Below are 61,889 nucleotides of genomic sequence, written 5' to 3' on the forward strand. Positions count from 1 at the left end.
AAAAAAAGCTCAACATCACTGATCATTAGAGAAATGCAAATCTAAACCACGAGATACCATCTCACACCAGTCAGAATGGCTATTACTAAAAAGTCAAGAAACAACAGATGCTGGTGAGGCTGTGGAGAATTAGGAATGCTTTTACACTGTTGGTGGAAATACAAATTAGTTCAACCATTGTGGAAGACACTGTGGTGATTCCTCAAAAACCTAGAACCAGAAATACCATTTGACCCAGGAATCTCATTACTGGGTATATACCCGAAAGAAGACAAATCATTTTATTATAAAGATATATACATATGTATGTTCATTGCAGCACTTTTCACAATAGCAAAAACATGGAGCAACCCAAATGCCCGTTAAATATAGACTGACTGGATAAAGAAAATGTGGTACATATACACCATGGAATATTATGCAGCCATAAAAAGGAATAAGGTCATGTCCTTTGCAGGGACATGAATGGAGCTGGAAGCCAAGATCTTCAGCAAACTAACACCAGAACAGAAAACCAAATACCACATGTTATTACTTATAAGTGGGAGCTGAACAATGAGAACACATGGACACAGGGAGGGGAACAACACACACTGGGCCCTGTCAGGGAGAGCATCAGGATAAATAGCTAATGGGATAAATAGCTAATGCATGTGGGGCTTAATACCTAGGTGATAGGTTGATTGGTGTAGCAAACCACCATGGCACACGTTTATCTATGTAACAAACTTGCACATCTTGTACATGTATCCGAGAACTTAAAATAAAATTAAATTTAAAAAATAAATAAAAAGTAAAGTAAAGCAAAAAATAGGCCAGATGCAGTGGCTCACGCCTGTAATCCCAGCACTTTGAGAAGCCACAGTGGAAGGATTGCCTGAGCCCAGGAGTTCAAGACCAGCCTGGGCAACACAGTGAGACCCGTTCTGCACAAGAAAATCAAAAAATTCCTGGGCATGGTGGTGCATGCCTGTGGTCCCAGGTACTTCCAGCTACTTGGGAGGCTAAGCTGGGAGGATTGCTTAAGCCTGGGAGTTTGAGGCTGCAGCAAGCCATGACTGGGCCACTGCACTGCAGCCTGGGCAACAGAGCAAACTGTGGTTAGATTCTGGATGAGTTTTGAACATAGAAATGACAAAAATTGCTTAGTAAGTTGGATGTAAGGTATGAAGAAAGTGAAGAGTGAAAGATCACTCCAGAATGTTAGGCTTGAGCCACCTGAGTGGCCATTAACTGTGATGCAAAGCATTGCAGAAGAGGCAAGCCATGGAGGGAAGTGAGGGGGCAGAGGATGAAATCAGGAAGCAGGGCATGGGCACAGTAAGTCTGAGAAGCTAACTTAGAACATATGGTATCCCCGTCTGACAGTCAAACATTCCCCACTCAAGTACTTGGCTGGGGAGGGCCAGTGCCATCACCATTAACCTGTGTGAGTCTCGGGAGGTACACTGACATTTTTTGATGAATTTTCAATTCCAATGGTGTTACCCAATCCAGCCTCAAGCTTTCAGCATGTAAATGACTGAAAACTCTGCTAAGATTACTTGAAGATATTTAGTAAAACAGCATTTGGATATTACAGAAGAAAAACAACAAAGTCTCAGCTTGAATGTGAACAAGTGTGCATGGCCACCATCCATTGGGAGATTTAACACTTGATGGAGACTGGGCGGCAGGAAGGACTCACTCAACCTCAAGAACAGGGCAAGATCCCACAGACGCATAAAGTCAGTTTGCTATGCTCCGAGTGTGCCATTTTAACAGATTTTGAAGTGCAGTTAATTTTAAAACTCTGATTTGCTGTATGCTTGCTATTTTGCTTCCTGCTTTGAAAATTACATGTTTGTTTCAAGACAACCTGGATGGAGTCCGCCTTAATGTCATTGATAAGCAATGCACACGCCTGTCACGTTTTCCATTCATTCGACACTGGCTGACTGGCTCTGCTGAAGCAGAGGAAGTTAATGCAATAATATCATGAAGAAGACAGAGGAAGACTGTACAGGGAGGTAATTATCATCAACTAGGGAAAGCCTAGTTCTTGATATGCAATTATTTCAAGGAACGAAGAAAGCACTGACTTCTGCCTTGTGACCTGTTTCCCTTCTTAAGTTTGACCAAAGGAGAAATGGCCTTCCAAAACACTAGGAGTGAGCGGCTGTGGTAGGTAGCTCATTGTTAGTAGATATTTTTTGAGATTTTTGAGGTGGATTGTCATCATCACTCCCTCACTTAGCATTTTGGGTTTTTTTCCCTTCTTTTTTTTCCCCACTGGAAATTACTTTTTAGAAAATGTATTGGTTATTTATTACTAGCATAAGAATTTTGCTCAAAGTTAGTGGCTTAAAACAATACAGATTTATCATCTCATAGTTCTGTAGTTCAGGTGTCCAAACTGGGTCTCACTGGGCTCACATCAAGGTGTTGGAGGGGCTATGTTTCTTTAAGGCGGCTCTAGGGGAGAATTCATTTCCTTGCTGTAGTGGGTTGAATTGTGTTCCCTCCAAAATGAGTGCTAAGGTCCTAACTCCCTGCCACAGAATGTGAGTTTACTTGGAAACAGAACCTTTGCAGATGATCAAGTTAAGTTGAGCCCGTTAGGATGGGCCTTAATCCAATATGACTGTGTTCTTATAAAAAGGGAAAGCCTGGGAGTAGATACCGGAAGACCACCATGTGAAGAATGGACTTACCCTGCCACGTCCAGGGAACCACCAGAGGCTGGGAGAGAGTACTGGAGCAGATCCTTCCTTAGCGTCCTGCGGACACTGTGATCTCAGACTTCTGGGCTCCAGAACTGAGACAGAATAAACTTCTCTTGTTTGACCCACTCATTTTGTAATACTTTGTCACGGCAGCCCTACAACATTAATATGCTCTTTTTTTCCAGCCGTGGAAGCTGCCTGCGTTCCTTGCTTTCGTCTCCTTCCTCCGTCTTTAAAGCCGGCAGCATTGCATCTCTCTGACTTCTTTCATAGCTGCGTCTCCCCCCAACCACAGCCAGAACATCTTCTCCAATTTTAAAAACTCGTGTAACAATATTAGGCCCATCTAGGTAATCCAGAATAATCTCTCCACATCAAGGTATTTAATTTAATCCCATCTACAAAGTCTCTTTTGCAATGTAAGGTAACATATTCAGAAGTTCCGGGATTAGGACATAGGCAGCTTTGGGCGGTGGGCATTATTCTGCCCACCTGAGAAGAATACATTTTAAAATATCATGATGAAATAGATTAACAGGTGTTTTTCTCTAGGGGGGCTTGCTGAAAGCCGAGGTCAAGAATTGGGGGAAATGCCTGGGGTGGGAAGAGATGATGTTGGAGGAGGTGGCATCAGGAGACACACCTGGGAAAGGCAGGCCTAGGCAGAAGCCATGTAGGAGAAGCAAATATCCAGGTGCAGTGGAGGACTGCCAAGTAAAGTTCAAAGCCAAAACATTTGCTCAAATCCTTGCTCTGCCAAGTAGAGCATTACTTATACCCACGGATAGAGCTATCTGACTTCGAAATTGTTACTTATCTTCTTTGCATCTCAGTATCTTATATAAAGTAAAGGAATATCATCTACCTTTCAGAGCTATAGCAAGACACAAATGAGATCATAATAAATGGACATCTATGAAGTGTGTGGCAGGCATTATATGTGTTACGTCCTGTACACTATAAAGCTCTCTAACAATGACGATATTATTGCCCCCTGCCTCCCGGAAAAAAACAGGAATGCCAAAGGAGAGGACAGACACTCAGAAAGATACAAACTTGTATATTCCCACAACTTGGCTTAGAATAAGTTATAGCACTGAGACACATTTCAGGAAAAGGGGAGAAGGAGAAAGGGAATGAAAACCTACCGACCATCCACAGTTGGCCAGGTGTTGTGATAACACATTGCCTATATTTTCACATCTGCTTTCACACTAAACATCAGCTGGGGTTGTCACTAACCATTGGCAGTTGAGGAAGTCAGGTCTTAAACTGCAGTGCTAAGGGGCAGATCTGACTTCCCTTCCAGCCTGTCAGACTCCTAAACACTGTCCGCCCCACTATGTAGATAATCCAGGATAACCTTTGCATCTCAAAGTTAGAAGCACAGTTAGAAGAGGGTCCCAAGGAACTACCTTATCCAATAAACTCATTACATAGAGAGTCAGAGGTAAATTTGTTGCAGGATCATTGTTTTGTCTTGAATAATTTAAGGGTAGAGTATAATTCCCACATAAAAGATAAATTATTGGCTGAGCACGGTGGCTCACGCCTATAATCCCTGCACTTTGGAAGGCTGAGGTGGGCAGATCACGAGATCAGGAGTTCGAGACCAGCCTGTCCAATACGGTGAAACCCCCTCTCTACTAAAAAATACAAAGAAATTAGCTGGGCATGGTGGTGCACACCTGTAGTCCCAGATATGCCAGAGGCTAAGGCAGGAGAATTGCTTGAACCTGGGAGGTGGAGGTTGCAGTGAGCCGAGATTGCACCACTGCATTCCAGTCTGGGTGACAGAGTGAGACTCTGTCTCAAAAAAAAAAAAAAAAAAAAAAAGATAAAAAGATAAATTTTCATATTCCATATTTCCATAGTTTTCCTACAATATTAGAGGCCTTGATCTTTTCATTTCAAGTAGACAGGTATTTCCCAAATTAAAAGACTATTATCTAAACTATTTGCTCAAACCACAACTTTCAAGGGTAATGTGGATATTCTTCTGACAAATACACATTTTTTCCTATTCCTTTCAAAATTACAAGAAATTTTTCTTTTCTTTTCTTTCTATTTATTTATTTATTTATTTATTTATTTTTTGAGATGGAGTCTCGCTCTATCACCCAGACTTGAGTGCAGTGGAGCATTCTCGGCTCACTGTAAGCTCCGCCTCCCAGGTTCAAGCCATTCTCCTGCCTCAGTCTCCTGAGTATCTAGGACTACAGGCATCCGCCACCAAGCCCAGCTAACTTTTTGTATTTTTAGTAGAGACAGGGTTTCATCGTGTTAGCCAGGATGGTCTCGATCTCCTGACCTTGGGATCTGCCTGCCTCGGCCTCCCAAAGTGCTGGGATTACAGGCGAGAGCCACTGTGCCCAGCCAAAGATTTTTGAAACTCAGAAAGACCTGCATAATGCAGTGGAAATGTACCTAATTAAAATTCTGTTGGACCAGTTTCATTTTCTTGGTCTGTTGCAAAACAAATGATTAAATGTAAGTGCCAACAACACATCTTCCTGATGATATTGGTATATTTTTTTCCTTTAAAATTAAAGTAATTATTTGCTTATGAAGCAATTTGTTTCTGCAGTTCATCAACTGTAGTCTTGATAGCCTTAGAACCCAAACCATTTAATACACTTTGCAAAGGCTTATTCGTTTTAGCTGAGACACGGTTGTTCTCAATTACATAGTTTTCATGAATTATTCTGGACTCTAAATAATTTTGGATGTCTCCAGTGAATATACTTTCTTTATAACTTCTCTGATTACATCTGTTTATGTTCTGAATGCCAGCCCAAACAATCTCTCCCTCTTCTCTCCATTTCCTTACCCACCTCCCCCCACTACCTCCTCATACACACACTCCTGCCACTCTCCCCTCTGAAATCACTTCCAAATACAAGAGGTTTAATGCAGTCTCTCTTCAGAGTGCCTCCACTGTTCCAAACCCCTTGGTCACTCATTTGATAAGCCTCTTCTTAAAAAGATGTTGTCTGTCACCACCCACATCCAATCCATCCCAATTTCCCATGTGAAACTTTCTCTAACCCTTCCCCTACTCCACATCTTTCCCAGTGCCATCATCTCTCACATTAATAATTGCAATAATCCCTTATCTGTTTTCCCTTTTACCAGCATGATCATCTTAAATTTGTCCCCACCCAATTTCCAGAGTTATTGACTGAAGCAGAAACCTGGCTAATTCATTCAACCATTAAATCTCTTTGGCCTGTCACTCACAGAGTAATTTTTCAAATGTTTGGAATCTTAAAAGATTCTGGGGAAGAACATCTTGGGGTTCAAAAAAATCAAGAGTTGGGGGTGGCAGCTGGGGACCACGAATATGCTAGACCCCTTTTGACTTGAAGAAGTCCTCTTTTTTTGTTTTGTGATTTATATCTAAAATTTCACTGAAGAGAATGAGTTACAGGGATTAAAACAGTTTGAGAACCTGGCTACTGGCTGAAGTACATACCCTCAGGAATCCACGGCCAAGTCCTGTCCTGACCACTTTCTGACTCATACACCCACTAGTAACACGCAGGGGAAGGGCTGATACTTTCCTGAACACGCTGTGTTTTTTTGTGCCTCTCAGCTCTGTCAGTGCTGTTCCCTACGTCCCTGCCCTTCCCTCGTTTTCTAAATCCTCCTGTGAGCATGAACTAAGATGTACCCCTTCCAGGCAGGCTTACTGGAAGCCCTGAGTTGTGTAATGATGTTTGAGTCTTTGCTTCCACTTTGTATCATGCTTTGTCATTTTTGACTGGATGCTGGACATTGTGTATTAAAATTAGTAGATCTTCTGAAATGAAATGTGTTTTCTTCCTTCTAAAATGATTAAGTTTTATTCTGAGAGGCAGATAGACAACAAGCAGATTACCTACTAGCTTTAAGTTTGTTAGGGTTGATCTATTTCTGTGGCGCTTCTGTGATGTCAACTGAGAACCTGGGGTGTTGACCAGGGTTCTTCTATTTTCAAGAGAACTTGAACTGTACCTCTGTCCTCCAAGCACCTTGTGGCTGCTAAGATATCTGCTCAGTACTTTATTGGCCCAATTACTGTTTTCTGCAGGATCTCTTGGAGTTTTAAATTGAACAGCTTAGGAGTTGGTTAACACCTCAATGGGAGATTGCATACAGATTTGGGTGCTCACTTAGCTGAGTTTCCCTCTTTTCCTGTATCCAGGCTCAGCTTCTTTGACGATCTGGATCCAACCTCTCCCCTCAACCTAGCAGAACTGCAAACTTCTGACAAAAATCTTCCATGGCATTGTGACTTAACAAGTACTCTCAAGGCAGAAGCAGGGTGAATGGAGCTTGCTTCTGTGTGTCTGCCTGCCCTCAGGGACTATAGTGTTTTGAGTCCTGCCAACTTGATTGCTCTCATGCTTTTCAACAGCAATCATAATTTCATGGATTCTTTACAGTTTTTATAGTTGTGTTTTGTACGAAGCCTATCTAATGCAAGCCACTTCATCATGATCAGAGCAGGAAATGCATGTGTTTAGCTTTGATTTGCATATGATGTTATAAATTAGTTTATATTACCATATCCGTTGTTATATATTGTGTTTATCACATCATCCCTGTCTATAGGCATAAAAGTTGGCTTCAACCATAGAAACAAAAGCATGACAAAAAGATAACGGCCTTGTTAGTAGAATCAGAAATCAGTGAACTCAGGGTTTCTAAAATTCCCCTTTACACAGAGTAAGATTGGCTCCAATGCTAATATAAAGACAGAGCCAAAAGGTGAAAAGTATCCCAGATATTTGGATTGGTGTTAGACTAATACACACACCTAATGCACACACACACGCATACACACACGCCTGCACACAAACACACTTCTTTACTTGCTACTTCTCCAAGATGGTAGAAATTCTAATTTATCACATTTTCATAGTTTATGTGGTCCATCCTTTATTACTTCTTTATTTTTTACAGTAAATATTCTCCAAACTGTCCATTTCTTTTTTTCACTGGTAAATAGGTTTGTATGTACTATTTTGGAAAGATTCCAAATGCTAGGGGAAATTAAGGCAAATTGTTTTTCTTTACTCTTCATTTTATAAAACCTATACTATATATCATTCAGCTCTATTGTATCATATTGACAGCATAATGACTTCCTTAGAAAATCAAGTTGACTTTCATCCCAAATCTTTAATACATCATTAAGACTCTGTATCAAGACTTACTATATTTTTTGGATTTTATCAAAATTGGTGGCTCAGTATTACAGAAAGATGCCAGGTAGGTCAAAAAGTGCTCAAACCAGGAAGTCTAAGATCTTGGGCCCGTTTCCATTCTGGAGGACAATAATTAATCAAACACCAACACCAAAGATAGAGTTCACAACAACAATATCTTGCATTCCTCTTGTCTGAGGCGTCATTGCTGACATTTTGTTTTGTTTTGTTTTTGGTCACTGAGGTGACCAAAACTCTCTGCCGTTGTCCAAGATAAAGAGAGCATCATTTAATTACTGTATATGCCCCTCCTTTTAAATATTTTTCCACTGAACCTTGCAAAAAAGATCATAATAAGCCATAGTTGTTGTTGCTTCATCTTAAAAGAGGGTGGAGAAGGACTATGGTTTTGATGATGTCATAAAGGTTATGAAACACTGTTTAACAGTAATAGGTTCTCTAATAATGATCTAACACAAAAACTATAAAACGAATAGCTTAGTTGGAGTGAGGGGAACATGAATTTTAAAAAGTAGAAGAAAACATAATTTTATACACAAATGAGAGAAAAATTTTCAGATAGAAAATATCACTGGTGTCATCAGTTTGCTTTGATTATAATTTAAGGAAAGAAATTGCTTAAGGAAAAAGTTTAAGTAACTTTATATTCTCATTTCTTGGATGTTGTCATCTCCTCCAGAAACCCAAAGATATGTTAGAGTTAAAGTTTCTTAAAAAATAAACTGGAAAATGTACTCTGTCTGCAGTAGACAACACCAATGTTTTAAAAACTGGATTATGGCAATTCTTTGTTGTTCATTTGCTTTCACTGCTCATGGCTCTCTAAAGTGGTCCCTGCCCCTTACTTTTCTTTGCCGTGTCAGATGTGCGAGGGGCACCCTGGCATCTGCTGCCTACCCCTGGTCTCCTCCCAGATGCACTTCCTGGCCTCTGAGATAACAAGTATCTTCTCCTCCCACCCGGTTCCCTGACAAAAAACCAAACCTATTCTCCACTGCCTAAACAGTTTCTTCCCATCTTTTCCAATTGCATAGAAGAAAATCTACCTAAGCCCTAGTGACTCTTCCGGTTTTTTTCTCTAATGTTCTTTAATATGTAAAATTGGATGGTTTTTCATTTTCAGAAAGACTTTGTGAAATCATGTGTTTCATAAACTTTGCCTTGATTTCCAAATGAAATTATGTATATATAATTCACTATGGAAAATAGGTTTATATATACTATTCTGGAAAGACTCCAAATGCTAGGGGAAATTAAGGTGAGTTGTTTTTCTTTACTTTTCATTTCATACAATCTACTCTGTATCATTCAGCTGTGTTGTATCATGCTGAAAGAAATATGGTATGGAACAACAGATCACAAAGAAAACCTTTGGCAGGAAGAATGGATCTAGAGCACTTAACATAGTACTTTGCATAAAAGACCTCAAATAGCTGTGGGATTCAAGGGTGTTGAAGTGTGAGCAAGTTTCATCTTGGGACACTTTGGGTAGTGTTGTACAAATCCCAATATATACTGGGAATAGTTATAACTTCACAAGAAAAATGCATTTTTGATCTTAGTAATAATAATATACATTTGGTGTACAGTTTTTTGACACACAAAAAGATTTTATCTGTCCTGGATAGTTTAACTTTCAGAAGCAGTATACAATCATTATCACCATCTACATGATCAAAGGAAGTTTAGAGAACCCAGCAACGCGCTGGCTCTGAGCATCTCAGCTGCTGGTCAGGCAGTGATGGTGCTGGCACTCAGCACAGTCAGGCCAGTGAGAAGCACTTCCAGGAAGGGGTCCATGACCTTGCAGTCCCCTCCAAGGAAGGTGCTGGTGTCATCTCAGCCTGCAGCCAAGGAAAAGGATCTTGGCAGAGATCCAGAGACTCAGCTCAGGTCACAGAGGTTGGGGACCACATTTGTGTCCGCTTTGGTTTCAGTTCCCGGGTGACATGGAGGACAAAGTTTGGATGTCGAGTCAGGTGAATTTTTGTGAAATACTCCTCTGAGTATTTCTGTGAAACCTAAGTTAAAAACATAGTTCTTTAAATAAATAAAAAAAAAATTGTTGGATACAAATCGTAGCTAACATGTCCTGAAATTTCACTAGGTGCCTCCTAAGATCGACTCATTTAATTTTCATAACCACCTCATAAGGTATATTAGTCTGTTCTGGTTGCCATAATAAAATACCATAAATTGAGTGACTTAAACAACACATAAGTATTTCTCACAGTTCTGTAGTCTTGGAAGTCCAGGAACAAGGCATTTGCAGATGTACTTCCTGGTGACGGCCCAATTCTTGGTCCTTGGGGTGTCCTTGCGTGGTGCCCAGACGGAGGGAAAAAGAGAGGGAGAGAGGAGAGAAAGCTCTCCTTTTGTAAGAGCAACAATCCCATCTTGAGGGCTCCACCCTCATGACCTAATCACCTCCCAAAGGCCTCAGCTCCACATTGGCGGTTGGGGCTTCAATATATGAATTTGCTGGGAGATGTCAATATTCAGTCCATAACATGAGGTGTGTCTACTATTACTCTCATTTTACAAATAGGGCCTGTGTTTCCCAGACAAGAACACTGAGGTACAGAGAGATGAGATTCCTTTCCCATTGTTCACACAGCCTCTATGTGGTAGAGGCTGATGTGAATTCCATCAATTTTCAGTGCGCGTGTGTGCTCACTCTACTACATGGTCTCCCTTCTACAGGGTTTGCATGCAGGCTGGTCTGCTGGCATGTCCTGGCTCTGTTTCTCAGTAGCTGTACAGCTAGTCAGTTTCTTTGACTAACTGAAGGTCAGTATCCTTAGCTGGGTATAGCAGAAGATGATAAAACCTATCTTGTGTGTAACTTCAAGTCCTAAATGCAACAATGCACATAAAATGTATAACATAGTGCCTGGCTCATTGTATGTGCTCAATAAAAGTTAATTAGTAAGGCCTTCAATAATAAATACTGAATAAAAGATAACAATTGTTATAGCTGTCATTACACCACATCATCTCTTAAATTTAAGAGATACTCTTCTAGCTTGCCCTGCACTGTTCTGGAAAAAAAACGGAAAAAGGGCCAGGCACAGCGGCTCACGCCTGTAATCCCAGCACTTTGGGAGGCCGAGACTGGAAGATCATGAGGTCAAGAGATGGAGACCATCCTGCCCAACATGGTGAAACCCCGTCTCTACTAAAAATACAAGAAAAAATTAGCTGGGTGAGGTGTTGCACCCCTGTAGTCCCAGCTACTTGGGAGGCAGAGGCAGGAGAATTGCTTGAACTCGGGAGACAGAGGTTGTAGTGAGCCGAGATTGCACCACTGCACTCCAGCCTGGGGACAGAGCAAGATTCTGTATCAAAAAAAAAAAAAAAAACTGGAGAAAGATGGAAATATTAATATATATACACAATACACCACAAATATGTATATATTCATTGTTAAAATATAAAATATTCTATTCAATATAGAAATACGTGGAGTAAAAGTGACAATCTCGCTTACGCTCCCTCTGTTCCAGTTCCTTCCCCAGTGATAAGTGCCATTCATTACAGAGAACATGATTAGGCCTAATTTGGGGGAAAGTAGAATTCTTTTCCTTATAGCTTTAAAATTTTTTGTGAAGTAACTTTAAAACTGACTACTCAAGTGCAGCTAGCTAATTTTTTCAGACACTGTGACATTCAGCTTCCTAGTGAGTTAAACGAAAATAGCAGAAGCAGTTAGAAATTTCATTTTTCTCAAGGATGTACAAAAAAGTAACCGTGGAGTTTCTCCTCAGATTAATTCCACAAGCATTCAGGAAGGCCACTCTACAATTCAAACTTAATCATTATGGTTTCAAATGCAATCCCATTCAAAGTTACTCAAGGGAAAGTCATTTACCAGAGCAAAATATCAGGATAAAATCAGCAATAGTCAAGACTGGAATCCCGCCTTCCTGTCCTGAAGCCGTGCTTGTCTTCCATAATTCCTTGAAGACAGACTTCCCAAACTGGGTGAGGATTACACCCAGATGTCAAAAGGCAGAGTGTACATGGTGAGTGTGTTAGAAATGGTGAGATAATAGGTGGCAGAAAGAAATTTTTTGCCCCGCTGGCCTCTTAGTTCTCTCTCTTCTTTTCTCTGGTGATAAGAAAGTCTTTGTAACATAGAACGCAGAAGCCACAATTTTGCTGGCAATTTCTGCTTTGACGTTCTGCTGTGAGAGGCAGGCAGTGTTAGCAGGTGAGAGGCTTGTTTGTATCTTAGACCTGCCACGCCAAAGAATGGAAAAGGCCTGCCTCTTACAGCTGCCCTTTCTTTGTGGATCTGGCACCACAATCAACATGATTTTAAGACTTTTTAGAACCCCACTGGGCTGGAGCCAAGATCCTGGAGAAGCGAACTGACGAGCAGAAGAGATCAAAGCAAACGAAGGTGAGAAGAGGAAGAGGAAGACAGGCAAGGGACCACCCAACCAAAAGATATCCTGAAACAAGGAAGGAAACCTTGGGGCCTCCTCTGTGCTTGGAATATTCAGAGTCAGCTGGTTTTCTCTCGGGGTAGACTTGGCCTGAATGCCTTTCCAGACACTGCAGAGCGTCACTGAGGAGCTACATTTACAGTACCCTTTATAGTTCTGCCCACAGATAATGATCCCTGTGGTCTGAACTTCAAACTGATATGAAGGACAACTGATCTCTGTATGAGATAAAATGCATTAATTCTCAGTGGCAAGCTGCGGTTGAAAAACTTGGAAATATTAAAGAAGCAGGTAAACCTACAATCCCCTGAACAAATGGTCACTCTGTGCTGATGGTCTATGTTAAATAAGACACTTGGTGCTCGGGGAAAATGAGCCATGTTTAAGATACAGAATCAACCGTACAAATAAAAGGCAAACGTGTTGCTCATGGATAAACATCATATAAGCTGTACCCCACAGTGTGAATATCAATTTGGCCTGTTTCTGCCTAGAGATAGAGTGAGGGCATTTGTAGACACAGCATGTGTGCAGGAGAGTTAACATAGCAGGGCTAACATCTCTCCTTTGAAAGGCCCACTGGCAAGGCTGGCCCTTGCCTGGTGTCTGGGAACTGAGAACTGGGAGTCTTCCTGCAATTCTTGAAATGATACCAACAAGCTCAATGTACCTAAACTGTTTATACAGACGATGTGGTTTGTGCTGAACACCTGCTTTCCTTCTGGAAGTCTAGAATTTGGTTATGTCCTAGGCAAGGGTTGGCTGTAAGCCCAGGACCCAATAAAATACCCCTGGGCTCTGAGTCTCAAATGAGCTTCCATGATTGGTAGCATTTCCCACGTGGTGTTAAAGCTCATTTCTGCGGAGTCAAACACACCCTGTGTGACTCCACTGGGAAAATACCCTGAAATCTTGTACTTGGTTTCCCCTGACTTTCCCCCAATGTCCTTTTCACTTTCATGATTTTCCTTGAGCCCTGCTTCTGTAATCCAACTTAGCCATGAGTACAGCTATGTGCTGGGTCCTGTGGATCCTCCTAGCAAATCGTCAAACCTGGGGGGTGTTTTAGGAATCCATGGCCCACTATGACACTTAGATTTCTGAGAAGCTACATCTTTATGTTTGGCAAAGCATCTTTGAAATTTCATATATAAGAAGAAAACTTTATGTGCCAGATAGTCGCTACTTCCCCATCCTCTGTCCCTGCTAAGGGAAGCGGTCGTGCCTCTAACAGGCCCGGCAAAAGCCTTGCCCACAGGGCATGTTTGGGCAGTCCTACCACTCTGAACTGCCCGCTGCTCACTGACCTAAGGGTGGACACCTGACTCAAGCTGAGTCCATCAGATTTTCTTCCCCCAAATTTGAATGAGGGTGCTGAGAGGCTGAGTCTACCAGTTAGACCTTGGAGAAAAGCTGACGATCATGATCGTTTTCTTTCTGCTTGTCTCTGCACTGCCTAATGGAATAGTGCAGTTTAAGTGTCTGCCTTAGGAAGGGCTTCATTACCCTCAACTTGCTTCTGTTCCCCTGCTTTGCAGAGTGGTTCCTCCTTGTATTTGCCCAATTTAATATTCTTTACATATCATTGAACTTGCCTATTCAACATCTCTCCCCTCTCCTGTGTGGAGGGCCCATGCATACGTTGTTTCTCCTGGCACCCTTGAGGCCAAGTACTGGTCAAACTCTATTAGGAACTAAATAAATGCTTGACAGTAAATGATTGAATAATGCCTGTCCTCAGGGCTCATGCTGGGTGAAACCCTGGCAAGGTTTGTTTTTACTACAGAAAAAAAAAATCCCAAGATTTCTTTACCTCTGCAGTGAATTTCCTTCATCTGTACGTTTGGTGTAAGAGATTTTATTAAAGGTCAGACTTAAGGTGTTAAATTTTTTTTCAGAAAAAAGAAGTGAGCTGAAGTCTAGCAGCACAAAACTTATACTATGGACAGGAAATATTTCAGCTGATACACTAGGTAGAGTCAGTGTTGGAGATTTTCAACCCTGTGAAGTATAGCTAGTAGCTTTTAAAACAAGTGAAAAAATAACATATTAGAGAATATACAGGTCTAGCATTTAAGGAGAGAGGGTGGCTTTTTGTAAATTTAAGTTCATAAACTAAATTATCTGGAATTCTTTTACATGCCTCTGCTGATTACAATGGAATGGTAATCAGTGTGTCCAATGTGTCAGGCTCTGTCCTGAAATTTACCAAGAAAAGGCATCTAAACTGATAAATATGGGTGTCCTATGGTGTCAGGGGCAGCTATCTAACCAGGCAAGCAGGAAATGCAGGGCAGCCTCACCTACCCTTGCCAGGAGAAACTGTGCTTTTGATTACATGGAAATCCAGAACCTTGGCTTCTAACTCATCACTCAGAGGAGTGAACCAATTATATTACGTAGAAGTTTTCTTCATAAACCTTTAACTTGCAATTCTGTTCTTGCCCCTGTTGGATTATTTTAGTTCTCTTTTGCACTTTTATTTCTTCATTCATCATTTATTTGGCTCTTGTTAACAACCAGGTACTGCTTGGGACACTGGAGATATAGCACTAAACAGGACAGACGCTCCCTGAATGTTATGAGGCTTACTCTCTACTAGAAAAAGATAGACGTAAATAAGTGAAAAATAAACAGGATTAACTTATAAAGAAAATTGAAAATTTTGATATAAAAATGTGACTTCTGAGACAAGAATTGACAAAATACTAATTTTCCAATATCCATAAAGAATTATAGGAGAGCATTGCTGTGTTCATCTCTGCTTAACATAATATTTCTAATAAGGTTTCATGGTTTTTACAATAACAGAGAACAGCTAATTGTACTTCAACCATAGGCAAAATTGAGTTAACTCATGCTATGATTGTTAATCTTCTTAAGCAATTGCTTGAATATTAATTGATGGCAACGGGTCAGGATACAGAGTCATGCTGCCAGACTCCAGGGAGAATACAGTAACTTAATAGCAATTTGCCATCTAATATAATTAAATTTGACTTTCTATTCCAGAAACGAAGCAACATAATGCCTTCCTTTGCCACATTTAATGATATGTGTCTGAGAAATCCTGTTTATCATTACTGAGTTATTTCATTAAATTTATTGACATAACCTTTCCTTAACAATGAACACAATCAGTTATAATTACTTAGGATCTTTTTTCTTATAAAGTTTCAAAATTTCAGCTTGCATCAAATTATGTAATTAACATCAACAATAATATACAATGCCTGCTTCTACTGAAATAAAAATTTTTTAGTGAAAATGGGAATAGATGGTCTGTCCTAATTTAGTTTTTTTGCTATTATTAATGTTTTTCAGGAATAGCGCTCCATATTTAGAATTTTTATTACTTTATTTTTCATTACTCGGTAATGGAGAAGAGTGGGAAACAGAAGCGATCACAATCCCTTCCATCCCGTAGCAGTATGCGCTTCACCTGAGGCCAGTGGACCTCCTGTGATGTGGCTGAACTCACTAAAATCTTTAATCTATTGTAGAAGAGTGGAAAAGGGGTGGCCCTCCCAATTTCTGAAGTTATATTTGTCACCTATATTATTTGTCACATCCCAAGCCTTGTAAGTTACATCAACACCATTTTCTACTGAAATCTGCCCTAATGTTCCAGTGCACTGAGAAGTCTGGAAATATGTTTTGAACATTTAGACAACTTTTCCCAAGGATAAGAACAGAATTCCAGTCTCCCAGGTGGCACTATTGGAGCTATCCTTGATTCTCCCCTCTCTTCTGCTCTTCATTCAGCCATCAGGCCCTATTCCCTGCACAGTGGATCTCAGTTGCTTTTTTTTCTTTGTTCTCCTTTTCAGTGCTCCCAGTTTCTCCTCCTGCCTTCAGTCTCTCATCTTCGAGTCAACCTATGGGATGGAAAGTAAAAGGGAAGGCAGGGAAAGAACAGTGGAGTGCTGCACTTCATTTAACAAAAAAGAATTCTCTTAAGAATTTAGATAAATGCAGGACTTTGAGCCACAAGGAAACAATAAACACTTTCTTGTTAATGAGTAAGTGTGCGGCTGATGAAGTGGCCACAGATGTCCCTTTTCAGTCCTTAGTGTCACCCTCACGCTCTAGGAGGCAAAGTTCCAGTAAAAACGGAGACACTTAAACTGAAGCACAAAACAGATCCTGCGCAGATAAGAATGTGGCTCATCACTAGTGACAATAAAAAGAAAAACTGAGAGGTCTTTGCAAACAAAGAGGAAAACAATGCTATATCATTTATTCTAATTCAGGTTGAGCCAAACTCAACATTCTTATTAAAATTCCTTTTACATCTTTAAAATGAATGCTGCTTCCAAGGTTAGACAGAAATATGCCTGCAATTAATTTTCAAACATCAACAGGCAGATTATTGTTTGTGAATTATTCAATCCCATTTTTAAACCTGGTTTTGTCCACTATTTGTACACATCTCACAAAAAGAGTTGAAGTCAGGAAATGGATGCATAATTCTGAAAGTTTCAATGGGGACATACATAGAGCTATATTGCTACATGAATATGTAGGATAATCTTCACTTTCACTTACTCATTTTTATTCATATTCTCCATTATTTCTGATAATTAACAATTGTTTTACAGTAATAAGCAATAGAGTAGCATGGAAGTGATCAAGGAATTAGTCCTTTTCTTTGACTAGCAGTGTGATTCTGGACAACTCAACTCATGGATTTGAGTCCTTTGCCATTGAAGTTAGGGCTGTCCACATGGGGTGGTTTGGACGGGCTGAGCCATGGCTGAAGGCAAAGGCAGGCATCTTCCTACAAGACAGTCAATGGGCAAGGTGCGGGCATGTGTAGATGGTATGTCCTCTATAGATGGCTGTGAAGCAAGTTCCTACCTGAGCTCTGCAGTGTCTGCAGTGCAGGACTGCTGTGGAACTCACTACAATGGATACTGAATGATTGTGTCCACCCCGTAAATTCATATGTTGAAGTCCCAACCCTGAAGCAACTATATTTGCAAACAGGGTTTTTAAGGAGATATAGTTGAATGAGATAATAACAGCAGTGCCCTGTACTAGTCTACCTGGGCTGCTATAGCAAAACACCACAGGCTGGGTGGTTTAAATGACAGAAATTTATTTCTCAGAGTTCTGGAGTCTGGAAAGTACAAGATCAAGGTTCCAGCTGATTCCATTTCTAGTGAAGGCTCTCTTCTTACCTTGCAGATGGCCACCTTCTTACTGTGCCCTCATGTGGCAGACAGAGAAAGCTTTGGTGTTTCTTTTCTTCTAAGGATACTAGTTCTATTGGTTCAGAGCCACGTCCTTATCAGCTCATTGAACCTTACTTACCTCCTTGTAGGCCCTATCTCCAAATGCAATAAATTTACAGTTAGGGCTTCAATGTAAGAATTTTGGGAGGACACAATTTAGTTTATAGCAGGCCCTGATCCAATAGAATTAGTGTCCTTATAAGAAGAGACACAAAAGAACTTGCTCTTTCTTGTTCTTTCCATGCATACACACTGAGGAGAGGCCCTGTGAGAAGTCAGGAAGAGAGGCCTCATGAGAAACCAAATCCATGGGAATATTAATCTTAAAATTCTAGCCTCCAAAACCATGAGAAAATATGTTGCTTACACTACCCAGCTTATGTATTTTTTAATGACAGCCCCAGAAGACTAATATAGACATATGGGTGATTTTCTTGGTGTAGCCCAAGTGGTGGGTGCTGGCCATAGATTATCTTACAGAGCTGCACAGTCTCTGATGCTGATGCCCTCTTCTGCCTGAGGTCCCTCATGATCCACATGTCCCTTAGTCTCTTTTCTCTTGTCTCTTTCATCACCCAGCCCTTCCAAACTGGTCAACCCTAATCCCTTCCTCCAGAATCATCTGGTTGTCTATCAATTCTCTTAACTATTGTTTGTTTTTAACTGTAAGTGACACATGCTTTTGTAGGGCATTATCTTTTAATTAACACACACACCCTTTTCTCTAAAAAGAGGCTCTCTTTTGTAATTTGGAAAATCTCTGATGTATATTATATTGTCTCTCATATGAATATTGACCCTTTTTTTGAGACAGGTTCTTACTCTGTCACCTACGCTGGAGTGCAGTGGTGCAATCTCTTACTCTGTCACCTACGCTGGAGTGCAGTGGTGCAATCTTGGCTCACTGCAGCCTTGACTTCCTGGGTTCAAGTAGTCCTTCCACTTCAGCTTCCCAAGTAGCTGGGACTACAGGTATGTGCCATCATGCCTAGCTAATTTTTTATATATATATATATTTTTGTAGAGACAAGAGTTTTGCCATGTTGCCCAGGCTGGTCCTGCCTGGGCTCAAGTAATCTGCCCTCCTTGACCTCCCTCCATGCTGGGACAACAGGGATAAGCCATATGGCCAGCCAACTCTTTCTTTTTGCCCAGCCAACTCTTTCTTTTTGCATTTCTACTAGAACAATACTCTTTCTCCCCAGCCCAACACATGTCTATGGCTAAAAAAAGGGAGTGTCTCCATGAAGAATGTGTGAATAAAAATAGTACCTTAGTATATTTGAATGTTATTTCCTTTCTCCTAATACTTGAAAAAAACAAAACAAAACAAAAACAAAACCTGATCTGCAAAGACTTGCAGGCTAGAAGGGACAGTACACAAACACAGAAAGAACTATGCCAAACAAAACAAGTGATTAATGCTGAAAAAGAAGTTCAATTACCCTAAAATAGAAAACTAATTAAGGTTAGGAAATTTGGGAAATGTTGCCTAGGAAATGTATTATTTAACTTACACTTTGAAGAATGAATAGGAGTTTGAAAATGGGGCATGATAAAATAAGGCCTCCTAGGAGATAATACGTATATAAGTGAAACTATTCTTAAATATTTAAGGTGAAATTTTCTATAAATGTGCTCGTTATAAATATGTCTATTCTTTTATTTAAAACAGTTTTATCTGGAATTCCACTTGGAAACAGTCTGTTAGTTGCTGTTTATGTTACTTATCACTTGTACTTGGAAGTTTAGAGAAAGCTCTTTACTTATTTAATACATTCTTATTCAGGCATTTCATTATTCCATATTTCTTTTCTTCACATGCTCAGCAAATTAAAGTAAGATTTAACAGGCAGCCTATAAAATGGGAGAAAATATTTGCAAACTATGCATTTGACAAAGGTTTAATATCCAAAATCTGTAAGGAACTTAAACAACTCAACAAATAAAAAACAAATAACCCCTTTAAAAAGCAGGCAAAGGATACGAACAGAAACTTCTCAAAAGAAGACACACAAGTGGCCAAAACAAACATAAAAAAATGCTCAACATCACTAATCATCAGAGAAATGCAAATTGAGACCATAATGAGATACCATCTCATATCAGTCAGAATAGATATTATTAAAAAATCAAAAAAACAACAGATGCTGGAGAAGCTGCAGAGAAAAGGGATCATTTATCCACTGCTAGTGGGAAGGTAAATTAGTTCAGCCACTGTGGAAAGCAGTTTGGAAATTTTTCAAAGAAATTAAAACAGAACTGTCATTCAACCCAGCAATCTCAATCCTGAGTATATACCCAAAGGAAAATAAGTTGTTCTACAAAAAAACACACATGCCCTTATATGTTCATTGCAGCACTATTCACAATAGCAAAGACATGGACTAAACCCACATGCCCATCAGTGGTGGACTGGGGACAGATAATGTGGTACATATATACATGGAACACTATGCAGCCATAGAAAAAGAAACCATGTCCTTTGCAGCAACACAGATGCAGCTGGAGGCCATTATCCTAAGCAAGTTAATGCAGAAACAAAAAAAACCAAATACCACATGTTCTTAGTTATAAGTGGAAGCTAAACACTGGGTACACATTGGACATAAAGATGGGAACGCGGCAGACCACTAGATGGGGGAGGATAGGAGGGGAGTAGGGGATGAAAAACTACCTGTTGGACACTATGCCCGCTACCTGGGTGCTAGGATCATTTATACCCCAAACCTCAGTATCAGGAAATAAACTCATGTAACAAACCTGCACAGTACCTTCTAAATCTAAAATAAAATTTGAAATTATGAAGAAAAGTAAGATTTGACTTCAGTAAAAGAGGAATTTTTCCACCCCTGCTCAAGATACTCTACCACAAACTTTTTTCAGGGAGGCAAGTCCTTGCTATCAGTTCTTGTTGAAATAGAATCTAAAGCTCGTGATCCAAAGACCGGAGAGACTCAGTCAAGTTATCTCAAGCAATGGGAGCAGGAGGATGGTTAATGGGAGATGATATGAGCACAGGACCAAGGAAATCCCAAACAACAAGGTCCTAGTAAAAGCACACCGTGGCTCTATATTCAGCTGCTCCACTCTCAAGGGCCTCAGCTATGCTCTAATGAGATGGCTCAAGTTCTCAGCCTCTATCCACAGCCTGCATCTGGTTTTCATGGTTTCTACTTCCTCATCACTTCAGCTTCCACATGACCACTTGTCTAGTTCCTGTCTACATCATAGACCCTTCTTGCTATCATGCTAACTTCTCGTCTCTATTTTTTCCCTTTAATTTGAATTATTGAGAGAAGAAATATATTTAGTTTTGCTAATCATTTTCTACCAGGTCTCATCTTGTTTTCCAGCCATACTCTACCGACAGCCAACCGTTGTGTGAGAAGTCTATTTCTGGTACCTTCAACTTGACTCTGGGTGATGTGAAATAAGGGTCCCCTGGCCTTTACAGGGTTTTCTTTTTAGCAGAGGGGAGAGATTATTTCACTTGGAATGGAATTTAGTCTGAAAAGTGATTGACATCTTTGGCACAACAACAGAAATATTGAGTAACTAAGAATGAAACATTAAGCTTTTCTGTCTCCCGGATCTGGTTTAGTTAAAGAAGCCAAAGAATTCTAACAGGAAACAAGTAAAGCTGCTCAATCGCACGCAAACATATGTCATCCTAACATCATCATAATTTGCTTCAAAGTCAACCTCTTTTAAGTTTAAATACAAAATTGAAGCTAGTATTGGGTGTTGTTTCTTGTTATTTTATATCGGTAAGTTCTAGCCAATATTGAGAGAGAGATACTGGGTTTCTGTGTTCTTTGCTTAAAGCACAATCTGCTTTGTTTTTCTTAAACTTAGAAGGAAAGATTGCTCAAATTCCTTAGCAGTTCCCTCCCTTATGCTATGCATAATATCACGTAAGTATACTATACATTTAGAGGGTAATCATGCCAGGGCTTGGCTTATTTTTTTTAGTGATGTATTTTTACTTCATATTGAAATTTAAGAGAAAGTCTGCAGAATAAATATATTATGCATAGCAGGCTTTATATTTTATTTTCATTTTAGAAGAAGCTTTACATTGCGGCATTGCCAGAAGTAAAAGACAATTGCATTTAGAATCAGAAAAGTGAATTCATGAACTGATTTTGCCACTAACCTCTTCTGTGCCTGTGGCCATTTCCTGTGTCACCCCTTCCTCAACTCTACAATGACGGGATTGGACCAACTGGTCTGGGAGCTCACTTCCAGCCCTGAGAGAGACATTAATGTGGGCAAAGAGATGAACTGCACCAGTTCTCCCAAGCTCTCTTGTGCAGCTCAGCTCACTGATGTATACGTGTGAGGATGAGGAAGACTTCATTCTCAGAAGTCTATGAATTGTGTTATTGTACACATATTTTCAAAATCATTGCTCATTTTTGCTAAATGAAAGCCGCCAGACTTAAAAGCTACATACTGTCCAATTCCATTTAAACAACATTCTGGGAAAGGCAAAAACTTAGATATGGAGAAAAGATTAGTGGTTGCAAGTGGTTTAGGGATTGGGAGATATTTGACTACAAATGGGGAGCACAAAAAAATTTCAGGAGTTGTGGGAACTTTTCTGTCTTGACAGTGGCAGTTACATGACTATGCATATGTTAAAACTCACAATTATACCTCAATAAAGTAAGTTCTACTGTGTGTAAATTATGCAGTAAAGTTTAAAAATTCATTCCTGGTCAGTATTTCCTTATATGTAAATATCAATGTGTTAAAATTGATAACCCACCTTTGATACAAAGTGCTGTGCCCTCGCTGATAACACAGCTATTTTTTCTTTATCACCAGCCAGATGGTTTCATTTGTAGTGCTCTCCTAAGTCTCCAACACTGACCTATTTTTTAAGGCAGGATTTAGAATTCCTGCTGTTCAAGGTAATGAGGTAGAAACATCTTGCCTCTCAGGGAGTGAATTTGGCTGACCAACGAGCCTGCCGTTAGACTATCGGCAATGACACCATAACCTCAAGTGCTGCCAATTTCCCACTCGGGCACAGATTGAATGCTGGAATGATTACCACCGGTGAAGACTGTTGATTGGGACCAAAGAGGAGAAAAACAGTAGTTAATAAAAGCAAAGTTTTTTTTTTCTATAATGCAAGTAAGAAGATGGTTCAACAAGAACAGAGAGTAGGAAGCTCCCTTTGGAATATTGATGTTGTTTTGAAGTTTTCAGAGGTTTTCAGAGTCACTGTCACAGCATGGGAAGTGGGTGCCAATTTTGATGGGACATTTAACCTTTTCCTGAAAAATCAGATGTTAAGGGTTAACTACACATCATATCCTGTTGCTCTGCCTTGTTGCTCTATAGTAAATCCTGTGTTGTCCAGTTAACTTTCCCTCTGAGCTCATCACATACTGTTCTTCCGTGGGATTTTGCCAGTGTGTGGCTGAATCACACTTAGACATCTATCCTGATTCATCATGGAATGCCCTGTGAAGATGTGAGAGAGAGAAGGAGGGAGGGTGGGAGAGAGACAGAGAGAGAGAGAGGAAAATAAGAAGACCCGTGTCTTGTCTCAACTCAGCTTCTGACTGGTTATAATTCTTGGGATGAATCCCTGAGTTTCTGTGAGTCCATTTTCCTATCATTCAAAATTGAAGGAAATAATAATTGTTGTGCTTCCTTGCAATATCTTTAAAAGTATATTAAAATTAGGCCGTGCGTGGTGGTTCACGCCTGTAATCCCAGCACTTTGGGAGTGCTGGGAGTGCATGGAGGCAGGTGGATCACTTGAGGTCAGGAGTTTGAGATCAGCCTGGCTGACATGATGAAACTCCGTCTCTACTAAAAATATAAAAAATTAGCTGGGAGTGGTGGCAGGTGCCTGTAATCCCAGCTACTCAGGAAGCTGAGACGGTAGAATTGCTTGGGCCTGGGAGGCAGAGATTGCCATGAGCTGAGATCGCACCACTGCACTCCAGCCTGGGCAACAGAGTGAGGCTCCGCCTCAAAAATCAATCAATCAATCAATCACGCCTTACAATTGTCACCTGCTTGTTGTTGTTGCTATTATAACAGGTATTAAGAGTGGTATGAAGAAAACAAAGTAATTCTCTCTGTCCCTTAGACTTGCCATGAAGAATCCGAACAATTGACCACACGCCCAGTGCTCCATTTTCCTTCCTTAGATTCAGGCCCTGGGACTGCACACCCGTGCTACAGCAGCAGCTCTAGTCTTGCGAGAGGATCTCTCCAGGCCTGCCACTGTTTTATCACCCCCAAATCACCATTTTGAGATCCTAACATTGAGGATCCTCCTGACCTTTCTCCTGCTGAGAATCCTTCTTGGGTTTTAGTTTGCCTGCCCAGGATAATACTCAAGCTCCTAAGTCATTTCATAAAGTCAGGCTCCTAAATCATTTCATAAAGTCAAGCACCTAAATCCAATAACAGTTATCTTTATTTCCTCTCATGTGACAGATTTTCCAAGAATCAGAATTATCTCTAATTCTCAGGGTTTCATAAATTTTTTTAAACACAGAATATACATAAAATTAATAAGCAGTCTAGCAATCCAGAAAATCCAGTTTTTAGACTTCAGATTTAATTTCCATAATTTGCCTTCCCACAGGCCTTTCACAGAAGCATTTACTCTGAAAAAAATCACAATCGTGATTTATCTTAAATGCATCTTTATTCAAGTAATTTCTCACAATATTCACCAAATTCAAGATGAAGCATCAATTTGATAAACTTAACTTGAATAATTGGGCACTCTTTCTTTTCAATAATAAATTTAGAGAGATTTTAAGGCAGCAATTAATTTTTTACTGCCAAAAATACAGTTTTTCTTAAAAATTTGTGTTTAAAAGACAATATAAATGAATTGCAATGTTAGACTCTAACCAAAGAATTTAGCTCTTTTTAAAATTGCCCTGGTGAAAATTTATTTCATAAAAATTATATTTTGGGGGCTTTCTTTTTCTTCTAGATGTTTATTTCTCAAAATGATTTTCCAGACAAAATGAAATTGAGTGTGCCTTCTCCCTCTTTATGACAGTTACATTGAGTGAAAATGACAGTATTTATCAACCCTCTGGCCTCTCCGGGGCTGTCCTTTCTGAATCAATTGTCATGATTTACAAGGAGAACACTATCTTGATTTTCCATTTTTCCCTGGTTATTCTTTCAGTCCTAGTGAAAATTTTGCTTATATGGGAGATAATAACACTACCTCAGACAGCTCCCTAAACTAAGATCATTCAGAATTAACAGGAAGACGTAACCCCAACTTTTTCTCCTGCCCACCCAAAGCAGGGGATTATAAAGACCAAGTAAATTTTAGTTTCTCCCCTCAATTCCTTGTGTTTCTAGAGTTAGATATGGTATAGATTTAATACCTTGATCTACACTCCAGAGTAAATAATTTACCTTTTAATGACTTTTAAAATTTTTGATATGTCATTTTCTAATTGTATATGAGTTGGCTTATCAAAATATGGTTGGCCTTAAGATGAGTTTGGTTTCTGGTTTTTATTTGTTTGTTTTCAAATTATTTTCTTCTAAGTGCATGGGATTCCTTTCTAGTATGCCATAGAAAGAAGAGATTAATGATTTGCTTCATGCTGTGCTAGAGTTGGTTTTAAAAGTGTTTTAGTTGGTGAAGACATAATGTAATGTATCAGCTTAGGTCCTCTGAGAAACAGACACTAAGGCAGAATTTCAAAACATGCAAAACACTTATGGGGAGGTGCCTGTAAAGGAGAGAGAAAGAGGTAGTAGGTGGGGAGAGTGGTGATGGACACCCATGAAAGCATCAGACTGTGGCGCTTCCCTGTGAAGGTGTTAGCCAGGCTGAAGGGGAGCCCCTGAGCTTAGAAGGGCATCATGTCAGGAGGAAAAGACTTGGCTCTGACACTCTTATCTCATTCAGGTATTTTCTGGGAGCAGCCCACAGGAAGTATGGCTTTGGCATGAGCCATAGCAGGTTAAAGGTATAACAGCTCAGAATGCACCTTGCAGGAAGTTCTTTTGGATGGAGATTAGAGCAGTCTATCTTCATAGCCACTGCATGTGCCCAGAAAAGTCACATGCGATGGCCATCAATGGGAAGTAATCCAAAATATTTCAGTTATATTCTTTCTTCATTAGCTGAACAAGGCTCTAAGGAACCATCTTAAGAAAAACCATGTCATAACTGGCTTAGAGTAAATAATTTTTGTCCAAGAATTTAAGTCATGTTTTGCTCATGACTTAAGTCAATGTACCAAGCTAACCAGATAGGTCCATAGGCTTAAAGCATATTGAGTCTCTAAACGTGAACTGAAATCCATTATATTTCTTAAACATAATCTTTATGTTAGAGTATGTGTGGGCAAAGAGCAGTACAAGTACTTAATAATATTACATAATGTTTGTTTTGTTATATAATTTTATCACATTAAGAGTATAGCCCTGGATAGACATTTAGCAATTGACCATCATGATTTGGGCTATTCAGACACTCAGGACAGGTCAAGAATGAAAAAGTAGAGGAAGCTTGTGTAAACTGAGGCAGACTTGTTGGGATGGGAGAATGGTCATGGAAAAGAAAAGAAAGTCCAGGTCAAAAAATAACAAAAGGGTCAATGAGGGAACTAAGGAGAGACCCATTTGCTACAACTGGGCACAGAGTGGGATTTTAGTCACAGTCAAATGACCTAATTGCAGGAATTGAGTCACCAAGTCAGAGAAGAAAAAAATAGCAAAATCAACCTGATGTGATTCAGAGGTCCAAGAAGTGTATACCATTCCTTCTGTCCAGAGACAGGATCCATCTTAGAGTCTGCGTTTGGGGACTAGTGGTCTCATTCATGAATGTTAGAGGAAAGGAGAGAGTGGGAAGAGACGAATCAACAAATCACTGCACAACTGGATGAGCTGTCCACTAGGCTAGGAAAAGGAAGTATAAATGTATTCTAAGATTTGTCAGCCTTTATTTTTTATGAGACTTTCTACGTAACTTGACAAGTCAAATTATATTCATCATCAATTTTTAAGCTTATTTCAGTGATGTTGAATCTTTGCTCTGCCCCAAATATCATAGAGATGAGTAATATACATGAGTTGTATGCCTAACTGGAAGGCCAGATACTCAGCCTAGAAGGGCCCACGGGGGGGTTATCAAGATCCCTTTGCCTAGGTATCCACAAGGCAGGACAGAAATGGCTTTCCTAACACCAGAGGTGCCAAAAGAGGCTGAATGCCTGGAGTCCTTAGGGAAATTTACAGAGGTGAAGGGATATTAAAGAAGAAATCTTTGATAAGATTTGGAGACTGAGCATGGGGAAAAAGGCTACTAAGTTTCCTCTTAAATGATGACCATCCACCTGTGATTTTAAGCATCTCTTTTACTCCACTGTGGCCTAAGATTCCGGCATAATGAGAGTCAAGTTAGATTTTTTTAAGCCAAGTAGTTGAAAATAATAGAAGTCTTTAAAAACATGGAAATTAGGCCTACTTCCCCAAATGGCATAATTGAAGTAATTCCACTTATTTTTTGAGTAGAGTATTCAGTGTGAAAAAACAAAACAAAACATAAAGAAAGCCATCTCATTGGTGAAGGCATAAAGTAAGTCTGTTAAGAGACCAGCAAGGACAAAATGATTCTGTTCAAAAGCCAATTTTCCAAAGGACATAAGAAACATCTATGTATAAAATTTATGCTTTAATAAAATTAAAATACAACTATAATGAATCTCAATCTGATTTACCAGAATCAAACACTTTATAGAAAAACCAATATCAACAAAACAGCAAAGAAAGCAAGTTACTCAATAGAATGAAAAGATCTATCAGCATTTGTCAGCATTTATCATTACACTTGAAACAAAACACAAAAAAAACATTCGTTTGAAAACATTGGCATTTGTCACATCTGTTGGTTTAATATTGCGAAGTAGCACCTACTACAATGTTATACATTTAGTTTTCTAAATAACAGTAATTGAAATTAATGTGATTTTAGAAATTTTTAGGGATTGATGGAAAGAAAGTCTGGTGCTACAGATCAAGGATATGAATCACTATTGTAAAAGATGAGAGAGGAACTTTGAAAGAAATAGAAATGACTTTGTTATGGCTTTAAGTTAAAGTATAGCTCCTCCCCTCAATCCTAATGTGTTCTGTGTCCCATGTGTAGCATGTCACTGTAAAACATCATTCAATTTCATTTAATATAGTAGTGTGTGCCTTGGCTACTAGAAAAACTTCAAAATCAAAAAGTTTAAATGTGAATTAAACTGAGTATCAATGTGTAGCTGTTAGATATTTTATTTTTCTATTGCAGCCATCATACAGCTTCCATAGGGAATGGTTTAGAACTCTGAGTGTGTAGTGAGGAATTTAGCTTGAACTGCTTTAGGTTACAACTGGTTGCTTCAGCAGAGGGTGAATGGAGGGGTAAGAGGCATCTGAGTCAGCTCACAGGGCGTGTCTTCTTTACTGGACAGAGGTGTCACTTTTCATTTCAAGCATCCTTTGAAAATGCCCACTTTTACCAATTTTCCTATTATTCATTGGATATTCCTAAAAGGGGAAAAGAATAGAAGATAAGAAGGCTTGAAGAGAGGTTGTAGCAGCAAAAATATTCACTACCAAGTAGATATTTTGCTATAATCAGAAGACATTTAAGCCTTTTAGATTAAAAAGTGCAATTTGATCTGAAAAATAATTGCTTATAATTTTTGCACAAACTCAGAATGTTAACAGTTAGTAATGGAAGTGGTGCAGAGAATAAAGCCGTGTTCTTACTGTGATACTGGCCCTGTGATTTGGGTAAACTATTGACCATACCCTTAGGCTGTTACATGTTGGTAGGAAAAACCCACCATCTAAGTACTGTGAAGTTTAAATGCTCTATTTTATGTGGGTCCTCAGCATGGTAATGAGAGCACAGTTTGCTTCTCTGAAAATTCACTCTTTCTCTCTCTGAGGTTGTCAACACCCTAAGTGACAAGAAGGTGTGGAGGAGGTAGAGCTGTCTACGGAGAGATAGTGCACTTTCAGAGGTACAAGCAATGTGATTTCCACTTTTATCTACTGCCGAGAATTTCATTATATCCATCTTTTTAGAACAGAAGTCCTCAAATTTCAGTGTGATAAGAACCACATGGGAGTCTATTACAATACAGTTATCTGGGCCCCACTGTCTCTCTCAGGACTGCTGCACCAAAAGCAACTAGGGATTGTCCTAGAATCTAGAACTCTGAGGTAATCATACACACTCATTCAGGATTTGAAATCCTGTTCAAATTTTCATCTTTACTATACTTCCTCATGCTTGCCTTGAAATCTTATGCCAGGTTTCAAAATGGGAAAGTTGGGGAAATGTCCATATTATCTGAGAAGACAGTAAAGAACACTGGATTGTCAGTTTCTAGGCTCAAGTAAGCTATGTTGAAGGTATTGCAGGAGATGGCAGGTGTGACATCAAAGTCACTGTGGTAATTATTTGAAAAGCACAGAGCCCGGGAGAGATGCCAAAACTGGAAAAAAGCAAATGTCTTTATTTTTAAGGGGAAAATCAAAGGATAGAAATAGAAAGTACAGATAGATTACTTTAGTACACAATTTTTAAAGGATAATTAAAGGAAATGTTTATGAGCCATTAAAGAGAATGTGGAATCAACATAAGTTCATTAAGAAACAGTCATGCCAAGGCAGTTGCAGTCGTGTTCTCCGAGTTCCTGTCTCTCTGCCAACGCCGCCCGGATGGCTTCCCAAAACCGCGACCCGGCAGCCACTAGCGTCACCGCCGCCCGTAAAGGAGCCGAGCCGAGCGGGGGCGCCGCCCGGGGTCCCGTGGGAAAAAGGCTACAGCAGGAGCTGATGACCCTCATGATGTCTGGCGATAAAGGGATTTCTGCCTTCCCTGAATCAGACAACCTTTTCAAATGGGTAGGGACCATCCATGGAGCAGCTGGAACAGTATATGAAGACCTGAGGTATAAGCTCTCACTAGAATTCCCCAGTGGCTACCCTTACAATGCGCCCACGGTGAAATTCCTCACACCCTGCTACCACCCCAATGTGGACACCCAGGGTAACATATGCCTGGACATCCTGAAGGACAAGTGGTCTGCCCTATATGACGTCAGGACCATTCTGCTCTCCATCCAGAGCCTTCTAGGAGAACCCAACATTGATAGTCCCTTGAACACTCATGCTGCCGAGCTCTGGAAAAACCCCACAGCTTTTAAGAAGTACCTGCAAGAAACCTACTCAAAGCAGGTCACCAGCCAGGAGCCCTGACCCAGGCTGCCCAGCCTGTCCTTGTGTTGTCTTCTTAATTTTTCCTTAGATGGTCTGTCCTTTTTGTGATTTCTGTATAGGACTCTGTATCTTGAGCTGTGGTATTATTTTTGTTTTGTTTTTGTCTTTTAAATTAAGCCTCGGTTGAGCCCTTGTGATGTATATTAAATAAATGCATTTTGGTCCTTTTTTAAAAAAAAAAAAAAAAAAAAAAAAAAAAAAAAAAAAAGAAACAGTCATGCCAAAAAACATCATTTCTTTTCTACATAAAAAAAGAGGGAGATCTTCTATTTCTGGCAATATGGCAGAGTAGATGAACAGAAAAACTTCTCATAGAACAAAATATTAGATTTATTTAAAAAATTTTTTAAATATCATTATTAGGGTTGGTTGAGCTGAGAGTCAAAGAAGACAGTCTACACCAGAAAGCAGGATTGCACATGGATAAGTAGGGTAAAAGCTCTGTTCATCTGGGGACATCTGCCTGTTTGATGGCCCAGACATGGGCTTTAAGAGGCAGGTGTGGGTGGGCACCAAGACAAAGCCTAAGACCCAAGCCCAGAGGGAGATCAGATCAGATACCACCATGTGTCTGCCTTAGAACTTTGGGATGAGGTGAAATTTCTGGATTCTTAATCACAAGCCACCATGTGCACAATTTGCAGGCAGAATTTGAACTACATGTTTGGCCTGAAATTTCCCAGTGGAATATCTGGTTTAAAGTGGCCCCATGTGCTGGAGGAACACAATCTGTCACTGGGAACAACTCTAAAGATAAGTCACAGGTATTCTCCAAGATAAAGATGCAAGAACATTTAGAAAATGCAACACTGAAAATGATACCTTTTAAACTAACTACTCAGACATAAAAAGGAACAAAATAATAGCACTCACAGCAACCTGGATGGAACTGGAGACTACTATTCTAAGTGAGGTAACTTAGGAATGGAAAATCAAACATCTTATGTTCTCACTCATAAGTGGGAGCTATGAGAATGAGGAGGTATAAGAATGATACAATGGACTTTGGGGATCCAGGGGAAAGGGTGGGAGGCAGGTGAGGGATAAAAGACTATACACTGGGTACAGTGTACACTGCTTGGGTGATGGGTGCAGCAAAATCTCAGTAATCACCACTAAAGAACTTATTCATGTAACAAAACATCACCAGTTCCCCATAAACCTACTGAAATTAGAAAATAAATAAATAAAATAAAGATTCAATATCTTAGAAGAAATCCAGCAAAAATGTCCAAGTCTTTTAGGAGAGAAAAGTATGACACATTCTTGAAAGATATTTGAAGGTATTTCATGTTCCATGATAGGAAGACTTAATATTGTAAAGATATTAATTCTTTCCAAACTGGTGAATCAATGAACTTTGCAAGCATAATCCCAATAGGGTTTTATATGGAAGTTGATAAACTAATTCTATTAATGTGGAAAAGCAGAGACCTCTAAAGAGCCAAAACCCCCTTTATTGAGAAGAATAGGTAGTAATGGAGGTGGAGAGAGGACTTAGCCTTCTGGGAATCAATAACTGGTAATTATGACAGTATGGTTGAGTGTGGTGGCTCATGCCTGTAATCCCAGCACTTTGGGAGCCTGAGGTGGGTGAATCATCTGAGGTCAGGAGTTCAAGACCAGCCTGGCCAACATGGTGAGTGAAACCCCGTCTCTACAAAAATACAAAAAATGTTATCTGGGCATGATGGTGGGTGCCTATAATGCCAGCTACTCGGAAAGCTGAGGCGGGAGAATCACTTGAACCCAGGAGGCAGAGGTTGTGGTGAGCCAAGATCATGCCATTGCACTCCAGCTGGGGTGACAGGGCGAGACTCCGTCTCAACAAAAAAAAAAAAAAAAAAAAAAAAGACAGTTGATCCTGAGGCAAGGATAGATCAATGGAAGAGAATACAGAGGCCAAAAATTGACTTGTACTTATGTTGAGTTTTGATGATTGCAGAGCTGCTGTCATAGCTCGGTGTTCAATACATGGCACCGAGGCCGTTGGTTATCTATTAAGATAAAAATCTAAGACAACTACTTTATGACCTAGTTGATAGAGTTGTTTCTTTTAAAGACAATGAATACCATAAGGAAAATTTTAGCAAACTCAAGTATATCTGAATTAAGATCTTCTTTATATTAAAAGACACTACAACAAAAATGAAGAAACAAGCCAAAAACTGGAAAAAAGGCATTTCCACACATTATTGTCAGAAGGTCAATGTCTAGAATATATGCAGAACTCCTAAATATCAACAAGAAGACAACAACCAACCCAATCAAAGAATGAGAAGCACACGTGAACAGGGATTCCACTGAAAAGGAACCACAAAGACCTATCAATGCACAGTCAGGTTAGTAACCAAAGTAAAACCACAGTGAGGTATCATGTTGCATTAGCCATGGTGGCACAGATTTAAAGTATCAAAGTGTGACCAGTTTGTAGGGTAATAGGAACCTTTAAGCCCTGCTATGGAGTGTAAATTGATACAATCATTGTGAAAATCCTTTTAATATTACTTAGTAAACCTGAACATGAAAATGCACTATAAGCAGCAACTGTATTCCTAGTTATACTCCCTAGAGAAACTCTTGTCCAACAGAGCACAGGTATGAGAATGTTCATAGTGTTAGTCATAATAGCAAAGAACTAGATATAAGTAAAAAGTTAAATTGATATAAAAATAGTATATGAAAATGAATGAAATCCATGTGGATGTATCTAAAAATATTATATTAATGGGGCGAAAAGTAAGCCACATGAGAACACATGGGGTATTGTGATTCCATTTATATAAATTCTGAAAAAGAAAAATTTAACAATAGTATTTCCAGATACATACATACATATGTGGTAAAAATTTAAAATACAGGAAAGTTAATAATAACACTAAACTCAGGTTAGCAGCTATCTCTGGGGGAAGTTGGGAAATGAAATCATGAAACAGTAGTACCCAGAGAGCATCAAATATACTGACACTGACCTATTTTTTAGGCTTGAGATAGATATATGAGTGCCTGCTTATGATTATTTTTTGAACAGTACCTATATGTTAGTTGCACATTTTTGTTTATGACATGTTAAATTTTAAGTGCTGTGTGGATGATTAATACGTATATGGTAATAGTCATAGTGCATATTAATTTTATTATACACAAAGCTTTGACACGTGGGCTTATTTAAAGATAATTAACTATTTACCTGAGAATATTTTTTGGATGTTTTCAAGTATGCCATGGAACTTTGGCCTAGGGTCTGAACTCCTTGTTAATAACTTGTGCAGGTGTTTACCTGGGGGGCCCGATCACCCCTCATTAAAGTGTTTACCTACCACGAGATTATCACATGAACCGCTGCTGAATTGACAGTTTCTTATGCTAAGACTGCCTAAATTTCCTCTATTAGTGTGTCTTAGGATCTAGGACCAGGCGGATAGAAAGGAAAATGAAACAAGGTGTAGGAAATAAAGATCTGAAATCATAGTGGGTGAGCAGGTCATTACAACATAGATGACAGTGCCCTGCACGTATTAGAATTCAGTTACATGAAAAGGCAAGGAGACTGCTGCATTGCTCCTGAGGAGTTCTTTGTACATTTCAGGGAGGCAGAATTTGGCACATTATGAGAAAGAACTTTGCAAAAATTCTAGTTATTCAACCAAAGCTGAAAAATGAGGCAAGAAGTTCTCTAGTAGGTATTTTATTCCTGCTGACAGTCCCACTTCCCCTGATTTTAAACCAGATTATTATGACTATCTTTACCCCATAAATGTGGAGCATGTTGAGTAGAAAGGCAGAGTCTCATATACTTGTCATTGCAGCTCCATAAGATAGCATTGTGTATGGCCTATCATAGATGCTCCAAACTAAACAGACCTGGTGCAAGTGAGTTAAGTTGAGGCTGAACTGCTTTGCTCCAGCAATCAATGCCAGTTCTTTCCCTTGATAAAAACCTTACCTTCGGTTTATACCAGTTTGATTCTCAGTTCCAGTCTCTCTTTTATATCTACATATCCTGATCACAGTCTGGAAGTAGTACTGAGGATTGATTGAGGAGCATGTGAACTCCACCAACAGAGATGGAGAAAGGGGATCAGGACTACGAGAAAGACAGATGCTGAGGAGGCCAGAGAGAAAGCAAACGCAGATGTTGAGGAAAGGATGGGTATTTCCATAAGTCATGAAGAATGACGTCACTTCAAACATTCATATGACATATAACTCCTATAAACTACTTTACCAGCTCAGGATACAGATATGCCATCACCTCTTACATCCTCAGATTATCATTTAAATCCTCTGAACTGTTAGTAGAAAATACAGAATTATTTTTAAGACCTCTCCTACCCTAACACCACATCCAATTGCAAAAGGGGGAAAGTCCTGGGAGTCTACACTCTGCTAGTTTGGGTTCAGAAGGGACAGTTGCAGTTCTGCCTCTAAATACAGGTTTCTAATTCTTTCCTGCCTTTTGTTGCCACATGGTATCACATTAGAGGACTGTCCTGCATGGTCTTGCAAAAGTGAGTCCCTCTGCCATGATGTTCCACGTAGTCCCTGATGGTAACTCACACCTGGATCTTTGTCCACATATAGATAGATGCTCAGCATTGTTTCCCAAATGACAATATTATGCCAGGTTAGCTAGATCCTCAGGGGTCTGAGACTCAGTAGCATGCTGTTCCAAAACCAGACCTCACTCTCAAATCCTTAGGCCCAGCATCCTGAACCAGGGTCTTCCATTCAGATACCCCCTGACAGTTTAAGTACATTGCGTTTTGTACCACTTGGTGTCTGTTACCCCAGAGTCTTCCAGGTAAACCCAATACAGTTTTCCAACTTTGGATCTCAGGGAGGGAGCATTAGCTAGCGTTGTTTCCTTTCCTATCAGAAAGCACTTCCTTCCTTTGGCATCACATGGCATGTTTATCATCTGGGGTGTCTCCCTCTGAAGTGGGTCCCACTAAAACAATTCTTCAAGCAGCAAAGACATCAACCTCAAAAAATAACAAAGTTCTGAAAAGTAACAGCTGAGCCAGGTGTCCCATTAAATCTCCACCTTGATTTACAAATAAAGCTCAAGGTGAACAAACACCCAAATGAACAAGGGCCATTTTAAGGTATTCTCCTATTGCCCTAAGGCAAATGGATGTCCCAAAAACAAACTCCATGAACTCAACTCCAAAAGCACTCAAGTCTAAACTAGCTTGTCACTACAGCTGTCTTTACTGTTATTTCTCACACTACTCCACACAACTCTTTAAAATTCTTTTTTTCTAGTTCAAACTTTCTCATTTTATTTTCCTCAAACTATAATTTTGAAAAATTCAATCCTATAGGAAAGTTATAGGAAAAGCGTGATGAAAAGTCCTATACTCTTCATCTAGATTCACTAATCTCTTTCTGCACATATACGTGTGTGTGTGTTTATGCAAGAGTATTTGATGAACCATTTGACAATTAGTTCCAGATATCTCAATATTTCAGCACACATCTCCCAAGAATAAGAATGCCCTCCTGTATTACACAGTACAATGATCTCTCTCTCTCAGGAAATTAACATTGCTTCAACACCATTACAGTTCATATTCAGATTCTTCCTTTTTTCCCCACTTTTCTCTCTCTTTCCAATCAAAGCGCTTGTATTGCATTTAGTTGTCGTGTTTCTCCAATCTTCTCTACCTGTTAATGTATTCACATGACTGATGAACAATTCCTCAAACTGTTACGTAGTTCGTATTGTTGATATTTTTGAAGACTTCAGGCCTGCTATTTTGTGAATGTCCCTTTGTCTGTATTTGTACAGCTCCTCCCCAATAATTAGATTCAGATTAGACATTGTTGGCAGTTATATTGTATAAGTATTAAACATCCTCTTTAAATATCTCTGTTTCTCTAAAATGCCTTTCCTCAAGGCAGCTTTCACATCTCTGTGGCTCTCTCCAGGACTTCATGATGACTTTAATGGGCCCTGGGCACGTTTCCCTTTGTGGGCCTCTTTCTCCATAAAAATATTAATAATTATATTTTACAATTGTGTTGGTATAAGGGCTAATATAATCCATCTGTATTCATTATTACATATTATTATTATATTCATTTATTTATCCTGATTTTAAAAGAAATTAAAAGTAAAGTGTCCCATGAGCCCCTAAATGTACCAGGGACCTGAGGCCCTGAGCACAATGGGCAAGGTGGCCCTTGCTCTTCCTCCCTTGCCCCAACTGCTCTCTGTCTGTCTCTGTCTCTCTGTCACTCTCACCAAATTCCCCAACCCCACCAGCTGTGTGTCTTATTCCCTGCTTCTGCTGATAGAGAATACATCTCTCTCCTAGGGGCCCAGTTCAGCTTCCCTCAGCTCCCCCTTTTCTCCTCCAGGTGTGCCCATCACCTTCTCTACCCGAGACTCCGCTTCCTCAGGCAGGCTTCAGGGAAGGAGTCAGTCATGTATTCTGCCCTGAATTTACTAGCAGAAATTGGATCCCACAGTCCCTGGCAGTTTTTTGTGGCTTTTTGTTTTTTTTGTTTTTTTTTGTTTTTTTTTGTTTTTTTTGTTTTTTTGCCATCTTCCTCCTCTGTCAGTTTAACTTTCGTCACTATGGGGAATTCACAAGAGGAAATCAGCTAACTCATAGCACAAAAGACATCAGTTTGAGGCAGAGAACTTTTCTTCAGTCAAGACTGTGACTATCTAAACAATGTTAATGAATATGAGTTTGCTGACTGATGCTGTGAGAGCCCTTTCTTTGGAATGTATAGATGTTTAATATTCGTTACTGACACCCAGGGACAGCCTGAAGCCTCTTGCTTCTTCCTAACCTAATCTGAGCTTCCACTTGTTTAGCAATTATTATGTTCCAGGCCCCCTGCAAAGCACTGTGTATCAGCTCACTTAATTTCCACACAAGATCCTCTTACAGGGATACCATGACCCCCATTATATAGATGGAGCGGCTGAGGCTTCCACATTTTTAAGTAACTTGCCCCAAGTCTCCTGTGATAAGAGACAGGCAGGATTCATTCCAGGTCTGCCTCACTCCCACTTTCCCAAGATCGATCTGCAGGGAGGCCATGGACCTGGAGATGGGGTAATGGATGAGGGAAGTGGGTGGGAAATGTGATTCTCTTCTGGGTGTTCTCTCTCTTCCCCAGAGGGAAAGCACAATCTGTCCTGTATTTTAATCCATTTCCTTACTTATTGGGTCCTTGGAAATTCTTAGGGTAGATTTCCATAAGAAAAAAAAAGTTTTTTGTGCAGCCTCATGCTATTACTGAAATACAATCATTCTCTTCTTAGTCTCAGGTTCTCTACTTGTAAATCAGTACGTTCTGACTCACAGAATAGACCTCTACATAGCAAGCGTCGAGCACTTAATAAATGCCTCTTACTGTCAGCACTAAATATCACATTATAGTAATTGGCAACATTCTAAGGTTCTAAAGTTAAAGTTATAAAATAAAAAGAGTTTAGATGGAGAAAAAGGAAAAAATGAAATACTAACAAAAAAAAAGAAAAATGAAACTCCTTGGAAATTGCTCTGATGTGCAGCTAAACACTTCAGTCATTATTTGACTCTAGTATTTTTTTGGAGAAGGACATATTTCTGGACTTGAGGAGGTATGTTCATTAGATTCCCTGCTATCTATACAATAAAAGCCAAGGATGCAGCATTTTCTTTACTAATAAAAAGAACACGAAAAGCAAATGGCTTGGTTTTTTGATGATGCCCAGCATCCCTATGAACAGAGACGAGCCAAGCACGTCTCCGTGAGTAACAAAAGCCTGTTCATTAACGGGCTGAGCTATGGCTCGCCAGCCAACACTCAGCACTGGGTAATGAAGGAAATTGCTGTGTGGGCAGGCAGTAAAAGGTGTCTGCGGGAAAGGCTGTGACTAAGTCTCCCCTAATCAGTGTATCATCAGTGCAGCTGGGGCGGGAACAGTATCGGCGAGGGGCCTTCCACGGTCACACTCCTGTTCCCGCTCCCACGTGAAAGCTCTGCCCCGGGGCTCTGCTTGCTCCAATCCCAGGGGATGGGGGTTGTGTTTTGGGACATTTAAACTTAGTTTGCTTAAAAGTCAAAGTATGAAATAAATATACATGAATCCACACTGATATAAATAAATGACTGAATAAACAAATGAGTGCGGGAGAAGAGACAACTCTTCCTTATAGAAAAATTCCTAGTACTTCCTTCGTCAGGAGACAGAGTTTAATTTGTTCCACCCTTACCCCCTTGGGGATGGGCTAGACCTAGCGATGAATGTCCATATAATAGAGTAGGGAAGAGCAAAATGGTAACTTTGCAGTGGAGAAATGTGGCAGACATCACCTTAACCAAGAGATGGAGGTCAGCATCACCAAGGATGTTGCATCGGTCTCATGTACCCCCTGATGCTATGTGATGAGAAGGGGCTTCACCTCTGTGGTACCCTTTCCAAAAATTCCCAACCCCAGTCTAATCTTGAGGAAAACATCAGATGAACCCAGATTTTCTGGATTCCTAGACAGTACGCCTTAACACTGTTAAGGTCAGGAAAGACAAGATAGAAAATCTGTCACAGACCATAGAAGACTAAGGAGACATGACGACTGGATGCAATGTGGTGTCCAGAACTGGATCCTGGAACGGGAGGAGGCCATTCCTCAAAAACCTGGTAAAACCAAATAAAGTCAGTCCTAACTGTAAATTCTGCAACAACTCTCAGGCAGGGCTTGCATTTCATGACATTCAAGTCAGAGGCATTGCCAGGTAGAGGATGTGTTGTTAATAAGCATATTGGTATTGCAGGAGGTGGGAAAACAAGATTGAGACATGAAATAATTGGGTGCTTTCCTATCATGGAGCCCTCTTTCAAAATGGAAATGTCTATCTTCATTTTCCTTCATGCATTGCAACAGTGAGTTATACATATATCATGAGAATTGAATGACTATACAGAAAAATATCCTCCTAGGGTACAAATGGAAGAATGGGATTTAAATTGCATTATGAGTTTCTCTATAGGAAATCACTTTAAAACAGAAAGTCACGTTCATAATCTGATGATATGGATACATACTTGGAAAGATGAACATTCTTTATTTTACTGTGCCATGAAAAAGCAACTCAAAACTTTGGAAACTTTCTGCATTCATCAGATAATTCCTTTTCAAAATCCTATTGAGTTTTATACTTCTGTACTATTCTTGTTTGTGATCAATAGATTGGTCTCCTCTGATAAGCTGTAGGATAAAAATATGTCAGTGTATTACAGTGAGGGAAAATTAAAGTTCAATTTTCATTTCCTGAAAAAAAAAAAAAGAAAAACAAAGGCCACAGTTTTAAAGCCCGAGTGAGGGCCCTGCATCAGGAAGCCCTCATTCCAGACACTTCTATTTCAGAGCTGTGGACTGTGGCGCTGGACAAAACTAGGAAATGGAGAGTGTGATCAGTTAATCTTCTAATCTGCCATTTCCCCTAAGGCACAATTACTGCATCTGTATTAAAAAAATCATTGTGTTTGCTTTGTTGGACCCTGGTTGTCAGAGGTCTTTAATGCAATTAGCCTACTCAGAGCACATGGGGCTGGACTAATGTGCACATGAGGTAGGTGAAGAAGCCAAATTCTCAAAAGTCTTAAATCTCAGATGGGCATTGTACTGTGAGTTTCCTGTAGCATCCTCTCTATTAGAAGGGTTAGGAAATCCAGTGGAAAAAGTTCCTCTTACATACTCCTGCCCCAGAACCTTTAGTCCATGAAGTAAACTGTTAACCCATCGATGCTCCTGAAGCAGGGTCCCCTCAGCTACTGTGGTCTTTCTGAAGCTGGGGTAAAGGGACAGCTAGAGGACTGTTTAGATAGGAGAGCCTAGTCAGAATTTTCTGACATCATGAAGCCCATCAACATTGTACATATAGGAAATAAAAAGGTATCAAATGCAGCTCACAAGTGAGCTTTTCCAAAATTTCATATAATCAAAGCCTCTCTCCACAATGTAACAGATTTACAATTCCCTCTTCTGCTTCCTACCTCACCACTAACACTCCACGTCATACAACTGGGAATAGAGGCTATTAATAGAAAAGTAAAAGGAGAAGAGATTTTCAGCGTTTATCTTGGTGTTTAATCTAGTGATAGTATCTTCCACTGGGGACACTGAATATGTGATAATATGCATATGTGTATCCTTATTTCTTTTCTCAGCATCGATGATTTTGTGAATCCCCTGTGTGTGAAAGTTTGTGTAAATAAAAGTGTTTCTGCACAGAAGGTCCATCTCTTTCAACAGATTTTTTTTTTTTTTTTTTTTTTTTTTTTTGAGACGGAGTCTTGCTGTGTCTCCCAGGCTGGAGTGCAGTGGCGTGATCTCGGCTCACTGCAAGCTCCGCCTCCCGGGTTCACGCCATTCTCCCGCCTCAGCCTCCCAAGTAGCTGAGACAACAGGCGCCCGCCACCACGCCCGGCTAGTTTTTTGTATTTTTAGTAGAGACGGGGTTTCACCATGTTAGCCAGGATAGTCTCGATCTCCTGACCTCGTGATCCACCCGCCTCGGCCTCCCAAAGTGCTGGGATTACAGGCTTGAGCCACCGCGCCCGGCCTTTCAACAGATTTTTAAAAAGGGTTTTCTTAAACCAAAGTTCAGGAATCATTACTATAAGCTACACCTATAGTTGTATTTTGTTTTGTGTTTATGTAATATATGTCACACACACATACATATACATATCTATGTATGACATATTAGCATATATTTGTCTTAAGTTAATTGTTAAAACTATATTTGTTCTATTATTCAATATTGCGTTAGTACTCAGTCTCTTTTTTTCCTCTGAGATTTTAGATTTAAAGAATCACTTCAGCTATATCTAGGAAGTCATTTCCATAGCCATTCCTTCAAGAGATACATGGAAGTTAAACCAGATGAGAGTCACGGCAAGTGTTTGCAACTAGCTAGTTACACTGTGAAATTCCGTTCACGGTGCCTGCATTAGGTAATTATGGAGATCTGAGGATAAATATCAGAGGCCCGGCTGAGAGGCAGTCAGTGCTGAATCCGGGGAGAGGGCAGCGGTGGCAATGAGAGCCGGACTGCTTTTCTGGCCCCGTGCAGGTGGCACAACGCTAGCCTGTCCTGATTTAAAGGTGCTGCTGATGAATCCAGATGAACCGAATCAGGCTCCAGTCTAGGGTCTGGACAGAGTAAGTTCTTTACAGGACATAGGGCAAGCATTCTTGTACTGCCTCCAGACCATACACAATCAGAAAAACTCATTTATGGGTGTTTTCAGGAAAACAAAGTATACTAAATAAAAAGTATTATTATTTGACAGATGTTACTAGCTTTGCACAAAAATATGTTACCTGATCTGGACTCTGTTTTTTGGTCTAAAATTTTTGTGTTGGCCGGGCGCGGTGGCTCAAGCCTGTAATCCCAGCACTTTGGGAGACCGAGATGGGCGGATCACGAGGTCAGGAGATCGAGACCATCCTGGCTAACACGGTGAAACCCCGTCTCTACTAAGAAATACAAAAAATAGCCGGGCGAGGTGGCAGCGCCTGTAGTCCCAGCTACTCGGGAGGCTGAGGCCGGAGAATGGCGTGAACCCGGGAGGCGGAGCTTGCAGTGAGCTGAGATCCGGCCACTGCACTCCAGCCTGGGCTACAGAGCGAGACTCCGTCTCAAAAAAAAATAAAATAAAATAAAATAAAATAAAATAAAATAAAATAAAATTTTTGTGTTATTTACATTTATGAGAATAAGCATTTTCTACAAACAGTTGAGGAGAAACTCACTATTTAAATATAAAATAACAGTAAAGTGAACATGTAAATAAATATACATATATGCAGGCATATATAAAAATATAGAACTAATCTATGACAACTTTACAAAATCTGCAAAACTAAACTTAAAGGTCTTTGGATATTCATGATTGGAGCCAACTGTAAATAGTACATACAGATATAATTAATGATATTTAAAAGAATACATTTCATATGTACAGACTCCAACAAAGCAATCATCCTTTCTATAACATCATTCAGTATTATTTTTAACTTGTTGGAAACTTCCTCATTATATATGAGTTATCTCAAAAGTTATTTTCAAGATCACTGTTCTTAAACCCACCCTCCTTAGAAAGAGGCCTTAAAGAGAAGTTAGTAATTTAAATGGTTTGGAGTATAACAGATATAACTTTGATAGCGATTACATTTATTCAGAAAGGCATCATAATCAAAATACCTTTGAGGAAAAAATGTTTTTGGCATAAAACTAAACACATAAGAGCTGCTCTAATTATGTTTAATATTTCTGGCATAGTGACAAATTCCTGTGGTATTTAAAATTACAGGGGGAAAGCTTTTTTCCAAAGTGGTTTCTAAAACAAATAAAACCCATACACAACACGCACGTATTGCAACAATCTCACGTGGAGCAAAAGGCTTCTTCCTCCACAGAGGAAGATGATGAAACCAACCCAAGCTCAGTCCCCAGATAAGAGGCAAGGGCCACAGCTAGCAGGACACACAGCGCCCAAAGGGGGCCTCCAAATCATTGGCCATAGGAGACCAAAAACTCGTGTGGCAGCAACAGCAGGAAATCTTCACTCAAGAAAAATGTATTAATTCATTGGTTGAAACATTCAATCATTCATTCAGCAGATGTCATTAATAAGCTTACTGTTTGTCAGACATTATGCTAGGGGTTGAAGGATATCACCACCCTGCCTTGTGAAGATTTCAGTCTGATGAAAGAGAAAACAAGCCACTAGAGTTCAAGGAATAAGTCCAATGATAAGGAAATTTGTTCAAATCGGAGCATGGATGCCAAGATAGAAGTTGTCTCACAAGCCTAGGTAAGCACAGGTCAGGCAAGAGGCTTTGGAAAGCCACCATGTGGCCACCTAGTGGAATTCGGACTCATGTGATTGGTTGTCAGAACATTCGTGGAGCAATATAAGTAGCCTAGTGATCTGTTTTAAAGCACTGATTCCTACCAGGTCATGACCTAAATTTCCAATAAGAATAGTGAGAGCTACAAGTTATGAAATGCTAGTCACAATGTTTGCCACTATTTATTAAGAACTGGTTATGTACCAGGAATTAGGCTACACGCCTTAAGGGCATATTTTACCTCATATACAGACACAGTTTTGAGAATTTACCATGTATTATTACTACTTACTACCACCTTGTGTGATTGTTATTATTATTCCATCTTTTAGATGGGAAAGCAAAGGAAAAATGAGATTTAATAACATGTTCAAGCTTGTACATGACATATTCAGGATTCATCCCTGGGCCCATCTAGCAGAAAATCTCTCTCCTTAGTGTTCGCTCTGCATCAAAATACTCCTGTCCCAAGAATGACTGATTTGGAACTTGGCGTTTTAAAGCTAACTGCAGACAAATCTTGGAGAAGCCAGGAGAAATGAAGCAAAAGTGAACACACAACATATTTTAAACATCTCCGATTCAATTAACAGTATTATAACATCAACAACAAAAACAATCACAATGGCAGCTCTAACGTACTGGGCTTGTACTATGTGCTGGTTGTAAAATGATAGCAAACATCTGGTATTTTCACCCACCAGTATCTATTCATCCTTTTTCTGATAACAGAACCTCATCTATTTTGGGTGGGATCTATCTGCCCACCTTGGGCTCCCATCTGAAACTTCAGGCTTGAGTGCATGATCCAGGTCTAGTCACACAACATCATGGTGGCTTTTATGGAACTGCCACATGACCCATCTTAGGCCATTTGAGAGTCATCTCAAGGACTTTGCCTGGGGTTGTCCACAAAAATACTCATACTGGTCAGATAAAATACCAAACCTGGAATACCCGACCTTCACGATTAATCTGTGAATTAGAAAACAAACATAATTAATAACTCAATGGGGTATTTAGCCATATTAAATTCTCAATAAACCTTCTGCACTTTTTTTCGAAACTCCATAAAATTACCATATGAAGGTTTACCAGTTGTTACCAATATTAGAACATACTGCCAAATTTTGATTGAAAAATAATCTTCCTCTCTTTATCAGTGAAATACAAAAATAAAATGTATATGTTTGACTTCATTTACTCATCATATTTTATTTCTAAATATTAGTTAAGATGTATAAAAATATTTATTCTATTTATTTGTCTGTGGTTTGTTGTTTGCTGGAGGCAGTCTATACTGTGGATTTAGTGTCACATAATCCTGATTTTAAATCCTGGTTCTACAAAGGCAAAAATTGACAAATGGGATCTAATTAAATTAAAGAACTTCTGCACAGCAAAAGAAACTACCATCATAGTGAACAGACAATCTACAGAATGGGAGAAAATTTTTGCAATCTATCCATCTGACAAAGGTCTAATATCCAGAATCTACAAGAAACTTAAACACATTTACAAGAAAAAACAATTCCATTAAAAAGTGGGCAAAGAAAATAAGCAGACACTTCTCAAAAGAAGACATTTATACAGCCAACAAACACACAAAAAAGCTCAACATCACTGATCATTAGAGAAACGCAAATCAAAACCACAATGAGATACCATCTCACGCCAGTCAGAATGACAATTATGAAAAAGTCAAGAAACAACAGATGCTGGCGAGACTGTGGAGAAATAGGAAGGCTTTTACACTGTTGTTGGGAATGTAAATTAGTTCAAGCATTGTGGAAGACAATGCGGTGATTCCTCAAAGACCGAGAACCAGAAGTACCATTTGACCCAGCAATCCCATTACTGGGTATATACCCAAAGGATTATAAATCATTCTATTATAAAGATACATCCACATGTATGTTCACTGCAGCATTTTTCACTATAGCAAAGACGTGGAATCAACCCAAATGCCCATCAATGATAGACTGGATAAAGAAAACGTGGTACGTATACACCACGGAATACTATGCAGGAAAGGAATGAGAAAGGAATTAGAAAAGAATGAGAGCATGTCCTTTGCAGGGACATGGATGGAGCTGGAAGCCATCATCCTCAGCAAACTAACACAGGAACAGAAAACCAAACACCACATGTTCTCCCTTCTAAGTGGGAGCTGAACAATGAGAACACATGGATACAGGGCGGGGAACAACACACACTGGGGCCTGTCGGGGGATGTGGGGAGGGAGAGCATCAGGATAAATAGCTAATGCAAACAGGGCTTAATACCTAGGTGATGGGTTGATAGGTGCAGCAAACCACCATGGCACACATTTACCTATGTAACAAACCTCCTCATCCTGCTCATGTGTCCCAGAACTTAAAATAAAATAAAATTTAAAAAAAAATAGATCCTGGTTCTGCTCATTATTAACTAACCCACCTTTGTAAGTTACTAGGCCACACTATGTCTCATTTTCTTCACTTAAACAATTGAGATAATAATAGTCTTCTACAGGGTTTGAGAGGATTAAGTGAAGTGACATTGGTTATATGGAGTGATGCCTGGCCCAATGCACAATAAAGATTAGGACCTCTCCCTCCTTCTATCTGCTGAGGCAAGACTGTGCTACCCTGTTCAGATTGCATCCTGAAATAGGATGCCTAAGATATGCATTTCCTTTTCCAACTAATCATGGAGAATAATAAGTAATTAAGGAATGTAAGATCAGAATAAACAAAATTCCTGAAGACATTTGGTTTGCAGAATGTCAGTAATTCAATCCAGAAATTAATTCTATAGTTTGTAAAAACCCATGATGTTTGTCTCTAGAGTTCTTGAACTGCATCTCCTCCCAAAATCTGTATAAATAACAGCCCTCAGGAAGGTCCAGGCTCATGAATCAGGGATGTATAATTACCTACTCGAATTTCTACTGTCCCTTTTGTGTGAGAGGTGACAAAGCACCCAGAAATCCCAGGGGGAGAGAGCTGGTGGGTAGCTCCTTGTAGCCATTGACTTTAATATGTCTAATTTTAGTTGTGCCTTTTCTCATGTTCACACGATTGATTTATATTCATTCTTCCTCTCTCTTTACTTCCTCTCCTTTTCTATCTTTGTCTTTTTCCTACCTCTTCCTCTTTCCTAGTTTCCAACTAGATTTTCCCAATTTTCTGTCTTGCCACTTATCATTTGGTAATTTATTTGTCATTTATTCCACATTATCATCTAATTGCCAGTCTTCCCTCAATGGGCTACTCATTGCTTATTGTGAATGCCAAGACTCACCTTAACTTTTAGATTTGTATCTAAAAGTTAGAGTGAGAGGACATCCTTTGTCCTCTGCATAAACCACCTCCAGAGCAGTTTTCATAGATGATCATCTTTACTGAGCCTGTCAAGTGGGGGAAACTTCTTTCTTTAGGATGCCATTCATGGTATTGTCAGAGAGATCTAATAATCAGAAAGACCTTTCCTATATTTATACTAAATTTAACTCCCTGTTATTTCTGCTGACTGATTTAGTGGGGTATACTAGCAGTCTTTTCTTTATGATAGTCTTTTCAATATCTGAAAACACCAATTATGTCCCCATGAATCTCCTTCTGCTGCAGGAACACATTTTCAATTTGGTTCTTGCCAGTTTGGCCCATGATCATAATCTGTCTGTATAAATTGGATGTTGTTCTTGGGCCCTGGATCTTAGCCTAACCTCTATGTTCTTCCTCCCCACATCATATGCTGAAATGATGCTTAACGTGCATCTATTGTACAGGAAACCTTATATAATTTTAGAACACAGACAACCCAAGCCCACTTTTCCCTAGCTGGTTCCCTAAGGATGCAACGTCACCCTACAGGTATGAAAGAGTGAATATACAGAGAGCATACAGACCATACATAAAAATAGACCTTTTAACCCACAATTGGCAGCAACCAACTCAAGAAACCAACCCCTTATCCACAGTGACAGGCCAGGAAGCCACCTACTAAACACAGGTCAGACTATTAGTAACAATCCAGGAAGCCAAAAAGTAACCCCTTTAAAAATGAGCCCCAAATGATGAGGACATGATTAATAACTGACAGCTTTCCTAATTTTGTTCCAACTTCCAAATTAGGACCAACTGAAAAAAGTCAGATGTACCCTCCTAACCATCACATAGCATGTCCCACTTTTAGTTAACCGTGTCCAGCTTCCCCCATGCCAATAGCTTCTGCTCAAGGCACACCTGAAGCCTTCCCTTTTCTTCCACTACAAAGTATTCTCCCTTCTTTGCCTCACTTTGAGTCTCTGCCAAAACGCAGTGATGGTGGCTGACTTCCTTGCTATAACAAGCTCTGAATAATTAGCCTTTGTTCTCATTGTGTTCGTGCTCATTTATTTCTACAGGTAGGAGTTTAATGGAATAAAGGGGTGATTTTTCCATGAAGGAAATGTAGACTTTTTTACACGGGGAAAACATGTCACAGAAGCAAAAATATTTTCTAATTAACACTGAGAAAGATGCAAGGTTTTATTTGAAAAGGACATTAGGTTCTCCAGATCCAAGTCTGATTTTCTCTCTAGTAGACCACACTGCCTTGATATTAATCCCCTCTTAAAAGCCTTGTTTCAATCTCAGCCATTCTTCCTTCTCCTTTCACTACTCATCTCAACCTACACCATGATATAGAGGCATTTCAGAGAAAAATAAACAAGAGAAGACATTATTCGCTGCTTTATTTTATAAATACATTGTGAAAATGATTTTCTCACCCCATTTATCCCAGGATATTACTATGTGCCAAGAAAAATATACATCCACTAAATTTTTAGCTAAAAGAGAAAAGACATTGTGAACTAGTTATTTAAGCAGCTATCTCCAGCTTTTGGAAGGTCAGTAAAAGCTTTTTTTTTTTTTTTTTCCTGGAATTTTTTCTATATAAATGTATCATCATAAATGATGATTTAACCTTATAAATGAAAGTTGATTTTATGCTATTGAACTAGACTCCCACCAAGTCAAGAAAATCAGGGCAGGGCAGGTGGAGCTGGAAAATAAAGGCACTGAAGATAGTATAATTTTAACCATTTTTAAACTAAAAATCTTGATGTTGTGGAAAAGAGAAGGCAGTGATGCTGGGGAAATGGAGGAAGCTTTTTGCAAGGGATGGAGAGATAGCTGCTTGCCTTCACTCTCCAGGGACTTTATAAGATACAGAGCATTGCCAGTGTCCATCCATAGCCAAGGACCAATAACTTCCAAGAGGGTTGTGGTTTAAGGCACCGGTAGAAATAAATGCCAAAAGGCTTTGATCTTTCTATTCTGCAACTTAGAGCTACCATTAGAGTTACCAGTGATTTCATGTCTACTATGTGCTAAATGCTGTATTAGGTATATACACTATCTTATTTCATTTTTATTTAACATTAACTCCATGAGGTGAATGCTGTTAATTACCCTCATTTGGTGGATAAAGAAACTGAGGCTCAAAGAGACTACTGAATTTGTTCAAGGTCAAAAGATTAATTAATAAGAGGCAGAGCTGAGATTTGAACTCAGTTCCATCTGTACTCCTAACTCTGGGGCATAGCCCCACATCTGTCAGTTCACAATCTGGGGTTCGGGTGTGAGGTGCAATACTGCTCTGTGAAGACAGGCAGTCTCGGAATTCTGCATTGCTGTGGTTGAAAGCTTGGTTGCAGGCGCTAATACAAAACTAGGAATACAAGAAGCATCACTAACCCCTACCTGAAAAAACAATAAAATAAACAACAAAGTTGATCCTGATGTTTAACAGCATGTTAAAAACCTTTGGCATTTGTAGCATTGTTCTGAAGACATGACTTATAGAAGGTGTATTTACATGAAGAATACCATCAACTGCTGAGTTGTTCTCTGTCTTTTGATTTTTGCCTCCCCCGCTGAGCTGTGGCAGTGATGAAATTGATGCACCGCAGATAAAAGGCATGCATTATTTGTTGACAGCAGTTATCTAACGTATTTTTCAGATGCGTAGGCAGAAAGTGGTTAAGTGACTTACCAGTTTTCATAAAATAAGTCAGAAACGGAATAAGAAGAAGAACTCAGATACTTTATATCATCAGGGCTGGCTTCAGGTTTCCTAGACTACACAGTCTATGTTACAGCAGATAACAGAATTAGTCAGAAAAGAAATATTAAATGGAATCATTTAAAATATCTTTTAAATGTTAAAGGAAATTATCACAAATGCATCTTTGTGGCAGAAACAAATTAAAATTTAATATTAAAACTGAATAGCTTTTATCCTTCCACAGAATGCAATTTTACCTGACAGCTATGTTTTGATAGAATCTTCTATTTGATTTTTGGTGACTTAATGGAATAAAGTCATTATTTCAGTCACAACAGTATGTAGAAAAGATAATTAGAGTAGATAAGTATAAAGACAATTGCAAAAATGAAAAAGTGTGATACTGAAAATTTCTGTTTGGTGGAAAGTGTTCCAAATTCTTGGGCACAAAAAATTAAAAACACAATGAGGCATGTTTTGTTGTTGTTGATACTAGCTAAATGTGCAGGTCAGATTTCACACTGGAACAAGGCAAGTCATAAAGTGACCAGGTTCCAACATCAGAAAACATCTACAAGGAAGCCTCCCAATTTATTCCTTAATAACCTGCATTTTCACTTGTTTCTATATGTAACACATAATTTACAGATATAGGTAAATATAACATCGATGGTTAAAAATTCTGTAGAAGAAGGTGATGTTGCAAGCTAGTGGAGGCTCCTGTTTATGCTTTCACTGTCTGTACCTATGAGAAGCCCTAAGCACTTGGAAATTAGATTTCCCTTTGAATTTCATACTGTAAATCTCCACAAAAAACATATGACATTAACAACTTGTGTCTCTAAACACTCATCCTACAAGTTTGCATCTCAAACCTCAGTGTATCCTGGATTTAACTTCAGGGAGACAAAGATGCAATTATTAATAATGAAATTAATTGATTATACTTATATCCTTCTTGGAGAAAGACTACAAATGGAAAGAAACCGGCTGGATAGAAATGGTAGCCTAAAGATTCCATTCAATCACAGAATATGGTAGAAGATGGCCTCTGGGGCTATCAGAACCATCCTGAATTAATTCTCTCGCTGGGCAGAGCATGCTTCAGAACCCGAAATTACTCAAACTTTGAACCAGCAACCAACTCTTCCCTATGCCCACCAAGAAGACTTCTTGCAGTTAGCCTTCCATATACTAATGAGGTCAGGGCCAGCACCCAATTCACTTTATAGCACTATTTCTTATTAGAAATTAATACCTTACATTCTGGTGATTTTTTTTTTTTTTTTTTTTTTTTTTTTTTTTTTAGTATGAATTGGCACCTCCAAGTCAGTTCATTGCTGCAACACTGACAATGTTGTTTCTCAGCCTATAATGTGAAGGACCACACTTTGGGCAAAGTTGAACTCACTGTTAGAGGATTCCTTTTGGTACCACTTCACCAGCCAGAAATCTCTGTGGCTGCCAGGACCTCTGCCTGCGGCCTCACTCCAGACCACCAGGCTCACTCCACCCCCTTCATCCAGCAGGCTGCACTCAGCTCATGCCCCAGCCTGGATCCCATGCCTGAATCCCATGCCTGAGCAGGGACTCTGCACTCAGCCCACAGAGGCACTGGGCATGTTGCAAATGGTTTCCACATTGGGCGTCAGCGTCTAGACGAGGGGAGCATGGTGACACCCAAAAACTCAGATGTGCCAGCAACCGCAGAGCTCCAACGGGTGTTACAGCTCTCACTCAGGGAGTCCTGAGGTCTGAGCTCCCAAGAAATGTTGCAGCTTTCATAGTTCAGTGAGCCAGCCCACAGGGAATGGCGCCCAATGGCTTCACTTCTTTGTGCCTACAGATAGGCAAACGGGGGCATGTTACAGCTGTCTCGTTCCCACCACCCACAGCTCGGCAAACAGGTGTGTGTTACAGCTCTCTTCACATCCAACACCAGTAACTCAGCAAACAGGAGCATGTTACGACTGTGTTTACAGCCACCACCTGCAGCTCGGTGAGTTCTGGGTTCTGCAAGGCAGAGAAAAAGTTTATTGAGCTACAGAAAAGCTCTCCACACGAGAGGGGATCCAAAGTGGGTAGCCCTCTGTGTAAGAGGAGGCCCAAAATCGAGTAGCCCTCCTTGAGACCGAATCCGGGGATTTTACGGGCTCAAAATGGGGGAGTATGTGCTGATTGGTCCATGGGTGGGCTTCGGGGGAAAAAAGCATCATTCGATTGGTCAAAAGGCATCATTATAGAGAGAGAGGGTAAGATGGAGATGAAAGTTATCACTGTGTTTGTGGACACTATCTGGAACCAGCAGCTTGGTTTTCAAGCTTTAAACTGTCTTTGGCTTGAAGATCGGGTTTCACCAGGGACCCATCCCTGTCTGCCTAGGAATTTGCCTGTCTCCTGTCGCTGTCATCACTAATTCTAAAACTATCTTAGTGCCTTTGGGGGATGGAGGACTCTCTAGGTGCCCTCCGACCCACTGCTAGTTTACCTAGGCTCTGTGAAAGACTCCAGCTGCAAATGCTCTGAAGGTAGGTGAAGAATTTGGGGTAAAGAAATAAAGAGAAAGGGATTGCACTCATTAGAGAACATTACAAGGAAATTCAGAAATGAGAAACAGGACTATTTGAAAAATTCAAATTTTAAACTTCCAAGTTCTTTCATGTAAGTAGTGATTTCAACTCTAAAGCATTCTTTGCCTCAGCATTTCAGAATCTAAATGACAAAGTGTCACTTTTTCAATAGTCATTTGCTGTACAAATATGAGTCATTATCATCAGATTTTTAAAGAGTTTCTTTACTGGCTTCTACACACAATTTTGAAGCTTCATGTAGTTGCTGGAAATGGTTTTGTACTAGAATATGTTGCATCAGTAATTTGTTGCTTTTATCTTTAGTTACTTTCTAAAGTCAGCATTTATGCTTTTCATTATCGTAACTTACAAATTATTACAGATTAGTTTATTTTAACATAAAGCTCTTTTCCTTTTATTTAAAAATTTTCTTTAGTACTTTTTGACATAGTGGATGGCAAATATCTAGAGTATAAAACTTACTGTTAGAATAAAAAACCACCTACTTATAAAAATGTCCCCTTTGTGTGATAAATTAACCCTTATTAAGTTGTATTTCATTTTGGTCTCATCTCCAATGTGGTCATCTCTGGTTTGTTATAATTTAATTAGACCCCTCAGGATATTTATATCTTTAAATAACAGTCAAGACGTTCTTATGACTTCCAGTATGTCCTAAGTAAACAGAAAGAGCATAATCTTTTGTGCTCAGAGCTTTATTTAAATGGGCTATGAAGATGAAAACCTAAGTAATGAAGGCGCAAGACTCAAAGCTATATTCCGCAGATCCCAGAGACTGTGAGTGATCAGGTCAAAGCCAAAGTGAACACAGACTTAAAATAGAGTCAGACAAAGCAAAATGGGCTCATAAGCACCCAATACGTCAGTCAGTCAGTTGGACTTTTGATTAGTAAATTGTTTTAAAGTGCTTTGAAAAGTATCATATCAGAGCATGAATCAGTGGACAAGTATTAGATTTGGATTCAAATACCTCTTAAGAGCCAGTGGTTTTTATGTAAGCATACTTGTTTCTCTGAGCTCTAATCTTCTTACCAGCAGACTTGTTTTAATACCTAGCTCACAATCAATTTTAGAAGTAAGTAGAATTATATATAAATTATGAGATATAATACCTGACACCTATTAATCCTTCGGTTAGTGTTAGCTATTATTATCATCACTCAAAGGATACAAAAATTTACCCCTATAATTAATTTCACCCATCATCACTGCCACCCTCAGTTTCAGTAACAAAGAGTCCCATCTGCCCCCACACTGCCTGACTTAGAATCCTCCCTTGGGCTCGTTCCTTTCTCTTCACTGTTGAAACTTACTTGCTGATTTTTATTCTCAGACCTTCCCTGGGCCTCCAGAAGACGCGTCATTTTCATTCAATAAATTCATTACTCAGTTATACATATACTATTACTATGTGCCAGGCTGCGTGTCAGGCTCTATGGCTGGATCAAGGTTCAATGGAGAGAAACCTGCCCTTCAGACTGCCATACCAAAACCCCTGACCATCACTGCCATCATCATCATACCTTCGGTACAATAGGGGAATTCCTAAATGGTATGCTTTATCTTAAACCTGTTGGCATACATGTAACATTTTTCTTCCACCATATTTACTGTAATTACAATTGTGGCAAATATTTTATCAATTGGGGTATAATCACAGAAATTATAATCGGAACAGTGAATGTTATTTTATACTGAAACTGCAGCAAATATTGTTAAATTTTGCTTTAGGCTATCATCAAAATGAACTTATACCTCTAGGTTTAGATAAAATATCAAGAAATACTAGTACCAGAGGCAAATGGCAGCTGGTAGGAACCAGTCCATTTGGAAGTTAATCATTATTGTAGGAACTACAAATAGATATTTCAGGATTCAGTAAACAGTTTGGTGGATGAAAATATGGAGAGACAATATGTGAATAGTTCATGCTGTCATTGTCGGTTCATTTTATCTCTTAACATCCCTCAGAATTCTCCCTTTCTTTCCCAGAGAAGATAAGTGCCCCATTATTGATGGCAACCAAGAGCTTGGCTCTGAATGTAAAAGGGAAATGTGCAGAGAAAGCATTACTAAGCCTGGCCTCTCACTGCATTTCAGAGCTCAGCATCTGTGTCTGTGCCATTGTGGATGGCATGACCGAGTGTGGAAAGCAGAGTAACTAAAGAAAGTCAAGATATCTATTCTGACTGTGCAGTTGCTTCAAAACATCATAGAACAATCCAGAGCTACGACTAAACACCACTTCCACTAGGAGCAGAGTGTTAAGCAAAGCACTTGAGGGACAGTGATAGAATTCTAAATTTACAATTTTATAAACTCTTCTTGTTCCCTGTTTATGCACAATCACTTACTAATGACTATCTTAAAATATAGAGGCCAGAACTGAACACAGTGCTCCAGACATGGTCTCTCCAGTATATAGAGCAGCAATCACTGGAGTCAGGATTTAGATCTAATTTAGGCTCCTCTGTTTAGTAGATAAGTGACTTTGGTCATATTCCTCACAATCTCTGAGTCTCAGTTCCTTTATCTGTTAAAAAAAAATACACAGTAACCCTGACTACACAATATTACTATAAAAATTACATAACATACGGCTACATTAAGTGTCTATCCAAGCTTTTTGTACATTGTAAATTTCATATTATGTTACCTATGTTTTTATTAAAGTTGCTAATTTATCTACTCAATGAGGCAAGGCCAACAACAATGCCACTTGATATTCCCTTTCAGACATCAAAAGGCTGTTCAATGACTAATATTCCAACCTGACTTTATTATCATCCGCCTTACCCATATAGATGACATAATGCATAACAAAACAGAGTTTAAACTCTGGAGTCAAACACGTCAGGTTCAGATCCCAGCTACAGGACATTGGGTGGTGCTCACCTGATCGAATTCTCAAGTTTCTCATGTAAAAGGTAGTCATATCACTAGTAACAACTTGAGAACTACTAAATGTTCAATATGTATTAGATAGTATTCATAACTACCTTTCAATCTTAAAAAATAATTTGTCTACATCATGTTGCATATCTATTAATTTGGCATGAATGCTGGCCCCTAGTGGTCATGTTCTTTCCAAAATGGTCATGACCCTTGACATGTTTGGGCATGTTGGTTACTGCAGCCTAGCCTACCTTTTCTTTTTTTCTTTTTAGCCCAGGCTGGAGTGCAGTGGTGCAATCATGGCTCACTGCAGCCTTGACCTCCTCCCACCTCAGCCTCCTAGGTAGCTGGGAGCACGCCATCATGCACAGCTAATTTTTTGTATTTTTGTAGAGATGGGGTTTCACCATGTTGCCCAGGTTAGTTTTGAACTCCTGGGCTCAAGCGACCCTCCTGCCTTGGCCTCCCAAAGTGCTGGAATTACAGGCTTGAGCCACCAAGCCCAGCCCTAGCCTACCCTTAATGAATACAACCACTAATTGGTTTAGTAATCTCCTCTGAGTCCCTCTTGTCCTCCTGTTATAACTCTACAGATGTTGAAGTCCAGCTGACAATCTTTCCTGATCACACATTGCCCTATTTTATTGACTCTGTGCTTAGGAGCACTTGACTGCATCTACACATTCTCAACACCTCCCACTGCTGTGTGTTGTACTAATTTGGGTAGGTGTCTCTTGACAGTCTCTGAATTAGAATTCAAGCTCATAGAGCTGAATCAATGTCATTCTTTAAATACCTCAATTCTACCTTGCCTATCATAGGATACGGAATACATTTATCAACCAAATGAATATGTGAATGAATGACTGTTCTAGAATTGTGTTGGGTTACCTAAATCAATATAACCAATGTTACATTTCTAACATCTTGTCCTTAGCATTTTTCAAAAGTTTCAACTCATTCTGGATTCCCTTCTTTAGTCTATATTTTAAGTATAGTTTGTATCACATTTTTATTCATTTTTCTCTTCTCTTTTGGTTATATCATTTTTCTTCCTACTTTTGTATGTATATTTTAAATCTAAGGTCATCTGAGAACTTCCTGTGCAGCTAAATGTGAATTTTCTTGGTTGTTCATGTCTTTTCTTTTCAGCTGGAGTCACTTGTGATTTTACAGGTCCATCTTTAGAACTTTCCATTCCTCTCAGATAATATGTTCTGTTGAATCTGTGCCTGGAACGCATCTGGGATGGGCTATTGTTTGTGCTGGGAAACCCCAGCTGTTAGTACTTAGGGGTCATGGTCACTACATAATGTTCTCCAGGGCAGTGAAGTCTTCCGAGGGAAGCAGCCCCCTGGGCATAAGGTGAGGCTAGAAGGCTACAGTTATCATCTTCTCTAGGCTCCTGGCTTTCTGCCTAAGGGAGAGGTCCACACCACAGGAAGCTGGAACCACATCCTCGAGCCTTGTGATGGCCTGAACTCATTGCCTGCTCCTGTAGCACATCCCTCTCCCTCCCGCTGACTCTGTCTTTCTGAGTCTCCCTGACAATATCTTTGCTCTCTGTCCGTCTATGTGTGTCTGTCTGGGTCTCTTTGTCATGTCCCTCCTCTGTCTACCCTAGACTGCCTCCCTCTGCACCTCTGTCACTGTTTCCGTCCTTCTCACTTTCAACTTTTTAATATCCATACTTTTATTTCTAGGATTCTTCAAATAATATTTTTCTAACTCTCTTTGCTCTTGTGTTTCCTTCCAGAGTCTCTAGCCATGAAATCATGCCAGCCTTTTTATGAATTCTTGAACAATCGGTTTTTCTAAAGTCTAGAGTGCATGTCTGACCATGCCTACTGTTTCCTTTCTTCACTTTATGGATTCCAACATGACTTGATTTCTCACAAGTTTAGTATAACCTTTACTCCAACAATAAGCTCTTTCTTGTTGGTTAGAATTAAAAACAGAATAGCAACATTCCTTGTTGCTTCCCCTTCACACTAAAAGATGAAATTTTCAGTAAGGAATGCCAGAGTTCTACTTTCCACAGAATGTCCTAAGAGTTGAAAACCTTCCTCACTGTTACTTCTTGCCTCTGGGCCACTTTATATTCTGGAATAAGATCCTTCCTCTATAACCTCTACTAGGCTGGAAAGTCTGTTTTACATAATCACAATACAATCACTTGTTTCTCCTCCCTTTCTTCAGCACCTGAGTCCTATCTACCCTTAAGATCATGGCTTTCTACAAATTATATACATTTTTTCAAAAACAAGGTTACTATATTCTAATAGAGCTGTTTCCTTTGAAATAAATCTATCTTTTGGTCTCTTATTTCAGTCATGAATTTCATACCACCAATAATTGGAAATATTTAACTTCTGGATTATGAACTACTTTAGGTCAGTGGCCATGATATATTCATTGTTATATTTTCAGAGTCAAGAACAGTCCTGAAACATACTTAATGTGAATCCATTGAACTGAATTGATACTTATTTTAAAATTACAAATTTAATTGACTCTCACCAATGCACTGGGCATAGATATGCAAACACTTGAGGCCTTAAGTGAATTTGAAATCTCTTCATCTCTCCTGAAAATGAGCTAATATTTCTTTCACAAGTTCTCTCTCTGTTTTGTTTCTCATGGTACATGATGTAGAATTTTGTTGGACATTTTCTCCCTAGTTTCGTATTTTAATTTTAAAAGCTCTCGATCAACTACTAACAGGTCATTATTATTGAGAAGCATCAACTAGCCTAGAACAACATTAAGTATTTTATACATCTTATTTTTAAACCTTACGTCAGTCTTTCCATACAGATATTAAGTTAACTGTATATATTAGAATATTAAGACTAATAAAGGTAAAATGGCTTACTTCAGCCAACATAGCTAATAAGTAAAAGAACATATTGGAGTTAGGTCTGACTGGTTCCAGAGCTTATGTATTTCTTCTTCTACTACTGTCCACTGTCACTAGGCTGACAGGTCAAACAGACACCTTCCATTATTTTGGAACACATTCAGATGTCATGAGTTTCTTAGCTTAACTAGAATGAATGACAGATCTTGGCTCCGAAAGGCCGTATTGCTACTATGACAAAAGCTGTGGTGACTCAAAATACCATACTATTTTGGGAACAACCATGGCTGCAGCAGTGGCTCTATGGTGGCTTTAAGAGCATACTGTATAGCTACACCCTTTATCCTTGTCATCAGAGACAAAGGGATGGAATAAATTAGCAGAAAGCAGCTCACTCCATTCCCCCGCTGCACCCCAGCAAGAAGGTAGGCAAGAATAATTCACTGTTTACTATTCTGACCTTGCCTGAACCACCATTGCAGGGCTCTTAGCACCATGAATAGAGTCAGATCACTACTCAAGCATGCTAGAAGGATAATTTTTATTTTGATATAATTCAACCTAATAATTATTTTTACCTTCTTTCTAACCTACTTACATGACAAAAACTTAATTGTACAGAATCCTGATCTCATCTCCACCACTTGGGGTTGTGTATAAGTTTCTAGGACATCAATAGTACCAATAGCGGGTTGGACAGCATTATGGTCTATCTCTTCTTCCCTGCGTGTTGGCTACACCAGCGCCTGGTGCCACGTCTATTGCCCACCTGGTCCTCTGTTGTCAGTCCACACGGGTGGCAGCACAGATGTCCCCTGGAACCTGTCAGGTGTGGCAGTCTCTGTGGCCACCTTTTGCTACTATTGGGCACTTGGGATTCATTCTGCTGCTTGCATGGACTCTTCAGAAAATTCTGTGAGGCTTCCTGGAAACATGATGCCAGCATTTCTTCTCTGAGATCTTGTTTTTTCCCCAGGCTATACCTGAGACATAGTTACAAAACCCCTCTGCTCTCGGATACCAAAAATACACTGGGTTGAGTGTTTCTGTCAGATTTAGCCTGGAGACATTCTGCCTTAAGAAACCACCATGCCTTGATTGTCTTTAACCCCTGCCAGCTTCTCCCACCAACCTGAGAAATAATTTTTTGATCTTAAGGCTCTTGGGGTGGGGGGACTCTAGGGAAGTGGATGGAAATTTGCTCTTATGTATAAACCTCTCCACTCAATTTTTGTATCCTCTCCATTACCCTAAGGGCTTGGGTTTTTGAAACTCAAAATCCAGGGAAACAATTCTTTTTCTCTAGTTTCTGCTATCACATTTATCTCCAAAGGTAATAAACTGAAAATGGTCTAATTGAGTAGTTAGGAGAAAAGAGCAAGTGGAAAATGGTGAGAGAGGGGTTGGGGGGATGGGGGACAGATGAACGTTTTCAAAATAATCTTTGTTCATCATTCACCTGCTCTGGGGCTGCAGGACCACAAGTAGAACCAGAGTAGGCAGCCCTGGATATCCCTGACCTACAAAAGTGATGAAAGCAGCGTTGGCTTGATGGCTGTGTGTCACCTCAATCCTCATAGACAAAAAAGTGCAGTGAAGCAGGCAACCAGAGGGAAGGGGCACAAAGGAGAAAGAGTTCTGTCTTTACCTACCACGTGTCAGGCTGTGGGATTAGCAGCTTCATTAAATGTTATCTTCTTTGATTGTCATGGAGTAGGTGTTACCCCATCTACTTCGTCTTTCTTCCTTTATCAAAAGTGCTCAAGATCCAAACTTACAGTTTTAAAAACTAGCTATTTCCAAATGCCAAATACTTCTTTTCAACCATTTTTATTCAACTCATGTTCATTTCGTGCCTGTTGTGTGCAAGGCATAATACGTACTCAGTTCTCAGCACGTGGATGTAAATGAGACAGACAAGGAAGAGGAAGGCTGCCTTCTCCACACTCACGGGTGGGCAAGAGCACAGGGAGGGAGGTCAGTGTCATAGTGAGAGTGCAGAGTGAGGACAAGGGGGCTCAGAACAAGTGTGACAGGAGTAGGGGCGTATGAGGTAAACTAAGGGAAGGTTCCAATCTCGAGCCTAAAGGTAATGAAAGCCTCTGAATGTTCTGATTTCAATTTCTAAAACCTCACTCTGGCTGCATGCAGAAAACAGATTGGAGAACAAGTGCTTAAAGAACGATGAGTCCAGAGGTCATTACAATCATCTAAGCAAGAAGTGATGGTGTTCTGATAAAGAGAAGAGACAGTGGAAAGATATCTAGGAGATCAAATAGGAATTTAATGCTTGATAGATACAGAGAAGGTGGATGAGAGAGGAGGAGGAGTCTCTTTGGGAATCACTCCTTTGTTACATGTGTTTCTTTTCTATAAATCATGCCCTGGGCTGCGTATAATGAAACAATCACGGAAGTCAGTGGCTTACAGTCTAGGAAGGAAATATATTATATATATCAAAACCAACTGCTGTCTCACACCTGTAATCCCAGCACTTAGGGAGGTTGAGATGGGTGGATTGCTTGAGCCTAGGAGTTTGAGATCAGCTTTGGCAACATAGTGAGACACCGTCTCTACCAAAAATACAAAAATTAGTCAGTCTCATAACCTGATCTCAAAATAAATAAATAAATAAATAAATAAATAGATTTTGAAACAACCAATTGCTTACATTTATTGACCACTTAAATTCTAAGAGTTTTGCATTTATTAACTCATTTGATCCTTAAAACGGCTCTAGAAGGTTGATACTAGGTTAATACTCATCTTACAAATGAGGAAACTGAGACAGAAGGAAGTAAAGTAACCTGGGCAGATCTCACTCTACAGTTCACACTCTTTAACTATTATGATAGCAGTATGTTTAGGTTGGCGTGGTATAAAATAGGAGAGAAGTTGTTGCAGCTGGAGTCAGAGTTTGAGTGGCAGCTAGGAAACCTTCATAGGATAAGGAGCCCCTGAGCCCCCTGAGTCCACCCTGGTTCCGCAGGCTAGAACAGTGATGTCCAGGCCAAAGAAATCACCATTTCAGTTCACAGAACTATTGGTCTAAGCAACAGTTTTTGAGCTGTACAACTGGGACAAATAAAAGATACAGTGGTAGGAGACAGAGATTCCCAATTCAATTTACCTCTGATGGCTGTGTATGTTGGGATGAGTCACAGATCTGTGGTAATGAAAGTGCTTGAAGATTAATGAGGCTGACTACAGGAAAAGTAAGCCAGGAGCTCAGTGTCTAAGTCATCTCCTTCATTATTGCTTAAATAATACCAGAGCAAAGATGAGAAGAGGAAAATCATTTAGGTAAATGTGACTGATGAGACAGTAGCTGTCACATTAGGTCACGTTAGTTAGTGTGCTGTTCTGAGGACTGGAAAAGTACAAGAGTAGTGAACAGTTTGCATATTCATTTCATTAGACTGTATTAGTTTACTATTTCCTGAACATTAGCAGGCATTAGCTTTGGCTGTGTAGAACCCAGTGGACACTGTGGTGCCATTTGGACAGGATTCACTTATTTATTGAATTTCACAAATTTTTCCCCTGACAATATTAACAGCAGTGGTGTAAAATCAAGGTGCACAGAAAGAAGGAAAACTAAGATGAAAGTCTTATTCAACCTGGCTTCCTCCTCCATTGACTATTCCATTATCCTTTTCTCCTTACTGTGGTTTTATGGACTCTGCTGTTCTTTCCTTCCATTGCCTCTCAATCCATTCATTGCAGTCTAGTTCTTAATGCTTTACTGTTCTGCTATTGAAGACCACCAGGGATCTGCAAAGTGCCAGATGAAATGACGTCTCTTGGAGGTGCTCATTTGGTTTGGCATCTCCTACATGCTCCTGACCAGTTCCGTGTCTCCTCGAATTCAATTGTCTCCTCAGAAGACGAGCCGTGCCTTTCTCTAGAAGGCAGCCCCAGGTTTTTGTGGATCCTGGTCACTTCTACTTTCTCTGGCCCCTTCTTTCACAAAAATATTTTAAAATTATATTTGACAACTGCATTGGTATAAAGACAATTATTATATATTAAGCCATTTGTTTCATCCTAACAGTTTTCACTCTTCTTCAGATTTTAGAATACATTAAAACCTCTTCATGGTCCTGTAGTATCCTGGGCCCTAGGCACTGTGTCTCAGAGCCTGGGGGACAGCCAGCTCTGCCTGCTTCATTTTCTTCAAATCCCTCATCAGCTGGACACAGTGCTCTCCACTTGTTTGCCACCTGTCTTCCCCTCATGAAGGGGTGAGTCCCATGAGGTCAGAGGATCTGCTGTCTTATTCACAACTCTGTCCCAGCACTTAGAAGAATGCCTGGTGTGTCGCAAGGTTTTAATAAACATTTACTGGGTGAGTTGATAATGAATGACTTTCTTTTTGAGTTTTTCTCTTGGCCTCTGAATTTTTTTTCTTTTTCTCCCTTTTTGTTCCCTCTTCTTCCATCTTCCCTTTAAATGTAGCCTTGATTTCTCTAGCAAGTGTGTAGGCTCACACTTGCTGGGCATTTCACACATTCCTCTCCTCAGTACCATCTTCTCAACTCGTATAAAACAAACTCGCTACCTTCTCCTTCTCTCCTCGGTGTTATTATCAGCCTTGTTGCTATTATTATGGCATCTCCATACTAGTAATGCCATTCTCATGTTTCCAGTTGCTCATGCCTGATACAAGAAGCCATCTTAGCATTCCCCTTCCACGTTGTGTGGGATCCAATCTGTGCCCAGATTTGCCGG

At 39.7% G+C, this 61,889-nt stretch overlaps 1 protein-coding gene and 1 long non-coding RNA gene across 2 annotated transcripts; one reads left to right on the forward strand and one right to left on the reverse strand.

Annotated features, from left to right (window-relative positions):
• Positions 1–27,497: 27,497 nt before the first annotated feature.
• On the reverse strand, positions 27,498–52,610 carry LOC144330608 (uncharacterized). Its single transcript, XR_013396900.1, has 2 exons — positions 50,224–52,610; positions 27,498–28,160 (listed from the first exon to the last, which is right to left on the reverse strand). It is a non-coding gene; the product is annotated as an uncharacterized LOC144330608 (long non-coding RNA).
• On the forward strand, positions 29,298–30,118 carry LOC144330607 (ubiquitin-conjugating enzyme E2 C). The gene has a single exon (XM_077942820.1). The coding sequence runs from the start codon at positions 29,346–29,348 to the stop codon at positions 29,883–29,885; it is 540 nt and encodes a 179-aa protein (XP_077798946.1). The 5' UTR covers positions 29,298–29,345; the 3' UTR covers positions 29,886–30,118.
• Positions 52,611–61,889: the final 9,279 nt, after the last annotated feature.

Source organism: Macaca mulatta, chromosome 8 (genome assembly GCF_049350105.2).
Source record: "Macaca mulatta isolate MMU2019108-1 chromosome 8, T2T-MMU8v2.0, whole genome shotgun sequence".
In the NCBI taxonomy this organism is placed as follows: domain Eukaryota; kingdom Metazoa; phylum Chordata; class Mammalia; order Primates; family Cercopithecidae; genus Macaca; species Macaca mulatta.

Coding starts and splice junctions, on each gene's coding strand:
- LOC144330607 (XM_077942820.1), top strand. CDS start 29,346: ATGGCTTCCCAAAACCGCGACCCGGCAGCCACTAGCGTCACCGCCGCC.